Source organism: Lissotriton helveticus, chromosome 7 (genome assembly GCF_964261635.1).
Source record: "Lissotriton helveticus chromosome 7, aLisHel1.1, whole genome shotgun sequence".
NCBI lineage: Eukaryota > Metazoa > Chordata > Amphibia > Caudata > Salamandridae > Lissotriton > Lissotriton helveticus.
The window spans coordinates 1648759215-1648831303 of NC_136068.1; positions in this window are offsets into that span (position 1 = coordinate 1648759215).

Sequence of the window (72089 nt, forward strand, 5' to 3'; positions counted from 1 at the left end):
AGGAAAACAACAATGCGGTTTAGCAGGTAAGTAACTAACTTACAAGTTGAGTCTTCGGGCTGCAGGGTCAGCAGAGGGCAAGGTTCAGATAAGCACAAACAGTGCACCGCCAGCGATGCAGAGGAGACAGAGGCACAGGTCAAATTTGAAGATCAGGCCCAACGGAGACTGGAAGTGCTTGGAGACGCACTGCTTGAAGGTACGTAGATTGGTTGCGGGGCTCAAGCTTTGGAGTTTCATACAAGCACAGTGGGGGCACAAGGAAGCACCAGGGGTGGCCGGGTTCAGGTTGTAAACATGGTGTTGGGTGCCAAATGCAATTCAATGGAGAAACTCGGTTTGAAAAATAGGTTGTAGGTGACGAACTGGTGGCATTGAATGTCTTCTTTTTACAGCTTCTTCTTCATCATTCTTCTTCTTACATTGGCAAGCAGGGCCGGACTGGGAACCACAACTGGCCCTGGCAAAGTGCTCGGTCGGCCGATTTTGGCGCAGGACCGATTTTAAGGTATGCTGCAAAAATGGCCCTGTAACAAAAATGGCCCCCAGGGGTCCAAAACCAACCCCCACCCGTGCAGCACACAGGGGGATTGCCCGGTGCCCCCTATGACCAGTCTGACTCAGTTGGCAAGAACAAGTTTCAGGGTCTGAGGGAGCCACCTAAATACTAGATTTAGGGGCTTTAGAAGGGAGTGACAGGTAGGACAATGTTCATTTCATCTAACCTGGGGTGTCTGCACCATCAATTATGTCACCCCCTTGTGGTAGGGGGCATCGTCCTAATCCTGTTTGGAGGAGTCCCACCATCTTACAGATGGCAGGGACTGAAAGGTGTGCCTCTTCTCACCTTAGTGGTGGAGTTGGCAGAGGTGGGCACACCTACTATTCTTCCTAGTTTTTTCTCGTCATTTTCCGCACCCAAAGTGGGGCCTAAACCAGAGGCTGATATCTGTTGCTCGTGGCAGAGGCTAGGGGTCTCATTACAAAGGCAGCAAGCCTTTAAAGCTTTCTGCTTGAGTATTGTGCACAGTTGGGGGAGAATGTGTGACACCTCTGCCCAGGATATGCTTGTGGCCCCAGAGAGCAGAGATTCTCAACGCAGTGGTCCAGAAACATGACTGGTGGTGCTAGGCTGCCTAAAGCCAGTCAGTGACCACAAAGGTGTTGGTAGGTTTCCAGGGTGTACCTCTAATGTGCTCTCTGAGTACATGTTTCAATAAATCCCACACTGGCATCAGAGTAGGTTTATTGAGCGGAGTTGTTTGGTACTAAACACTCCTGTGTTCAAAGAAGCCATAATCGTGCTGTGGAACTCAAGTTGTTGAGTTTCCAGCCCATGTACTCTCAATGGCTTCCCTGGCACTTACAATATCTAGGAATAGACTTAAATATTGTCCCACACCTGTGGTAACTTTACCATGCCTTAGGGCTTACCTATAGTTTATGCAAAAAAGAACAATTCATGGACAGAATACAGAACAATGTCATACATTCACCCTAGTACAGAGATCTGGTCATAAAGCCATCATTTTGTTGCTCACCATGCCATTCCAGTTTGGACCCAGCCATATGCAAATCAGTCTTGACCCTAGGCCCAATGGGAACAGTCCAGCCCAAACTGCCAGGCCAGTCCTCCATGGACTGGAAACAAGCATCCTAGGACCGAAAAGACGACTTGCTCCTAAAGACGGTTGCACCCGATGCTAGAATTGTAGGACCTGACCTTAGTTTTTCATTGCACTTCCGACCACGGTGCCCGGCTTTAAGAGCGGGCCTGTGTAGCGGTCTAGTCCTTCACTATCGCACTCCCCTTCCGGCTATAAAGTACCGGATGTGGTGAGCGCGCACTGTTACGAGATCAGGGCTCAGCGCTGATTGCTAGCGTTGCTGCCAGTCGCGGTGTTTTAAAATTGAATTTGCTAATTCATTTTTAAGAATTTGTGATATATGCGCTAATTGTTTAAAGAATTTGTGACAAAAACACGACTTGCTCCTAAAACTGTTGCACCCGATGCTAGAATTGTAGGACCTGACCTTAGTTTTTCATTGCACTTCCGACCACGGTGGCCAGCAGTAAGAGCGGGCCTGTGTAGCGGTCTAGTCCTTCAATATCGCACTCCCCTTCCAGCTATAAAGCACCAGATGTTACGAACGCGCAGCGGGCGTGCCGGCGGCGCGCCAAAGTCAAGCCCGTCTGCGCCCATCGGCGCCCGGATCTCGGCCAGTGCTAAAACCCCTGCCCAAATTTCTACACTTTGTTACTCGCGTGAGGATCTTCTGAGCCTCAATAGTGGTAATTGCCCGGCGTTTCATATTAAAACAGGCTCCAATTGTTCTTTTCATGCATCTTGCACCCAGTGTAACACTAAGTCAAAACTCCCCGATACCATCTGGCCTATGGTAAATTCACAGTATGCTAACGTGAGGCTGGACATTGAGACGCAGCCCACGTCCTCCAAATCCCCTAATGCTCACTTCAAAACGATATCCGAGAATACTTCCAAACCTATTAGAAGTGTCCTTATCAACGCGAGGTCAATAATGCAACACAAATATGATTTAGAGTGTTTTCTCCAATTTGACAACTCTGATTTCATCTTCTTAACCGAAACATGGGCTAATGATGCTAGTAATCCTGACTGGAACTGCGTTGTCCCAGCTGATTATTCTGTTATCATTCTAGATAGGACAGGTAAAAAAGGGGGAGGGCTAGCACTAATTTATCAATCCTGTTACAAGGTGATAATGTCACCAGAGCTATTACTGGATGCAGAAGCCATACATTTACATATAAAGCTAAATAATGTTGAATGTTTTCTAGGAATCCTATTATATAGACCTCTTGGTCCTAGATTAGCTTTTATTACTGCCTTACAAACCCGTATGGAGTTGTTTTTCACACTGCTGGGAGACTTTAATTTTCATCTTGAGGCTTCTATTAACTCGAATACTTCTAACTTAATGGATACTCTGGCCAATTTTGGATTGCAGCAAAATATTTAAGACCCTACACACCAGGCAGGACATACCTTGGATGGCATCTTTACTAACAGTATCCTTCCTGAAGTTACCAGCGTGTTGCCCCTACTTTGGTCAGATCACCTTGCTGTTAATATTTATCATCAAAATTCCTAACAATAAAATGTGTTGCAGGACTAGACCCCCTTGTAGCAAGGTGCGTGCCTGGAAGAAAGTCCATCAACATGACCTAATTTCGGCCTTGAAACTGAAACTGAACCTGCCCTATAGTGCTGACCCTAACCAGGCTGCTACGGATTATAATAATTGGATCTGCCAGGCAACCCATCCACTGGCTCCTGAAATAACTAAGACGGCCACGAAAAGACTGGTATCTTCTCCCTGGTACTCAGCAGAGCTAAAAACTATTAAAATAAAATGCCGGCAGAAGGAACGCATTTGGTGATCCTCATATAGTTTGGTGCATAATACCGAGTATGGCCTTGCACTAAAAGAATATAAGGAAGTGATTTTCTCAGCTAAAACAGCTTATTTTACTTCTAAAATTTCAGAGGTCACCAACTCTCCCAAAGAGCTGTTTAAAATAGTCACAGCTCAGTCCCATCACCCAAGAGAAACTGTTTTACCCCTGATCAACCTTTTGTTGATACCCTTGCGGTTTTCTTCCAAACAAAGGTAACAACGGTATATGAAGAGCTTTTGAACTCTGCGGAGCCCAATACTATGGACCCATTCCAGAGATGGGAAACACAGCATGTTCATGGCAGCCTATCTCAATTCACTAGTCTATATGAGAACCTAGTGGTAGACACACTCTCCTTAACTAAATCAGGATCTCCTCTTGACCCCTGTCCTCCTCACATTTTACATCTAGCTATCAATGAGGTTGGGGTACTGCTGACCCCTCTTCTTAATCTAGTCCCTAGCACTGGAACTTTTCCTGAAGGATGGAAAATGGCCTGTATTATGCCCATTCTAAAAAAGCCATCACTTGAACCTTTAGAGGCTAAAAACGATTGTCCCATTTCCTGTTTACCTTTGCCCACTAAGATTCTTGAAAGAGCCATCAATTCGGAACTGACTGTCTATCTTGAAGAGAATGACATACTCGATTCCACCGAGCATGGTTTTAGAGCCCGTCACTCCACTGAGTCGGCCCTAGTCATGGCTACTGAAGAGATCAGAAGGGTATTGGAGGAGGGTGGTGGGAAGGCCCTAATACTGCTGGACCTCACGGCAGCGTTTGACACTATAAATCATACAGTGTTAATTAATAGGCTGCGGACCGTGGGAGTCAGCGGTAAGGCTCTGTCCCTTCTCTCCTCTTTCCTTGACACTGGAGAACAAATAATCTACTGGGACGACCTAAGATCAGAGCAGTTTACCCTTCCCGGTGAAGTCCCCCAGGGCTCGGCCTTATCTCCCACCCTATTCAACATTTACGTAACACCACTGGCAAGATTAATTAAAAGTCATGGTCTATGCCTTGTGACCTATGCTGGCGACACTCAGCTGATGGTGTTGGTTACTCAAAATGACCCTATGTCTGCTGATAGGTTCCGTGACGCTCTTTCCTCTGTGATGTCATGGATGAAGGCAAATTTCTTAAAACTAAATACTGAAGAAACCGAGATCTTGGAATTTGGCTAACTACCCTCATTCTGGAACCACTCCTGGTGGCCCCCTGCAGCCGGCACCTGTACATCGCCGGTGGGTAAAGCCAGAAACCTGGGCTTTCTCATTGATAAAGGTCGCACTTGTGTTTCCCAGACTAACCAAGCGGTCTCTACCTGTTTTTTTACGCTTAAAATATAAAAAAAAATCCTCCCTTTTATTCAATTTTCCCTTAGGAAAACGGTGGTTGGCGCTCTTGTTCTATCAAAGATAGATTATTGTAATGCACTCTATTTGGGTGTAGGAGTGAAACAGATGAATAAGCTCCAGTCACTTCAAAATGCAGCTGCTAGGGTCTTGTATGGTCTACCTAAACATCATTCCACCTCGGCCAGCATCAAACAACTGCATTGGCTGCCAGTTAGGTGCAGGGTGCATTTTAAAGCATTATGCCTGGTGCACAAAGCACTGTATGGAGGCGGGGCGGAAGACATACAGCGACTCTTCCCCTGGTATGTCTCTACACTTTGCCTAAGATCACTGGATTCTGGGTTGGTTCTTTCTCCACTGATAAAGCGAGCTACATGGGGTGGAAAATGTTTATCGTTCTTAGCTGCTAAGCTATGGAACGCTCTTCCCGTATCCCTTCGACTTCAGACATCTCTGACCATCTTTAGGAAAGCTATTAAGACCAGGATTTTCCTGCAAGGCTAGATTGTATTTGTATTTGTATAGGGTATTTATAAAGCGCTGACTGCCGCTCTGAAAGGAGCATCCTGGCGCTGCGGGGCATCTGAGGCAGCAACCGTGAGAGTTAAATAGGGTCCATTAGATATACGTCAGAAAGATTGAAAATCCAAGTTTTTAATTGTTTCCTAAACGAACTCTCTGAGAAGTCTAAGTTCTATGGGCATGGCATTCCAGGCTTTGGAGGCCACGACCGTGAGGGATTTCCCCCGCTTAGTTTTGTAGCGAAACCTGGGCATGTTAAGCAGGTTGCAGCCTGCTGATCTCAAGACTCTGGATGGCTTGTAACGAGTAAATCTTCTTGAGAGATACCTAGGGCCGATGTTGTTGAGAGCTCGAAATGTAGTTAGAAGGATTTTAAACAAAATCCTTTTGTGAAGGGGTAACCAGTGCAGGGTCTTTAGGGCCGTGGATGCGGAGGACATTCTGGGTAATTTAAGCACATGTCTTGCGGCTACATGTTGTACACTCTGTAGTTTTTTCAAAGTGCCCTTTTTGACACCTGCCATAAGACCGTTACAGTAGTCCAGACTGGAAAGTATGAGGGCCACTGCAACCGCCTTTCTAGAGTCGGTAGGAAGGAAGTCAAAACATTTCTTTAGAGATTTAATAATACTAAAGCAACTGCCAGCCACATTCCTAACATGAGGGTCTAAGGACAGAGAGGAGTCAAAGAAGACCCCTAGGTTTCTGGCTACCTCTACCGAACTAGGCGGCACAGTGGAGCCTTCTGGCCACTATTTATTTGGGTTAAAGTTGACATGTTTCCCCATGGGAAATATCTCCGTCTTGTTAGCATTACATTTCAGGTGGTTATCGTCCATCCCACAAGAAAACGTCCGTCAGACAATTTTGGAAATTCTGTTCAGCGCTGGTGGTGTTTTTGTCTAACGATTGAGCTGTGTGCCTTGATCTTGTACCCAACGCCAAGACGCATCGGCATAAGTGTGCTCCATAAGTACCTTCAGTCAGTCAGTCAGTCATCAGCCAGGATAGCTTGACTCCAGTGGAATGGAGAGCACGGGACCCATGTCTGGGCATACCCCTCCCACTCAGGGAGACCAATGTAAAAAGAACAATTGATGGATAGAATGCAGGACAATGTCATACATTCACCCCAGTACAGAGAAATGGGCCTATATCCATCGATTTTCTTCTCACCATGTCATTCCAGTTGGGACCCAGCCATATGCAAATCAGTCTTGACCCTGCACCCAGTGGGAACAGTCCAGCCCGAACTGCCAGGCCTGGTCCTCCCTGGCCTGGAACAAGCATCCTAGGAACGGTTTTGTTCTTTCAGTGCATAACACTTACCTGTAGCTTAGGCAGTGCTATTTGGCATGGCACACAGGCAGTGTGCCATATCGATTTTGTCATTTTGTCTGCACTAGGCTATGCATGCTGTAGTGGCTACCTGCATGGCGGGTCCCGAGGGGACCCTCTTCAGCCCCAAGTGCCATTTACTAGGGACTTATAGGAGGCCTGAAGGGCCAATTGTGGAGCAGATTTAGGGAAAAAGCACTGGCACTGGGGACATTATTGGCAAGGACCATGCTCACTACAATCGAAACCACATTAATTTCAAGGGAAAAAGTGGGGGAGGGGGACTAACCAAGTCAAAAGAAATACTTTCTCACAGATGCTCAGGCATTTCTCTGGTGGATTATAAGGCAGTCTTCCGAAATATCCTTCGAAGACAAACACACCCGCTGAGGCCCTTAGCCTGTAGGCATTTTCAAATGCTGGCTTCAAATGAAGACTCCCAGTGTCTCCATCATTAGGAATTTACCTGTCTTCATTTCATAGGAATGCTTTTCTCTGACTCCCTATCATTCATGTCAGTTATTTATGAAAAAGATGTTGCCTTACCTACTGTTGTTCATTTACCATTGGACATCAATCTAAACATGAAATATAATGTTCGTCATCATGTTGAGAATTTATCCCCCCGCCTGTAATTGTTGGATGCATTCCTTGGATCCGATCTGATGCGTATCTAGAATGACTTTATTGTGATGGTCTTGGCTTTATTTTTCAACGTTCCTTTCCTGATGAAGGCGTCATGTTTACCAAAACGTGGATAGATATAGTGAAGAACCATCATTGAATGATTTTATAAGCCACTGTTTTGTATTGTCTTATCCTGTAAATATTTCATTTTCCTTCTTTTATGTATTGTTTGCACACATTGTGATGTTTTATTGTTCTGTGTGAGCATTTAAACTTCTACTTGTTAAGTAATTTCAAGGTATATACAGTTGTCCCAGCTGTATGTGACTCTATAAATATGCATCCTAGTTCTGAAATTGATGTGTCTTGTTTTGTCATTTTGTGCTTCTGTATTTCATGTCTATTCGTACAGAACTTTAGAAATTATGTGCTTTGCAGCCATTTTAACAATAGCGTTGTATTAATAAAATTATGTTTTCATGGTAACCAGTAGTTTATTGAGCCTATTGCTTTTCACCCCAGGTTTATGGTCTGATATTTCCTTAAGACCTAGTGATTCTTTTCATGAACGATTATAAGGTAGGTGACTGCTTTTAGGGAAGGATTCATTGATATAGCACTAAGACTGTTAAACTAATATCTTTTTAAATCAGTACCTTCATTGATTGCAATTTATAATGATACATTGTAAACGGCAAAAATTAAAGTACTGTATTTCTGATGAAAAAACGGGGCATAATTATAAGAATGCTCCTTAGACTCCTGGTGATGCAGGGAAATGACAATTTTATTGCTATAAATTATAATCTATTTCAACAGAAAGAATGGTGGATTTGCTATTTTGATTCGCACATCAACCTTAGTTCTCAATAATAGTATATCAATATAATATCATACACACTAAATAATACGGAGTGCTGCTTGGCGTTGGATGCACATCCACCTCGGGCATCAAAACACGACCCCCTTCCCAAACGTCCGTTCGGAATTGAAGTCCCCACAATACGAACAGAAACACCAGTGCACTTCCAATACAGTCTCTTTGATCCCTTCGCTATTTTAGCGATCCATTAGCAATCCAAGTCTTTGGTCAAGCAGTCAATTTCACAGACAACAGATGTAGTAGAAATTTCAAGCCTTTATTTGTTTCACTCAATGGTCCACAGCCGACGCGCGTTTCGCCCCCTTCTGGCTTTCTCAAGGCTGTCAATCATACATGTAACAAAAAAAGAAAGAATACATGTACTAAATACTAAGTGTTATCTTTAACACATAAAAACTTGATGAATCACATATGTATTTTAAGCATGCAAAATCGATTTGTTCATATAACAAATCGATTTTGCATGCATAAAATGCATATGTGATTCATCAAGTTTTTATGTGTTAAAGATAACACTTAGTATTTAGTACATGTATTCTTTCTTTTTTTGTTACATGTATGATTGACAGCCTTGAGAAAGCCCGAATGCTTAAAATGCATATGTGATTCATCAAGTTTTTATGTGTTAAAGATAACACTTAGTATTTAGTTCTTTTTTTGTTACATGTATGATTGACAGCCTTGAGAAAGCCCGAAGGGGGCGAAACGCGCGTCCGCTGTGGACCATTGAGTGAAACAAATAAAGGCTTGAAATTTCTACTACATCTGATGTCTGTGAAACTGACTGCTTGACCAAAGACTTGGATTGCTAATGAATCGCTAAAATAGCGAAGGGATCAAAGAGACTGTATTGGAAGTGCACTGGTGTTTCTGTTCATAAATTATAATCTATCAGGGTGCACCTGAAAGGCATCACTTGCTGCTAATTTTGATACCGGCAAAGTAAACTCCAAGGCTGGTAAATTGAGTACATTCAAACTGGTAACAGTGACACTTGTTATTTACATTGGTTATAAACTGCTTGTTTAGTATGCCGCACTATATAAAATCCGTTATTGTTATTAGCATTATTATTAGCCAGCAGTAGACTAGCACAGTTATTAGTCTCTGGCTTTATTTTCTACTGATTGTCAATGCACTTTCTTTTTTTGGGACTGCGGACCATATTTATCAATATTTCATGTAATGCAACAAGCCTTCTTGCTGCGCTGCATGAAGGGGAGAAGGCAGTAATGTGCTGTGTTTAACATGGTGTCCTGCTCTCTGCCTGAGTTGGTGCACAAACTGCTGCCTAGCGTCAACTATTGTGGAAGTGCACCTTTTTTGTAGGCAGGAAGGGATATCTTCTTGCACAAAATCAATCGCTGAGGCATATTCATCTTTCTAAGTGTGCGGCACTATGCGTGCTCTAGATTTATCAAGTCATGAAGGGCCAGGCTAGGTAGCCTTGTGTGGCTTGGTACATCTCATTTAGGTTTTGCATCGCTCCTGGGTCCCCTGCGTGCTGCAAGGATGATACAAAACCTCGCTAAATATAGGCCTATGAGTCTTTCTATTGAAAATATGTATAATACTCATATTGAGTCATGCATAAGTCTGTCATATTTACTGTTGTCAATAGAGGTACACGTTGATATTGTGACCATGGTTACACGTTGTTGTCATAACCCCTTGAGTCTCTTTAGCAATCTTGATGAAATGCATATGTATTTTTGAGAATTTCTCTTGTTTTCTTCTCAGTTTTTTTTAAATTTAATACGCTTTATTGAATACATGTTGCTCATAAAAAATAGGTCAAAAAGAAACAAGTTACATAATAACCATCATATAAGATACAAATGAGACACAGCATGAAGCTGTTTACTTTTTAAGAGTTATATAGGAAGGAGGAGGGGGAGGGAAAGCAAAAATGGGGGGAAAAGATATACTCTGTGTAGGAACTGGGGTCACCAGTTCCCCGGGGGTAGCCTGGCACGAGCAGGTAGGCACCCGAAAGCTTAGGTGTTAAGTGACTACACAGCACACGCAACCACTGAGACAATAAAAGGCACACGCAATGACTGACACCACTCCAGTGTGTTTGATTAAAAATCAAATAACTTTTATATATAATTAAGGTTCAGGAGTGGAAAATCACAGTAGCAATTACTCATCAAAACATTTCATAGGAGGGGAGTAAAGGGAGCAGTTCAATACTCAGAATAACCTATCTCAATAACACATTTCATTAAAGAATTAGCATTTCATTAGTTAACAATGAACATTTCATGAAAGAATTAGCAGGGACAACCAGCTCATCAGGAAAGGATGAGCAAATCCTGTATCAAGTGTCCACAGATCTTCAGGTGAGTAACCTGTTCAGTAGGCAAATCAATTAGCGTCTCCCCAAGCAGGAATAAACAGTTCCTACAGCAGGAATAAGCAGTGCCTTAAATGAGGATAGAACATTTCATTAAATGTAAAACATTTCATGCAGAGTAAACATGTCATCAGGCCACCCTAATCATGGCATTAGGCAGGGATAAACAACCCTGTCAATATAAACCTGTGGGCAGTTAGTTAAAATTTCTTTAGTCGGGAATAACTATCTCCATGAATAGGGATAACCGTTTCAGCAGGTAAGACCTACCATCTCATACCGCAGCACTAAACATGCATTAGGCGCTCATGACCATTTCATTCTATGAGCAACTCAGCAGTTAACCTTAGACTTTCATTTAGCATCTCCTGTGGCAGGAATGAAACCCCTTATGCAGGAATACAAACCTTCCCTTAAGCAGGTGTAGAACCTCTCAGTAATCCCTTTGCGCAGAGGGAGGCACTTCCTTACGCCCGGGTACACATTTCTTTGACTGGAGAGAACATTTCACAAATCATTCCCCTGCAGGAGTAACAGGTTTAATTCCCTAATCAACGCAGTATACCTCCATAAACACCTCATGAAACCAGCATACCAGTAAACTAAAGTAGAGTTTTCCAGGAGGCTGGAATAAAACAATTAGTGCATTAGAAGTAAACCTTTCAGAAGGCAAAACTACACATCTCCTGATGCATGAATAAGCAGGGCATTACCCCTATTGATCAAGCACGAACATTTCATGAGAGGGGCCTAACATTAGTAGATGTAACCATTTCCTTAATCAGGAATGACATCTCATTATGTCAGGGAACAGCAGGCAAGAGTAAACATTTCATGAGTACATTAGGTACTCATGAACCATGGCATTAAATAAGCATTGAGCCCTTCACCCCACAATAAACGTTTCATTACTCAGCACCAAAGATTTCATAAGGCCCCCAGGGACAATTATCATGCAAAAACCCCTTTTTGTTGTGACCTTAGCAGTGTTCTAAACTGGGGCAACACAACAACATAGTTCCAGCATTACTTGGTCCCCTAGTCAGGGGTTAACCCTACTAAACTCAGGCCCATCTGTCACTGATGGGCTTGGTCCCTGTTCTGGCCTAACTTGGGGGCCTCCTGTAAATAATTGGGGCCAACGGGGCCCAGTTACCAGTTTTCCCCAGGGGGAGGGGCGAACTCTGAGGCCTTCTCCGGCCTTCCGCCCTCCTCCCCTGGGGGTTACCTTTTGTCTCCGGCCCTCCTGTAGGCCTCACTCGGCCCAGCGCTTCAATGAGGGCAGTTGCGGGGCACCAGCGCCAGTAACAGATCAGAGGGGGGGCTCTCACGCCTTCCGGCCCCCCTCCGCAACGTGTCTCAGGCCAAGCCGGGGAATGATGGGGGGCTCATGCTCTCCTGCGGAGCCTTCCGGCAATGTTCGTGGCGGATGGGGGCTCCGATGCACTTCCCGAGTCCCCGCTTGGATGTCTCCCCTGGTCCCGGGTCCTCCAGAGGCTTCCGAGGCCCGGGAACCAATCCGGAGGCTGGAGGGGAGGGGGCTCGGCCTCCTCGGCCAATCGCTGGGCAGGCCCAGTGGGCGCGGCAAATGCAGCCAATGGCTGCGTGGCAAAGGGGCGGGGGTGCGGCCGATGACGTGCGGGGCGCCCCGTCACGTGAGGCGAGGAGATCGCAGCCTCAGGCCTAGCGCTGCCAGACAGGAATTTGCGGCGGCCCTCTCCTGGCTCCGAGGGCCGCCGAGGGGGCACTAAGGACGGCGCTGGCCTGCTACTAACCGCGGCGGCCTCCCAAAGGCTCCGGGGGCCGCCGTGAGGATAGCACACAATCGGCCCGGGTGCGGCCCACCATGACACGGAGGCGGCCCTCTCCTGGCACCGGGGGCCGCCTGAGGGCAAAACACAACGCTTCACACGACACCACAGGTGAGCGCTTGAAAGGAGATCACAGCGCTTGCAGGAACAGCGCTACGTGGAGCTCAGCAGTCTCGGGCGCCACAGCGCTTCAGGCGTGGGGGGCAAAACAGTACAGGCCACAGTAGCTCGTGGCAGTCCATCACCTGGGGCGGATATATGACGGTACAACGCGTACCGTCACAACGCATACCTTTACAACGCGGCCGTGACAACGCAAGTCGTTACCATGACTTGCGTTGGGGGGGCGCGGATTTCGAATAGTTTAATTTACTATTCTAAAACCAGTCCCCGTGGACCCTAGGGAAGGTGTTAGGATAGTAAATTAAATATTTTTAGACCTTGAGCGCCCTCCAGCGCAAGTCGTGGTAACGACTTGCGTTGTCACAGCCGCGGTGTAAAGGTACCGCGTTGTGAAAACATCGTTGTAAACGATGTTTACCCCTGGGGCAGTTATAGCGCTTGTAAGGCAGATCCCCCCAGCGCTTTCAGAGGGAGCACAGTAGAAGAGCGCTGGGTAGGCAGGGCAGGACAGGCCACACGACAGTGGCGAATCAGCAAAGGGGGGTCCAGGACAGGATTAAGATTAAGGGGCGCAGAGCTAACACAGCCCAGTACCTGGTTGTTCCCCAGCAGTCCTGTGGTAATCAAGTTCTCTTCTTGGCGCTTGATGGTTTTGGCACCCTTGTAAATAGCAGTTTCTTGGTTTCTTGAAGGGGGGTGAGTTGAGGGCTGCTGACAGGATTCCTCAGCAGGTCACTGTAGATGGTCCCTGGGTTCCCCTCTCGCTGGGCCAGATCAGTGGGCTAGCTCAGGGTACCTCGCTCAACTTAAGAGGCAGCACCTAAGTCCTGTCACTCCCAGTGGCATAAGTCCCTGACTAGGCCCTACCGCCTAAATCTCCTGCGTGGGTCCCCCAGGTCAGTGATGCCCCAACTGACTGGAAAGTTTCCCTCCCTTTCCTTTTATAGGCCCAGGTCAGGTGACCACCCTCTAAGGTGGCAAAACTAAGCTCCGCCCCTATTCTAGAAGGTGCCAGGAGCTTCCCTACTCTAACTGTGGGCAGGCAAGGCAGGCTGGAAAGGCAACAATGTTTGAGGTCCCTGCCAGCTCCTGGCAACTAGAATGCGCCTTATAAGACCACGATGCAGTAACAGGGGTCAGTGGCAGCCATGTTGAGGGTAGAGGGTACCTGCACCTAGCATGGATTTTAACATTACCCAGGGCATTTTAACCTCACAGGGCCTATACAAGTACATTACAATGGGGGGGCATCCTGAATTTGGGGAAGCAAAAAGCAAAACATTTGTGTGAAAAGGGCCAAGTCCAACACTCTGCAATTAGGAATCAAATATCAATAGTACTCTAAAATACAAAAGGAGTATGATAGACATATCTTCATATAAATAATACACTGCTAAGGGTTTGTGGAGAGAAAAAAGGCAAAAAAATATAATCATGGAGGTTGGAAATTTTCAGAACCATAACAGGAAACTTGAGTAACTGCGATCTTATTCAAATTAATAGTTAGTGGTAAACAAAATAGATCTATGTTTACATGTGTGTTACAATAGGAGGCAAAAGAAATATCCAGTCTATGATAATGACATACAGTGTTCCACCAAGACTTAAATGAAAGTTTGTTTGAGCATTTCCAGTTTGTTGTAATTTGTTGAAAGGCTAAGGCTAACATGAGGTCTAACAACCCTTTGTCATGAGATAATAGGCCTAGAGACTCTGATAAACGTCCCGTAAAGAGAAGAACATTTGATATAGGAATATGTAAATTAAAAATAGTTGAAAGACGGGACCAAATTTGTAACCAAAAAGAAGCTACGGGGGCATGAAAATAGGAGATGGGGCAAGAAGGCCAGGGGAAAGTCACGTGACCAACAGGTCTTATTATCAGTATGTGTAAAGTTAGCTATAGAGAGGGGGGTAAAAAACAGTCTGTGATGTAGAAAAAAACATGATTGAGTAGTGGATGCAGATCTAGAGATTTCTAACGATCTAGCCCGGATCTTATTCAGTAGATGAATTTTCCATTCACAACCCAAATCCGTGTTCAAAGCAAGTTCCATCTTAGTCTTAGAGCGCTCCGGGTCAGCGGAGTAAAATAATTTATAAATCAAGGAGGCCTTTGTGAGTAGCAACAAAATTCTGAGGAGTGGGTCTTGTGTAGACAAGGAATCTTCAGGTGGAAGGGAATAATAAACATCCAGAATTACTTCCAAACCTGTCGAAATTGTTTGCAAAAACTAACGAGGACATATAAATTTGGCTTGGAATTAAGGAAAGGAACAAGGAGAAATGCCATCAAACATATCCGGAGCCCAAATAATGCCTTTAGTCCTACAGAATCTCCAAAACAAAGGTCTGCCATTAATGGTAATAATCATTAACAACAACAGAGGCTGTCCAAAACCCCTGAACCAGGGACGATTGATAATAACGCCTAACAAGAGGTTCAGGTACAACAATTAATTAACAATTACAAATCCATAAGGAAAGTGATTCATAAACAAAATAAAAGGGGGTTGGGAGTAGAAAAAGAAGCCTATATTTCAAAACTTGTTTCAAAGACATTTCTTTCTTTTAATTTATTAAACATACAAATTCAATTAAAACAAGCTCCACGTAAAACAAACGCTCACAGAAAGTGTTGACAAAACAAAAACAACCAATTCAGAATACCAAACAAGTGGCTAACTTACAGACATTACATGTACAGAAAGAACAACATAGACAAATATAATGTGTCCTTCACAAATTATGGCCACAGAGTGCATCGACGGGGTTTCGACCGCTGGTTAACTATGCGGTCATCATCAGGACAGACAGTGATTTGAGAGTTTTCAATGACAGCATAAAAGCCGATCATTCAAAATTTGGACGGCAGGTGCGATACAGTTAAAATTTATTAAATAAGTCAGATATCCTGATAGCAAAAAGTCGAGGACTAAATTAGTATTTGCATTCTGATATATCACAGCAAACAAGGTCCATACAGAGCATTTAATTATGGCTCAGCGTTGGCCTAATCAATCGGCATAAATCTGTGAATACGGCGGAACAAATCACAGCAATACTCCACTCAACACACCCAGGGTTGAGTGGAGTATTGCTGTGATTTGTTCCGCCGTATTCACGGATTTATGCCGATTGATTGGGCCAACGCTGAGCCATAATTAAATGCTCTGTATGGACCTTGTTTGCTGTGATATATCGGAATGCAAATACTAATTTATTCCTCGACTTCTTGCTATGAGGATATCTGACTTATTTAATAAATTTTAACTGTATCGCACCTGCCATCCAAATTTTGAATGATCGGCTTTTATGCTGTCATTGAAAACGCTCAAATCACTGTCTGTCCTGATGATGACCGCATAGTTAACCAGCGGTCGAAACGCCGTCGACGCACTCTGTGGCCATAATTTGTGAACTACACTTTATATTTGTCTATGTTATTCTTTCTGTACATGTAATGTCTGTATGTTAGCCACTTGTTTGGTATTCTGAATTGGTTGTTTTTGTTTTGCCAACACTTTCTGTGAGCGTTTGTTTGACTTGGAGCTTGTTTTAATTGAATTTGTATGTTTAATAAATTAAAAGAAAGAAATTTCTTTGAAACAAGTTTTGAAATATAGGCTTCTTTTTCTTCTGCCCCCCGGACCTCCCTTTTATTTTGTTTATGAATCACTTTCCTTATGGATTTGTAATTGTTAATTAATTGTTGTACCTGAACCTCTTGTTAGGTGTTATTATTAATGGTAATAAGACAGTCATACCAAAGAGGAGAACGAAGGAATGCGCTTTTAAATACTATTTGTGGTTGACAGCGAGGCCTTAACAGAGAGCAAGTGTGTTTAAACAGTGGAAGAGATGTAAGAATGGTTTTGGCAGTGAATGCAAGAATCTCTTTGATAGAAAAAGGGTCAAACAGACAACGCTCAACAGTAACCCATAAAGGGGCAAAGGGAAAACGTCCATATGAAGCCAGTAAAATGCTTGTTTAAGACAAAAAGCTTTATGATATAACCGAAAGTCTGGGAAATTTACATCCCTGGCAGATTTTGGTTTTCTAAGATGAGACAGAGAAATTCTAGAGTTTTTTTATTGTTCCACAAAAATTTGGAAAGGAGGGAGTCTATTTTTTTAAGTAAATGGAATGAATGTGAGTCTGGACCATTAAAAAACAATATATAGCAAAATTGGAGTGATCATCATCTTGATAGAATCCAGGTGTCCCCACCAAGAGAGAAATAGAAGATTCGAGGAGGAAAAAAGTTTGCGAATACTATCAAGAACCTCTCTCATATTTACTTTGATTGAATCCAAAATGGAGTTAGTAAACCATATACCGAGGTACTTCATTTTAGAACTATTCCAGCAAAAAACAGTTAAGTCAAGGTGTTGTTAATGGCAAAATTTGGTAATAGGAAGAATCTTCATCTTGTCAGAATTGATTTTCTAACCTGAGACCACTGAAAAAGCTGAGAAGTCGTGTAGTAATGCGGGATAGAGATTTCTGGGTTCGATATAAAGAGTAAGATATCATTTGCATAAGCAGAAAGCTTCAAGTGATGATCTCCATAAGGAATCCAGAGATAGAGGTCTAATGACGGATATGAGATAAAAAGGGTTCAAGGGATAAGATAAATAGAAGAGGTGATAGAGGGAAAACATGTTGGATACCGCTATGAAGTGGGAAACGTTGTGAAACAAAGCCATTCATTATGGTGGAAGCAGCAGGTGTTGTGTAAAGTATTGAGATAAGAGAAATTAATTTAGGGCCAAAACCAGGCCAACAAAATGCCTTAAAAAGAAAAGACCAATCTACCCTATCATAAGCCTTCTCTGGATCAATCAAGACCACAGCTAAAGGATACAATAGAGTAGATGCCCTATTTAAAACGGTAAAAAATAAATAAGAACCATCAGGAGTTAATCTGCCTTTGACAAAGCCACACTGCTCTGAACCAATTAAATGTGTTTATCACGGATATGGGGTGGTAGTTCTTGCAAAGTTTAGGATCTTTACCTTCTTTATGAATACGACATATAGAGGCCTCCAAAAAGGTACCACTCGCCGTACCATTAGTGCAAAATTAATGAAAAACTTTCTAGATTTTAGGGAGCAATACATTTGAAAAATGCAGGTACAATTCAACTGAAAGTCCATCAGGACCAGGGGATTTTTCCTTTTTTTTAGGGAATTCAGAGAAGTAGAAAGTTCCTGGAATGAAAGGTCCATGTCTAGATAGGTAAAATCAAGATCTATAGAAGAAGGGAGAGGAGTATTGCTAAGCTAGGTGTTAATAAGAGAGTCCGATGTGGGTGATTCTGTGGTATAAAGGTTTTTATAGAACTTGGTAAATTCATCTAAAATGTCCTAATCTTTGAAAAGATGTTTTCCATCAATTGATTGAATGGAGTCTATCAACACTCTCTCTTTTCTAGATTTAACATAATTAGCTAGAAGTGATCCAACCTTGTTTCGCCCACCATATTAGCGGGCACTGCTGCAAAGAAGAATAGAGGAGGCATTATCAGTAGAGATTTTATGAAATTCTAGCATTGCGCGGATGAGCCTCTGCACAGTCGAGTCTGAAGAGGAGGTATAAAATTGATGTTCTAAATGTTTGATATTGGTTAACAGGGCTTTATGTTGGGTAAGGGTTTGTTTCTTTTTTCTGGATACAAAGTTAATAATGAAGCCTTGAGCAGTGGCCTTAAAACTGTCCCACACCAAAAGCAGGAGAAACAGAAGGACTTTCATTAAGAGAGAAGAATTCTTCAGCAAATGAAGTGAAGGATGAGGAAAAAACTGGATCTTGTAGAAGGAAATTATGAAACTTCCACTGATAAGGTTTGAGTTGCATGCAGAGCAAATCAAAAACGGCAATCACCGAAGCATGATCAGACATCAAAATGGGCTTGATCGAAGAAGAGATGAGATTTTAAGCCAAGGATTTGGAGAGGAAGATGTGATCAAATCGGGTCAGGGAACAATGTGGGGGGGAGGAAAAAGAAAATTCTGTCTGATCTGGATTGCAAAGTCTCCAGGCATCAACGAGATGTGTCTGCATAATGTTATTATGAAACTGTTTGTGTGTTTTGTGAGAAATGAAACGTACCTGTGATTTGCGGTCAATAAGAGGGTCCAGAACCAGGTTACAATCGCCTCCAAGGATAAAGAAATCATCTTTGTGTTGAATAAACTTATTTGTAATAGTAGGCCAGAAAGTATAGTCTGGTTGGGTTGGACCACATACATTAAATATAGTTAAAGGAATGTTATTAATAAGTAGTTTGACCAACATCCATCTACCATCTTTTTTTAAACAATTTTTATTGTTCCACGGTATCAAAACAAACAATATGCCAATTAATTCATACATTCATATGATCACAGAATTCCCCCCAAATAAACATGCCAATCTTACGTTTCCTTTCACCTTTTGCCACATATAAACTAATTTCTAACTTAAATAAATTATACATTTTGGCACGCCACCATGCAAAAGGAGGGGGCTCTGGTTGAAGCAAATCAGCAGCGATTGCACAATCGAGCTACAACCATTGCAATAAAGATTAAATGACGATGCTTAAACATAAGGGTCACCTTACCCAAGTCCTGTCCAATACCCAATAACATAATATCCGAAGTAATCTTAATAGGAGTCCCAGTAATTTCTGAAAAAAATGTCTCTATATCCCTCACATTTCTAGACAATTTACAACAACTATAAAAAATATGAACACTATCTGCATTATCCCCCCACACCAATTTGCCGTCATATCAACCCCCCATTTTACCATACGTGCTGGAGTATAATACAGATTAAATACAGTTTTAAAGAATTGAGCTTTCAAATTAGCAGACAAGAGAGTTTCTTTAGACATTATGATAGCTTTCTCTATAACTATACCAAATTCACCCAGCATATTAACCCATTGGTCATTATGTTTCTCCAAATCATCTGGTCTAAGGGATATAAGGATATTATACAGCACCCCAATTTTCTCCTGACGTCTTATGCTCTCCATAAATTGATTTGGTGCAAGGACCAAATTTTTCCGCCTTAAAAAATCTCGGATTTGCAAAAAATGTTAAAACTGTGTCTTGGACAAATTAAAGTAGAAAAAAGCCCACCAGCCTCATAAAAATCTCCGAGTTGTAAAATACCATTATTTCTTCAACTTAATGCCACCATAGCCCAATAAATGGAAGGGAGAATCCTAAGAGAATTCATAGGAGCATAATATGTGAGCCCTAATAACAAAAGTAATTTCCACACAGTTCTCCAGACCTTAAAAGCATCTTCCATTACTTTAAACTGTGTCATTTTGAAATAGATGCCATCAATTTCCTTAAACAAGTAGTACTTTGCCAAGTATTAACTGAAAAAGGGAGGGCACATTCAGCAATAGCCCATCGCCCCATTTTATCTGCTAAACAGCGGACTGTATCCTGCACAGCCATTTTGGCTAATATTGCAACCCCCTGAGTCATTGAAGTTTGCTGTGAGGTGATTAAGAGTGAAAATCCTAGACCATTTAACATGCTACGTTTGCCCTATGGTATGTGCATCTCTTGAACGCATAGAAGATCTGGTTGTATTATGCAGAGCTCTGCCACAACCCTTTCCCTCTTATTGTAATTGTTGAGGTCAGAAACATTCAAAGAACAGATTTTAACCCCCATGAAAACCATAATAAAGCCTGAAAAAAAACTATACCAAACCCTGGTACTACTGCAATTGTAGACTCCAAACAACATTTTCGGTATTGTATCAATCTTTTATTTCCATTTTTGATACAGTGGACTTTTTCACTGTTACCCCACCTAAGTGCCCCCCACCACCATCCCCTGTCCTCACCGAACACCCTCAACACTGCCCTAGCCCCCGCCCCCCCTTTTAACGAGGCTTTATGACTCATGGTCTGCAGATGCTAAGCTTCCGTGCATCTCCTGCCGTTACTCACAAGCCCCCCAGTCATACAAGAGGACATTTCTCCTCCCTCCCCCTGACTGGACGGAAACACACATTACTAACTATCCAAGTAAGAGGATATAGAGAACCAACAAAAGATAGAGGAAACAAAAAAATTCTAACTAATACTATATCTATCCCTGTTTCCCCTCACTTGTACCTCTATCTCATAACCAAAATAATATCACTAAATGGAATTTACATACTCTTTAGCAGAAGTTTCATTAGTAGAAAAACGAGTACGCTCCTGAAAAATTACTTTAAGTTTAGAAGGATTCATCAGAAACGCTTGAGCGCCTTTACTTTGGAATAATGTAATGAGTTGTCGTAACTGCCAGCGATTCTCTACTGTATATTGGCAGCAAAACCGGCCTAACAAAAAACTCAAAATCTTGCCCAGATCTTTTCTTATCAGGGTGGGCCAAATGAAAAACCTCCTCTCTAGCCAAAAAACTGTTAAATGAAATTAAGAAAGCTCTAGGTTTTTTCATCAGTTTGACCTGGTCTCATATGTATAATAAATGGGAACCGATGTGCCCGCTCAATCTCCCTATCCCAGTCCCATCTAGTGAGTTCGGGAAAGGCTTTTGTAAACAAGTCCACAATAAATTTCTGAGGGTCCAATCCTTCCCTTCCCTCTGTGATCTGTAATACTCTGAGGTTTGTCCTTTGTGCACGGTTTTCCATTTCAGCCATTTTCCACTGTGTATCATCTTTAATGGAGCTAAGTGATTCTGTCAACGCCTTCTGAGCAGCCAGTTCATCTTCTAAATTAGATATACCCGCCTCTGCCTCATTGAATCTGGAAGTAAAATCAGCACAAGATTTAGCCAGACGTCTCACCGGATTTTGCAGCTTACGACAAAGATTTTGGACTCTCTGGCTCTCATCTCTTGTTTCCTCCAAGTGAGACATGAATGATCGATATATTAAAGACAAGGAATTATCTTCCGGAGGCTGACACAATTGCAATTGAGCATCACTCTGCTGGTGTTTTTCAGCTTCACCCCTACTCAAACTTTACTCCAACCTCTTATGAACAGTGTGTGGACTACCTTCAATCAACTCCCCAGAATCCTCTAAGCAAATACTACTATGGTCACTGCCACCAGTCATATTCATCTGTTTAGAATAATGTACCGCCAAGTCCTCACAAGATGAATTTGACTGTTCAGATAAGGAAAAAAAATCTCCAGACTCTGCAGACATCATAGGCATTTGCATATCTCCTTCAACATTAATACCTTGTATATTAGCTGATGTGCTGCCCTTGGCAACACCAGAGTCAATAACAGTAGAAATTTGTACTGCGACCTCACTAGCAAAAATAAGCTGCTCTTTGTCTTTTGCTGCTGATAAATCTTCACTCGCAGATGGGGGTAACGCCGTCTGCAAAGGTTCCACATACTTCCTTCGGCATCCACTTTAGCCCGCACAGTATTCACATTATTTTTCACATAATTTTTAGAATCTTTAGCAAAGTTACCGCGCGTCTTGTCACTCCTAGCGGGGTTATCTTCAACCTGTAAATCTTCTTGCGTCCGCGGTCTCCCACGCGTTCCTTTCGGCGGCTTAACCATTGGTCGAGTAAGCTTCCCGCTGGCACCGTTGAGTTGTTCCCAGGAGGAATCAATCACACTGAGGCGGAGCACGCGCACTGCAAGCACCCAGCGGCTTCGCCGAACTCTAAGTAGCCCCGCCGCGAGTGCTGCCAAGGCACTCAACATTCAGCCTCCCCGAAGAAATCAGCCGAAAGTTATCCCACAGCATTCACTAAAGCATGATCCGAGATCAAAATGGGCTCCATCGAAGAAGAGATGAGATTTTGAGCCAAGGATTGGAGCGGAAGATGTAATCCAATCGGGTCAGGCAACAATATGGAGGGGAGAAAAAAGAAAATTCTGTCTGATCTGGGTTGCAAAGTCTCCAGGCATCAATGAGATGCGTCTGCATAATCTTATTATGAAATTGTTTGTGAGTTTTGTGAGGAATGACACGTACCTGAGATTTGCAGTCAATAGAAGGGTCCAGAACCTGGTTACAATCACCTCCAAGGATAAAGAAATGATTTTTGTCTTGAATAGACTTATTTGTAATAGTAGGCCAGAAAATATAGTCTGGTTTGGTTGGACCACATACATTAAATATAGTTAAAGAAATGTTATTAATAAGTAGTATGACCAACATCCATCTACCATCAATGTCCATATCTTGCATAACAACAAAGCATTTCAGCTTTTTATGGCATAAAATAATGACACCATTCTTCTTTGTATTCATAGGGGAATCAAGAAGTGAACCAACCCAATTACATTTAAGTTTAAGAGCTTTAGTCTCTGTCAAGTGAGTTTTTTGTAATAAGACTAAATCAGGATTGTAGGAGGCTAAATGGGAAATAAATATTCGCCTCTTTAAGGGAATAATAAAACCCTTTACATTCCATGTAACAACTCTGAATGAATGAAAATAACATTATACATAAAACAATAAAGTTAACAATAGCAAAGGAGTATAAGAAAATTAGTAGGCGAAATAAGGATGAAGTAAAAAGAGATAAGTAATAAGAGACATAGTGAACAGATTAGAAGAGGAAAACAGGAAAGGGAAAGAGAAAGAGAGAAAAAAGATACAAGAAGAGAAGACAGTACAAGTCAAACAAAGTGACAACTGCAATACATACCTTTTGAAGATTACAAAAAAGGAGAGATGACTGGCGACAGACACTACAGATGGCATGACCAACGGAGGGAAAATGCATCACACTGGGAAGCCAAACAAACAGTAGACGGTAACATGAAGTAGAACAGATGAGCTGAAATAATAATAGAGGAAAAATATGTGACTCAATAGAGAAAGATTTACAGAAAAACAACCTGTAAAGGGAGTAAAATGCAATGATTAAAAGAAAGAGAGCATTAGCTACAGGGTAAAAAAGAAAAATTAAGTATGAGAAGAGGGACCAGCAGTCTCCATGGAAGTCGCAGAGTGAGAGTTGATGAATTTCCTAAGGTCCGCAGGTTCTTCAAATGTAGATGTATGGTTTTGAAAAGTCACCTTGAACAAACAGGGATAAAATAAGCCATAATGAGCACCTAAATGGCGTAGGGCTGATCGAAGTTTAAGGAATTCCTTCCCTCTCTTGGCAGTTACTGTAGAAACATCCTGGGATAAAAACAATCTAGCTCCTGACCAAGAAAGTTGTTTCTTAATCTTCACTGCATTTAGAACTTGTAGAAGGTCAGTAAATTGCAAGAATAGGAGTATCACCCCACGAGGTTTTGAGGGTGTGGATGAAGAAGACAGACAGGGATCCAGTCTGAACGCTCTTTGAATATTCAAAGTTGTTGATAAAGGTAAATCCAGAATTTTCGGGAGAAAGGAAGAGAAGGACACCGGGTCTCCTCCCTCAATGCCCGCTGGCAGACCATATAAACGGAGGTTATTGTGTCTGTTGCTTTTTTCAAGGTCTTCAGAGGACTTCCTTAAGAGCAGAATGTCTTTCTCCAAAGATGAAAATGTCGTAGAAGCAGCCTGAACATCACTAACTTGTTGTTCCACTAACATAATTCTGGAAACAAGTGATGACCATTTAATGTCCATGTCCTGCAAACAAGTATGGGTTTCTTCTACAAATGGTCTCAGAGCCCTAATCTCCTTCAAGATAGTATCCAATGGTACAGGAAGGATAGACTTCAGAAGAGAAGGAGGATCCTGCTTAAGTCGTTTTTTTGCAGAAGAGGGCGACTGGAGATTAGTTGGAGCAATAGTTGAAGAAACTGCCTTAGAAGAGTTTGAATACTCCATAGTAACTGAAGTATGTAGAAAATCTGCCAGGGGATTGTAGCAAGAAGACTTCAATAAATGCGATCCAGGAGAAAGTTTCTCACTTAAATACAAAGCTTTTATTTCTGGCCATGTACCAGAAGGGATACAGAAGATAAGCTGAGTGTTAAAAAGCAGAACAAAAGTATCCCCAATGATGATAATTCTCCTGAGTAAAAGACCAATGAGCGCTGGTGAAGTAGGTCTTTTAAATGCAGATGAGGGAGTCAGAAAGTTCTGGTCAGTGACAAAAAGTTTTAAAGAGTCAGAAAATAAGTACCTGACAATGTTTCCCAGTTTTGTATATAAAGAATTCCAGCCAAGAAACAATTCAAAATGGCGGGCGGAGAATGGCTGCAGGAGATTCCCGAAGTCAAATGAAACTAGATGACTCTAAGCTATTCCAGGAAATTTTTTTGGATCACCAGGTGTTACTCCAAAAAAGCATCCCTTTTTGATGAGGTAAAGCGGGAGAAAACCGCTTAAAATAAAAACGGCATCTCCAACGTGATACGGAGCTCCGGATAAAGCTGCCATCTTGGATCGCGCCACGCACCGAGTCCTCACTCTTGTAGTTTTTTAAGCATGCAACTTCATTTCCTGTAATAGAATTATTTTTACAGTTACATGCTGTCACATCCTGAGACTTCATCAAAAGATTTTATTTTAATACAACTTTATAGAATTTTCTGAAGAAAACTGAGCAAAAAGACAATGAAAAAGTCACAAAGAAAATGCAGCATCTTAGTACAGTTAGGAATACTAATCACATTGTTAAAATGTCTATGGGAGTGAAATATCTTGTTACATATAGATGAAACCATCATGTAATACAGTGGTAGTGAAACCTGGACTGGCGCTGACAATGAATACAGCCAGATGAAGGATGAATCAACAACCATTGGGAATTGGTGTCAAGACTTTCTTATGGCACAAACTAGTCGGGCTGCTGTTATATCAATTGCATAGCATTTCCATAATCAAGCTAGGAAACTATTATGGACAAGACTAAAATGAGAAAGCCTTCTAGAAGCAGAAAGTGTTTTTTTTTATTAGCATTCTGAGTGCACTTCTCAGTTTTTGGTTTGTGCTCATTTTGTTATGACATGGACAAAAAGGATCGAGTAACACACCCAGTGGTTTGACATTATTAGGTAGCGCAGAAGCTTAGTCTTCAATGTGCTGAATTTTGTGTTGCGAGCGAACAAACTACATTTATTCCAGAATGAATTTGAGAAGGTTCACAAGTATTTATTTTTTCAGATTTACAAGGCAATTTTTAAGGGCACGTGACCTGAAATAATTAAATTTAGGTAAAACTCCTTGTATCAGCTGCATATTCTTGACTATCATTCACATATTTCAAAAGATCAGTATGCACTACCTGCATGCAAAAGGTAGGTCACTGGGCATTTGCCATTTGAAGTAAAAAATAAAAAAGCTTAGTTCTTAAACAGCCATGTTTTAAGGTTTTTCCTAAACTCCAACAAGGACGAAATCTTTCTAAGAGTAAGCGGGAGAGAATTCCAGAGACCAATGGTACTATGACTGAAACTCCTGCCACCCCATTTGGTGGTCCTAATTTTATAGGAAGGCATTAAGAAGGCTGTCTGCCAAAGGAATCGAGGACCCATTTTATATAAAGCCTTATGTGCTAGACACAAGGCTTTAAATTTTACGCGATGATAATTAACTGGTAGCCAGTGCAGATTTTGTATTCCAGCCCTAATGGACATGTGATTAGGAACATTAAGTACCATTCTGGCAGCAGCATTCTGCACTGACTGCAGTTTTCTAAGCTGACTAGACTGTAAAATAATATATAAGGGATTACAATAATCAAGTTTAGTCAGCACAAGGGAAGTTAAAACCGTTTTTCTTGCACTCTCCGGGACAAATTAAAGAATTTTGCGCACTGTTTTGATGGTAAGAAATGCAGAGGACACCACCTTGGAGACTTGGGCTTTAAAATTCAACTTCTCATCAATAATAACCCCCAAGTTTTTAGCTTTCACTACAGGCGCAGGAGGGGGGCCTAGGATGCTTGGCCACCATACTGGGGACCAAAGTGGGGTAAGTTTACCGAAAAGCACAACCTCAGTTTTATTAGAATTGAGCTTCAAAGGTGTTTTCCCATCCAGGAACTCAGAGCTACCATAGATTCGTGCAAATTGTTAGCATGATTGACCTCATTATCAATGGTTGAAAAAACCAATTGAGTATCATCTGCGTACGAGGTTGGAATCATGTTAAAACTTCTAATCAGAGGTGCAAGTTCAGACACATAAATATTAAAAAGTGTGGGGCTCAGAGAGGAGCCCTGAGGCATCCCACACGGCAATGTAAAAGGTAAAGATTTAAAATCGCTTAATTGCACTATCTGAGACCTGTCTGATAAAAAAGATGTTAAGATCGACAAAGCCTTCCCTCCTAGGTCAGTAGCTTTCAGACGATCTATCAGTAGGCTATAGTCCACGGTATCAAAAGCCGCGGACAAATCAAGGAGGATCAGAACTGCTGATCCCCCGCCATCTAAAGCAGCACAAATCTCCTCAGTAGTCTTAATTAAGGCAGTTTCAGTGCTGTGGCAGGGACGGAAGCCAAATTGGCTATGATCTAGAACATCATTATTTAAAATATAAGAGGAGAGTTCCATATTAAGGATTTTCTCAATCATTTTAGCCGGCAACGGAAGTCTCACAATAGGTCTATAGTTGGCTGGATCCGTTTCATCAAGATTGTTTTTTTTTTATAATGGGAGTATGCAGACCTGTTTCCACAAAGTGGGAAAAGTGCCTTGTAATAACATTTGATTATAAATACCAGATAGCTGAGGGCTAATGATGTGGCTGATGGTATGCAGTAATCTAGGAGGACAGGAGTCATCTGGAGAACCCGATTAATGGGTCGATTAGGATGGTGGAACGATTGCCCCCGCCGGGCTGGCAGTAGCCACCGCCGGCCCGCCGGGGGCAATCCGTACGCCATCCTCACTCAAATGACCCCCGCCACATTAGGGTGGCTGGGGGGTCCGCCGCGGACTGGAAGACCGCCCACCGCTTTTCCGCGGCGGTCGCCTTGCGACCGTGGCGGAAAAAGTCTAATATGTTGGCGGTGTCTATCAGACACCGCCAGCCATATTAGGATGGACTTTGAGGAATGCCTTTCCGTGGCGGCAATGCCGCCACAGAAAGGCATACGGTCTTTCCTTTGGGGGCCCGTTGCAGGCCCCCAGGGTGAAGGGGGGTGCACATGCGTTTCAAAGTACAACATGGCAGGCACCACGCGGTGCCTGTCATGTTGTGCTTTGAGACGCACGACATGCATTTTTAGCATTGCGGCGCTCGGTGCTTTCAGCACCGCCCGCCGCATTGTTAAAAATGCGGGATGCACACACCACCGGGCAGGTGCATCCTAATTCAACGCACGGGACCTCTGCCATTATGGTGGATGGTCCCTTGCCACGACAGGATGGCGGACGGACAAAGTCCGTCCACCATCCTAATCGACCCCTACGTTTTAAGGAGGAGAGAAGTAATCTGCTCAGAAGAGATAGCAGAAAAATGTGTTAATAATGGTATAGCTATATCTCCCTGGTCTAGGTCAACATTATGAGAAATGTGTCCATCAAATTGATTAAAAATCTGATCTACCTTATTTTTAAAAGACTGAGCCAAAAGATTGCAAAAATCTTGAGTACCGATCTGATTACTATCTTTTTTTGAGGAAGTCAGATCGGATATGACTGAGAAAAGTTCCTTACTGGAAATCCCCACCCTTTCTATTTTCTGAGTATAAAAAACACTCTTTTCTGTAATAATTGTATTTTTGTATTCAGTTAACATAAGCTTGTATTGTTTTTTTTCAGTTATTAATGAGGTAGGTCAAATTGCGAACCACTGCGAACTGGAATTTTGTGAACCGACCTATTAGTACATACGTCAGTTTGCAAAATACCACACTTGTGAACAGAGTAATTAGATATCTAGTCCATAGAGCCGTTTTGTGCAGTAGGTCATTGCAGATAGGTGCATCTTATGTGACTAAGTAGTGACACATAAATGCCTCCTATGCACTTTATGCAATAATTTCAGTGGATAGTGAAAAGAGCATGTTACGCCCTCCCATGACAAAATACAATTCTATCATAAGATAGCATTGACTAAAAAGACATTTGTTATAGGGAAACCATGGTTTTCTATGTACATCACAAAATGACATGTTATATAACACATAGGCAAAAACTTAAACATATGCCTTACAATCCAAAACATTAAAAACACAGAAATGTACCAGTATGTACCAATACCAATTAGAACTAGTGACAAGGCATAGCTCTGCATACAATAAATATTGGCTCTAGTACAGAGTCATGCTCAATGTTGGGGTTGATTTAGAGGAAGGGCTAGGGTATCGAAAGCGCTCAAATTAGGGCTGGTATCTGAAGTGCTCAAATAAGGGCTAGAATTAGGATCATAAATTAGGGGCTCATTAAGATGGCGGGCCAACATCAGTTCGCACGCCATTATAACGGTGATGGGAACGCCCAACAGACGTGCGGCGGTCCCACCAATGCAATTAGGATGTGCCCGCCATACCTGAGGGCACATTCTGGCCTTTAACCATTGCGGACATTGCAGCTGGCTGCAGCACCGTCCGCAATGTTAAAAGAGCATTCACAGCATTTCACTGCACCAGGTGGCAAGCACCACACGGTGCCTGCCACTTGGTGCAGGGAACTGCAGGGGGGTAACATGTGTACTCCCCCAGTGTGCCCCCCACAGAGGGGGCCCACAACTGGCCCCGAAAGCCAATCTCCGTCAGCCTTTTCATGGCATCATCGCAGCCATGGAAAAGCCACCACAACACCCACATCCTAATTTGGCGGACGGTGCCTGCTAGGCACCACCACCATATTAGTGGCCCAGCTCCACCCAGCGGAAAAGCGGCAGGAAGACTTTGCGTCCGCCGCAATACCCACTGCCATCCTAATATGGAGGTGGGTATCGTTACGCCATCGTAATGAGCCCCTAAAAGAGGTATATATGCATGCATCTAAATAGTGTTTCAATAGTGTGAAAATTGCCAAAAGGCAATGGAGAGCTGTGCAAGGTCAATGACAAGCATGAAGTCAATCAGGTGAGCCTTCAACTCTTACCTAAATTGGAGCAGCATAGGGAAGTCCTGATGGGAATGTCGTTCCATATCCTGGATGCATGAATGGAAAAGGCTTTCTGGTTTTTTTTTTCCATCTTCTGTTTTTTTTTAATTCTTAGGGTTTAGGCTTATAGTGAACTCGCTACGAGTGTGCTGAGAACCACCAGAGATGATGAGCTTTTCAGAAAGCAGAGGAGCAGGACATGATAGCTTAAAAATTGATTTTGAAGATTATGTCGGCAGGCAAGGAGAGCCATAGGAGTTCCATCAGCATGGGAGTGATGTTTCTTTGGACCCTGCATGAGATGTACCATGCAGTATAGGATGTCCTGAAGGGGTGCCAGTGTGGAGTCTGGGTGGCCATGGAGTAAGACATTACAACCAATCAAATGCTAGAGTTCAACATATTGAACAATATTTTTGAAGTTGCTTTCAGAAACAAAATGGTTTGACTCACAGTAGAGAGATCTGGTACCAGGCCATCTTTGCTTTTTTGGCAGTGTATCCTTGAACATGAGGTTGGTGTCATAGGTGAATGCATGTGACTTGCCATGTAGTGAACGTTAGGGTTCATAGTTGTCAAGTATCATGTCACTGAGCCAGTTTTGTACAGTTTCTTGTTTGCTGTTCTTGGCCAGTAACAGGAATTTTGTCTTAATTTGGTTAAGCTTCCAGTAGGTGTTGGACATCCAGGTGTGAGTGATGTACAAGCATTGGAGGCATTGTGTGTCTGAAGCAGAGGAGTTTTTCAACTGGAAATGTATATCAGCGGCATATTGGTGAATCTTGATGCTGCTATTTGTGAAAAGCTCCAAGTGGCTCCTTGTGAAGGTTGAAAATGACAAGAGGCAGTATGGAGCTCTCAGGGACCCACGAGTGATAGGGATCTCTATCCCCTGGTGGTGCTCTTGCGAACACATTGGTGTTGGTTGAAATGGTAGGTGGAGAATCAGTTAAGAACATTGCTGGTGAGTCCCACTCAAAATATCAAGATGACTGACACTTTAAGTTTTGTTTCACATGAAAGAAATGCAGCAGGTTTCAAACTTCATTCTCTGAATATAGCTATTTTTTCTGATAGAGGTGGTTATTTTTCACCTTTAGGGGCTACCATTATTCCCAAGAAGATTATTTGTGCTTTTATTTCACTCACATGGCTGCTCCAATTGTGTTCTAGAGAGGGTGATTGGCGAGCGAATCAGTCCTCAGAAGCTAGTTTACAATTGTAACGTTTCCTAGAAATGCAGTCCCATCTTACACTTTAAGCTGTCTACATCCACTCATATTGATTGTTTATTAAACAATCTGATGGCCATGAGAGTGCATGCACCTGCAACCTGTGTTTGCAGCTCAGCAAAAGTGCAAAGACATTCAGAGCGCCCTCTCTTCACCTCATTCATTCAACCCCTTAACCACCTGCTGTTATAGGTCACGACCTTTACCTCTAGACGGTAGCCTCTGGCAGCCTGGCGTCTAAAAAGCCCACTCCCAGTCCCCGCCTTAGAAATACCTCACAGAAAACGGCAGGTGTTGTTTTACACACGAGGAGTGGTTTGCGTAAGTGAAGCAGGGCCCCTGAGCTACAGTCTTCGTGTTACACTCATGTACGCAAGGTAATTTAGAGTGAAATAGCATAACGTCGCATACGGAAACACAATATAAACTATAACAATGTAGTGTTAAACACATAACATAAAAAGACCGTAACATAACTGAGCAAGGTAACGCATTGTAAACATAACTTAACAGCTGTCTTTTAGTGGTACATATCGAGTGCTGGTGTTCGAAAGTCAAAATTATATATTGGCTTCTGTTTACATCATAATGCCCCCCCCCCCCCCCCCCCATTGTCAGCTGGAGGGAGCGCTCTATGAGGAAACGCTCTGGTCCATTCTGCGTGGCTGGATCATCCCTTGGTTACTGGATGTGGGAATGCCTGGACCAAATTTTGGAGGATGTGAAATCCTCAGAGGCTTTTTCAAAACCACACACCCAGGAGAATTCTGAAACGCTTGTCATTCGTCGATTGCATCACATATGTTAGGCTATAGTGCCCTGCAAACATGAAGCAATGTCTAACAACATATTGATCAAGCAAATTATTCAAAGATCGATATCCGCTGTTGTAGCAAAAATAGTTCCCCCTGCGCTGTTTCATAATATATAAAGTACAAACAAATGATTTCAAATGATTTCAGAAGTTGTATGCCTAAACACAAGTTTGTAGCAGAAAATGAATGGCAGTGACATTGCTGTACAGAAAATATCCTCATGAAAAGGAAACATTTATTTATACCCCAGATGACACTATGTGCTGTATGGACGAATGTTTTTTTACTACATGGGTAGCCTCTGGATTAGCCCTCGTCTGGGTGTCCATGGTCTGGCCTGGGTTCAAAGGGCTCTCTACAGTGTATCATGAGCAGGAAGGCTGATAGATGGAAGGCCATAGATCTGGATCAGTAAGCCTGTTTTGTTCTGAACACGCTCCGAAGGCTCCCCTTTCTAAGGCCTTAGAGGGCGCAGCCACTGTCTATGACGAGGGCCATCATAAATTTAATGACCAACCATATGACTGAGAACAGTGAGTCAGAACTTTTAAAGATACAACTCCTGTGTGAGTTTGAGAGAAAGTGGGAGGATGACCAAGTTTGTTCACTGAATATCAATAATTCAATGAACAGTCCTATATCATCAAAAATATATCTGGTAAACGTAAAGGGAATATTGAAACCATTCTCTAATTACTCCAATTTGCAAGTGAACCAAATGTGTGTCAGAGAAAAATGAACCAAAATGAAATGGTTTTCTATATGGTTGACCCTTTATGATTGTTGCTAGGATACAGGCAGTAAAATATAGATCCTCCAGACTCTCCACATCCTCCAAAAGGGTAGCACTAGGGACTGCTTCTTCTATGGCGATGATGAGACTGATGAAGATGATCTGTTCACAATCACGGGAGGACTTTTATTGGTAGTCTTCTACGAGTAATCTGACAATAGACAGCATACACATTGCATGTTGCTAAATGCATCAGTTGAACAGTCAACATCTTGGATTAACTGTGAGCTTTCCTGGAATATTGTTTTGTTCAACCCTCTTGTTATAATCAAGAAGAAGGTTGGAGTTTTGAATTCCTCCCAACTGGCCTCACCCCCTGATAGAAGTGTCTTAATGTGAACTTCAGTAAGAGCATGGGCATTCAGTCTGTGACAATTTCATTTCTGTGCATCTTCTCAGGTCCAGATTTTTCAGAACTTGCCCTTCGGCATTAATTATACCACGTATTTTTCAAAACTTCATCAAGTCATCAATTCCATTAAATCATAGACCGGCCTCCAGTGACTTCAGCCCCCTGGAGAGATGCCAAGCAGGATACATGAAAATAGATGACTATGTTACCATAGAAATATTACCTGAAACATGAATTCTGTGATGCTTTTTGGTGGACACAGATGGTGATGTAACACACCTGTATCCGTTTCCCCTGCATTTAGGAACTCATTGCAAAGCTGTGTTTCATAGTTTGTAGAGGAAGGCATAGAGGTCCCAAGGATGCACTAATGAGTTGAAGTTTGTCCTATGAGGATCTCTAAATCATACTCTTATTCTCTTGTGTTTACAATTTCTCAAATATTTCTATTATTTCAATTCTTCACACCATCAAGGTAGTCCCTTGCTCTTCTCTCTTTCATATGCATCCCTTTGATTCACTTTTTTTTATTCTCAATCCACTCAAAATGCAACAATTAAACTAACAAGCTCGGTGTCCTATAATCTCCATGCTTATGCTAGTACTTTCGTTGTCTGTCTCCCTTGCACTCTAACATACAAATTCCAATTCACAGTGGTAGCTTCCCTTTCGGTTTGCGATATTAAAACCTATGCTTCCCAACTCTTAAATGCATAATCCAGTTAAATATGTTTTTTCATCCTACTCAACTTTCTAAAGCTTGCTCTTAAACATTGGGGTTGATTCACCTAAGCATTTCTGAGAACGGGAATTAGTACTGTATGAGTTATCTTATCTACTCTTACGCGCCCTTTATGAATCAGCCTGAAACAATCAACTCTTTATTGGTAAACATTAAAGGAGGGCAAAGGCATTTCTATTTACCCTTATCGTATCTGAATATTCTCTGAATATGCAAATTTGATTCCATTTTAGAATTTTTGGGTCAAGTGACAAAGGCATGTAAGGGTACATAAAAGAGTACTATCGGAGTACTACTATATGTGCTAACAATGCCATTGTGACTAGGCCCCTAAATGTCTTCTCCAGATGCACATGGTTCATCGATGGGTGATCAACTGGAATGGGTGCAAATTCAGGACAGTGAGTGTAAAAATTCAGCACAAAGGGTCAAAATTCAGGACAAAAGGTAAGTTTTACAGACACATCAGAGGAGGTTGCGCAATAGTGTATTAGTAAGTAAATAGACAACCACTTAAGTAAAAGTGAAAATAAGTTTATATTAGGTTGCGCGCAGCTTTAAGCAAATGAGCAGGACTTTTGTTGTAACAAAACTGCCCCACCCCACCTTTCCAGCTCCCAGGGAAATGCCCGATGCCCGGTCCGGCCAGTCTGGCCTTGCTACCACCCTCCAATGGTGCCCCTCATCTTCACATAGACCCTCTCTCCTGTGTATTTAATTTCTTTTATAGTGCTACTCATCCCAAGTATGTAGGGCAGAGTGTCTGAGTGCAATACAACACACACATATTATATAGAGACAATCACTCATATAAATGTAAAAGTCATTGTATAGGAAATATTGCTTAAGAGATAATGGGGGTTACAAGGTGTAACCATACTTTCATTCATTATTCAGTCTTTCGGCATTCATTCTGTCCTTCCATCTGTGTGCCCATCCATGTCCATATTCAACTATTTATAAACCTATCCATCATGTATCCTTCTATCCATCATTTCACTCATACATCCCTCCATCCACCATTTCACTCATCCATCCATTATCCATCCACCCTTTCACCTTATCCATCTGTACACTCATCCATCCACTCTTTCACCCTTCCATCCATTCACTCATACATCCATCCATTTACCTATCCAGCCATCCTTTCACTTACTCATTCATCCAACCAGTCAGTAATCCTTCCACCCATTCAGTCATCAGTCCACCCATCCTCCCTTTCTCTCTCCATCCCCCTTTCACTTAGCCATCCATCCTTCCATCCACCCACCCATCCATCTACTCATCCATTCACTCATCCATCCATTGAACATATCACTCATCCATCCATTCACTCATCCATCCATCCTTTCTCACTTCCATCCACCCTTTCACTCCTTTACTCATCTATCAATCCTTTTGTACACCTATCCACCCTTTCACTCACTCATCCAGCCTTACATCCACCCTTTCACTCATCCGTCCATCCATTCCCCATTTCACTTATCAATTCATCAATCCATCCATAATTTCACTCATCCATCCACCCATTCACTCGCCCATCATCCACCCTTTTACTCATCCATCCAACATTTCACTCATCCATCCAACCATCCCTTCTTTTACTCATCACCTTTTCACATTAATTATGAGCTGAGCCTTTGTCTGCAGAGTTGTAGACAGAAGAGACCCATCAAGAACTCCACTCTCTCTGTAGTTCCTAGAGCAAGGGGTGGGGGATGGTTCACTATGCCCCTGCACATAGGCAATTTGAAAAAGTGAAATACATGAGTCATGATGCATAGTGCCTGGACAAGAGGTGAATGTGACAAGGTGTTGTTTCCGAGGCTTTAAGTAGGATGAAAAAACTAGGGGTGTCTCTCCAAAGGGGGTGTGCATTGTAATTAAGGGCGTGGCTTAAAAAACCTAAGCTAAAAATATGTGCTTTAGTACAATGTGCCTCACAACTGGTATTTTTGTTGCTTCTGTCATTGCATCCAGATATATTATACAACAAGTAACGTTACACCTAGCACAAGTAAAGTTAGACCTACAACAAGCCAGAACTATTGGCTTTGTCAATGGTTGTTAGTTGCATAAAATAAAAAAGCAGCAACCATGGCTTCCTTGAATATAATATTGAAAATGTGTCAGTTCTAAAATTATGAGACTCTGAAAGAGCTATAATCCTTTCCTTTGAACTTATTTCACTGCCTTCCTTTGATTAACTGGATTTTCAAGTAGCAGCAGCACGGGAGTTTTTGCACTTACATGTGACAGAATGCCCTGCCCTAACCGAGGTTGGAGGAGACCACCACATATATTGCCATCCCAGACTGACCCATTGTCATTCTGTATGTGGCAATCAACGTGGATACAGAATGACAATGGACGGGGTGGGGGTTGCTATTGTGCTCAGAGGAGTGCGTGGCGACCCCATCAGGGAGCTGAGCAGGGAAACAGCTCTGCTCCCTGAAAGGCCTAAAATTGTGGACAAAAGGCGTCAGTAAAAGGGATCCTCACCGACAACAGACGTGAGGTCCAAATTACGGCCGGTCCGTGAAATTTGCGGACGGTCCCACGCTATTCATTGATTGGAAATGGCTTGCTCTAAGGTGTTTAAAAACATTTAGAAAAGAGGCGTGCCCTGGATACTGAGCCTGGATATTCAGTAGCGTAGGATGCAGTCCCTGCCTCTGATGTGGGACCTCCTGACCAAATGATCCTCCCTTATCAGCCAACCATATTATAGTGAAACTCCTCCCCTTAAAAGCTCTTTAGTTTACATCTATCAAACCCCAATTATTAATCAAGCACAAGCAAGGTTACAAGTTATGCCTTTCCCACTTGAGATATTTATGCCTCGAGTTAGAGCTTCTTTGTATTGGAAAAAGTACCAATTTGTTGATAGGTTTTCAGTACACAGGACCTTTTAATCATGGCAGAATTTCCTCTGCTATAAGTGAAGTTAATTTGGCTGGTTCATTGTTGTGGATTTATAACCCCAATGAATCCGAGGGTTAGGGTGAATAACTATGAATTATGTTCTTTCACATTCATTCCATGCATACGTTTGGTTTACTACCATTCACAGGTTAAAGTTGTGGAATAAATAGTTCAGCTTGGTCTGCTGATTTAATATATTGGTTTATTGTTTCAGTTTCGAATTGTATTACTTCGGCAAGTGGGAGGGAAGGCTACATGATTTTACGGTAAGGGTGTATGCACTTAGCTTAACGGGACCTAGGGGGGTCATAACTAAACCTGAAACAAGATAATTGTTTCACAGCAATGTACATGGAAATATACTCCTGGTACAACTTTCAATTTATTTTCCTAGGAATGTACACTCGCTCATAGGTGTAAATCTGCAGATTTACAATGTTCTTTGGGAATTGGACCCTTTATCTTTCCGCGAGAAGTTTGTCACTATTCCATCACTTCTACAGATATTGGTCACTCCATAAATGTCTTAACTCCTTGCTTTACTGAACCTAGGTTACCTTGCACTTATCTTCTCTCTTTTCTCTTATATTCATCACATTTCGAGCCTATAGCGCTGTTAGAAAGTCACCGGATGAGAGCGGTTAGCAACTAATTAGGGAAAATATTGCACAGGAAGACATTGAGATTTCAAAAGTAGGCTTAACGGCTGCAACTGGAGCTATTATATGGCATCCCTGATCAATTCTTCTTTTCTTATTCCTGTACTGACCATTCCCAGATTGTTCTCTCATTTGTTTGCTATTGCTGAAACCTTAAGTTCTCCTTCTTTACAGTCAGGTCTTCTTATTTTTTTAGACTTTGATTTGACATCCATCTCTCTTCTACCTTTCCCTTCGCCTGCTCCCCATGTATTTATGCTTCATATTCCAATTGTAATATTAATTTATACGTCTGGGGCAAGATGTATTATGAAAAATTCACACCATTAGTGTTGTGTACATTTTTAAATGTAGCCGAAAATTCCCTGGATAAAGTTAGATCCCAATAACTATATTATGGTGGAGGTCATTCTGTCAGAAGAATGAACCCCGCCTCAGCCCGCAACATGGCCGTGGCCGTCTCAGCAGGATACACAATTGTACGCCGGGACCATCTCCACAAACCTGGAGGAGATGTCACCATCATCTACAAAGACACCCTCAAATGTACTACCCCACTTACCCAGACACCCTTTTTTCGGAACACATGCACTTCAACATGAAAGCAAACAACAACAACACTGTGAAGGCCTCTTGTGGGAAGCTGGCTCTGTATGTGGTATACCACTAGGTAGTTATATCATGCACAAAGTCCAGTGATTCCCCCACAAGTGTACATGGCTCAATACAAACCCAAAGTGATCTATCTGTGGAAGTATGGGTGAGCAGCCTTAGGCCTAACACAGAGGAGTGTAAGACATTTGTTGTGTACTCAATGACCAATAAATGACACATGACTCAGAAAGGGTTTTCACACCAATATTTTAAAAATAAGCTTTTCCTAAGATTTATTTTAAGACCAAAATTTTCACAAAATGTAACTACTTTTTAAAATAGAAATACTTTTCAGTTTCGAAAGTGGACACATTGCAATTTTCAGTCTTTGCTATGTTAACCGATGGAGGAAAACAATAATGTGGTTATACAGGTAAACATGCAACTTACAATTCCAGTCTTTGGGTTCCAGGGTCAGCAGAGGGCAAGGTTCAGTTAAGCACAAACACTGCACCACCGGCGGCATAGGGGTGGCCTGGTGCACAGCCACGGCCGGTAGTAGGTGTAACTGCAGGGCGGTGACGTGGGGAGGGGGAGGGGCAGGTTGGGGGTTAGTAATGTATGGATTACGGACTTTAATAGGTAAGTAAACATATAAATAAATAAAACGAATTTCGTTGCGCGCACTGCATCACATTTGGCTGCTGGTGCAGAGGTCAAATCTGGATGTCACGCCCAATGTTACCCAAAGGAGACTGGGGGTGCTTGAAAACACGCTTTTTGCAGGTACGTAAAGCATCTGCTGAGTTCAAGCTTCAGAGGTTTAGGCAAGCCCAGAGGGGCCACAAGGAATCACCAAACATATACCACCAGCGGCAACAGGGCAGCTGGGTGCAGGGTGCAAACACTATGTTGGCCACCCAATGCAAATAAATGGAGGAACTCCGTTTTGGAAACAGGCTGCAGGCGTCGAACCAGAGGCTGCACGAGGAACACCAGCAACAACAGAGGAATGTTGGGTTACTGTAGGTCACAGGGACACCTTCTGTAGAACTCTCCAAGGCCCAGGGGCTTCAAGTGCAGGGGTGTCCTATGATGTTGGGTTTTTCTTACAAGAGCCGGTCACAGTTGGGGGGAACTTCAAATTCACACTCAAGGCTCATCATGGAGCCCAGGAGGGGTCAGCCAAAGCTGGACTTGGGCTCAGGATCACTGGTAAACCATTTCTGGACCGGTGAGCCACCTGGACCCAGGCAGGAAGCATCAGGTGCAGAGTGGTCAGGATTAGCGGTTCTGGAGGGCACCAGAGACCTTTGTCTTGGTTTCATGGGGACAGATCCACTAACCTCATGACTTCTGGTCTTTTGTCAAAGGCAGGCAGTCCTCCCAAGGATGGTTTTGGAGGTCACTTGCTGCAGGGCAGGCGTTGTTTGTTTTGCAGGATCTTCGATTTATTTATTTGTTTTAAAGTTTTATAGAGAGCGAACCAGACCCATGAGAGTATCAGAGCACTTTACAGGATTGAGGGTGGTATACAAAGCGTTAGGAAGGGAGGGAGAATTAGGTAAGATGGGGGATACATTATACAAGAAAAAGCACGTAGTCTAAGGTCCCGACTACAAGAAGGATAAAAAGTTAACAATAGGTAGAAACTTATAAAAGAAGGCCTGCAGTCTCAACTCTTGGGAGGGATGCCCAGAAGTGCAGTATTAGGTATCCTTCGTAGAGCAGTGGATGATGTCAAGGTGGAGGGTGGAAACAAGTCGCCACGGTGATTGCGATGTAGTCATAAGACAAGGTATTTGCCCATTAAGAAGGTTTTGGTTTCCCTTTTAAAGTGTGCCAAGGACGGAAGTCTTCTAATGGCGGTTGGGAGGGAGTTCCAGATTCTTGGAGCGGCCCCAGAGAAGGCCCGATTGTAGGTTGGTTTCTTGAAGAAGTGGGCTGGTTGCAGCAATAGGTCTTTGGCAAAGCGGGAGTTTCTGACTCTTCCTGATATCACAACTTTATGGGTGAAAAAAGCTAGGGAATTGGAATAGAGAGCTTTGTGAGTAATGCAGGACAGTTTAAATTGGATTCTGGCCTCAAGGGGAAGCCAGTTCAGAGTTTTGAGGTGGGGAGAAATGTGGTCAAATATCTTTGAAAATACAGAAAAAATCTCCACCCGTATTGAATCAAAAAGGCGCTTAGTAGTCGCCACTAATTAACTCTCCCTCCCAGGGAGCACTGGCCTGAGAACAAAGATGAAACGTGTTCATAAATTCAACATTAATCAAAATGTATTTAGAAATCAGTTCATTGGTATTAATTGATACAATATAACAGAAAAAGACAAACATCCCCTCAAATCAATCATTCAACCATTCAAAACAAACACACTCATCACACAATCATTCTCATTCGCCCTGATCCTAGAGGATCCTATCATTCCAGCAGCAATTAAAACTGTTTTGAAAGGTGAGACCTGTAATAGATCATACACCGAAACGCGGGTTGGCACCGCTGCAAAGAAAACTCTTGGAGTGACCACACACATAGATATTATATAGTGCCTATATTTAAAAAGGGGCAACGTGAGGACCCAGCATGCTACAGACCCATTTCCCTTCTTGACTCGGCCATTAAGATCTTAGGCAGAGTCCTGTTGTACAAGCTAAGGAAAAACTTAGAGGTCTGCGGGGGTCTCTCGAATATACAATATGGGTTCAGAGAGAAATGGGGCACTCTGGACCAATGTTCCAACTTGCACCTTTTAATTTCCAAATACACGGTAGCCGGGGAGGGGTCACTTTTTCTGGCTTTTATGGACCTCTCCTCGGCTTTCGACTTGGTGAATAGGTCCAAGTTGTGGTCCACCTTACTGGAGATGGGGATCGATGTTTCTCTAGTTAATTTTATGGCTTATTTGCATCAGGAGTTATTTGCCACAGTACGGGTTACCAAGGAAGGCAGGTGCACACCTAGATTTAGATCAGAAGAAGGGGTGCGCCAGGGATGCATCCTGGCCCCCCTTCTCTTTACCATTTATATCAATGGGTTGGGAAAACACTTAGAGGCAGGGAGGGCAGACGTTCTGCGTATAGGAGGAGCCAATGTACCGGCCCTCCTATACGCGGACGATGCAGTCTTAATAGCGCGCACTGGTAATGGCCTGCAGACTCTGCTGGACCTCTTTGGGTCCTTCATGGAGAACCTTGACTTAAAAGTCAACGCAAAAAAATCCCACTCTATGATAGTAGGCCAACAGAGAAGTAAGCCCAAATCCAACATTTTTATCTGTAAGGGGGAGGTGGTTTCAAGGGTTACAGTTTTTCCTTACCTGGGGGTCCTGTTCGACGAGACTAAGGCTAAGAGCTTATCCCTGGCCCATTCTACGTCCGCCCTGATGGGCTTTTCAAAAAGTCTCAGGGCTAGGCCGATGGAGGCCCTTTTGAAAGTTTACAACAGCAAATGTATCCCTATCGCGACCTATGGGTCTGCTTTATGGGGTTATGTTGCTCAAGATAAAATTAAAAGGGTAGAAAATCGGCTCATAAGACATTTTCTTTCTATCCCTAAATCCACCCCTACTTTTTCTATCCATGCGGAGGTGAGTTTGTCTTACATCTCGGACAGACTGAAATTGGCCCCCCTAGTATTCTGGGCAAAAACATGGCTCAATTCAGAACTAACCTTGAACCATGCAATCTTGTCGGATGTTGTGTCCATGGACCACGCCATGAAAATACCTTGGTTGAACTACCTAAAAAACACCTTTGCATATCTGGGTAGACCTGAACTTTTCCTGTCACCGTCCAGCATTAGGCGAGAGGACGTTAAATGGATTAAGTGTCATTTCTTGGAGAGGGTATGTTTAGACAGAAAGGAGAAGGAATTAGTGAAACCATCAGTAAGATCACACCTAGTGTTAACCACCACCCCGTCTCTGGAACCATACCTTAAATTTGTCACTAAACCCTTACATAGATTTTTTTACTGATAAAATTTAGGTTTAACCTGATTCATTATTCATTAGGTTGTTATCAATCATGGGCACAACCAGAAGAGGCCCCTCCCTGTGATTGTGATAAACTTTCTAACCAAGATACCATGCATTCTATGATGTTCTGTGGGTTTTATGCCACTGCAAGGAAAAAATATTTAATACCTGTTTTGAGGGAGGCTGGCTTTATTCAAGTCAGGCCCGCACTTATCTACCTCCAGATGTTGGGCAACACCCGCATTATTTTTAGTGTGGCAAGTTTCTTAGCGGCAGCATTTAGAATCAAGTATAAACATGTCCCACTGAATGCTTTATATTAATAATGATATAGTTTTTATTGATTCTAAGTTGTGCAAATATGTGGTATAATGGTATACTTGGGCTCATCACTGACTTTGTACATTTATGAATTGCCGATTTTTTAATCTCGTATGTAATTTTATTGCCTTTTATGATTTTTATAAATCGAATAAAGTGTATTTTGACTGACTGACTGACTGACTGACTAGATATTATATCAGTATAAACTTTTGCTTTTTTCTTTATATTTTTTCTTTATATTGTTTATATCCATGTCAGCTTGTTGGACTCTATAATCTGTACTGAATGAACCCTAGAGACATCCTGAAAGATCGATTTTTAAGACACCTCGATAAATTGATATCCATTCAGGACATTTATTGTTACTCATGATTGTTATTTACTATTGTGGTTCCATCCTTTTTTCAAAACAGTTTTAGGATCTAGGATCAGGACGAATGAGAATGATTGTGTGATTAGTGTGTTTGTGTTAAATTGTTGAATGATTGATTTGTGGGGATGTTTATCTTTTTCTGTTATATTGTATCAATTAATACCAATGAACTGATTTCTAAATAAATTTTGATTAATATTGAATTTATGAACATGTTTCATCTTTGTTCTTAGGCCAGTGCTCGCTGGGAGGGAGCGTTAATTATTGACGACTCCTTAGCTCCTTTTTGATTCAATACGGGTGGGGATTTTTTCTGTATTTTTGATTGCCCTATTCCCTGCGTCTCCGCCCCATCAAACATCAGGGGCCCCCTTGTTAATATGGTCAAATTTCTTTGAGCCAGTTAGGAGTCTGGCGGCGGTGTTGAGGCAGGCTTTCAGTGCGGCCAAGGAGTTCTTGGTAGCCCTTCGAGAGTAGAGCATCCAGATTCTAGTCTGGAAATGACTAGAGCCTAGATTGCTGTTTTGAGGTCGGAAACCTCAAGGAAGGGTTTTAGGTTTCTTAGGTAGCTCAGGTGGAACCTGGCCGTCTTTGCCATCGAGTTTATATAGGCACGCATGTTCAGGCTGCTGTCAAGGGTTATTCCAAGGGATTTCGCAGAGTCAACAATGGTGGGAGGGCACTTTAGTGCTGTGATGCTCTTGATCCATTCCTGGATGTCAGGGTTGGTTTTGAGTGGGGAGATTAGGAGAAATTCAGTTTATTTGCGTTGAGTTTAAGAAGTTTGGTGGTGAGCCAATGGACTGTCAGCTTTAGTGCCTCATTCAAGGAGTGAATGTCCTCAGTGGAGGAGATTTTGATATAGATCTGTGTATCGTCTGCGTACATAAGGTAGGAGATATTGGCGGAACGCAATACCTCAGTGAGTGGTTCGAGGTAAAGATTGAAGAGGGTAGGGCAGAGGGTTCATCCTTGGGGGACTCCAACCATGACCGGAGAGGGGGCGGAAATATTACCGTTGATGAGGACACTCTGAGAGCGGTTTTGGAGGAAGGATCTAAACCATTCAAGAATGGTGCCATCTAACCCCATCCTGAGTTTGAGTTGTTCAAGGAGGATTTCATGGTTAACCGTATCAAAGGCAGAAGATAGGTCTAGGAAATTAGGAGACAGGTTTTGCTCTGATCGAGGGCTTGGAGGGCGTCACACACGATGTGGAGGAGGGTGGTTTCCGTGCTGTGTCCAGGTCTGAAACCGGATTGGAAGTCATCTAGCAGGTGGAAGTTATTAAGGTGTTGGCTCAGCTGCTGTTGTACACATTTTTCTAGAACTTTGGCAAGGAGTGGGATGTTGGATATGGGTCTGTAATTCTCAGCGGAAGCAGGGTCCAAGGTAGGTTTTTTTAGGATAGGGATAACTTGGGCAGCCTTGAGTGAGTCAGGAATTGAGCCCTGTTGGAGGGAGACGTTGATTATTGAGATCCAGGAGGGAATGATAGCCTGAGAGGCGGCTGCTAGGGAGTTAGAGGGAAAGGATCATTGAAGTGGTTGTTCGAGTTTCAGGAGGCAAGAATTTTGCAGATAGAGTATTCATCATAGAATTTAAAGATGGACCAGTGCACTAGATTTTTGGGTGAGGTTTGGGAAGATAGCGCGTGGAGAGGAGGTGGATTTGGTAGATTTTGATTTTGGTGGTGAGTTGCGGATTTAAGTTAATTTCCTAGGGCAGAGATTTTGTCGCAGAAGAAGGAAGAAAATTCCTTGCTTGATATAGGGATTTGGGTGTTTCCTTTGAGGTTTTCACTAGTTTGTTGTATTGGTGTTTGACCAAGTCGAACAGCTTGCGAGGTCGGTTTTTGGCACTCTCTAGTTCGATTTTGAAGAATTATTTTTTAGAGTTGAGTATTTTCTTATTATAAACATTTCTGGCCTGGCAGAGAAGTTTTAGATGGGCTGCTGATGGGTGCTATTTCCAATTTTGTTCAGTCTGTCGAAGGGATCTCCTCTCCTTGTTGAGGGATCCACTGAACCAGGGATTCCTGTCCTTGAACTGGGTTCTTTTTCATTTCAGTGGTGCCAGGTCTTCGAGAATGTCGGATATGGTTGAGGAATAGTGATCCACTAGGTTGTCGACCGAGGTGCACTGAGGGGGGGGAGAGGTCAGTCTCACAACGTGCTGCTAGTTTCTCGTGATCGAGTTTCTTGGTGTCTCTAACCCATCATTTGGGAATCACAGGTTGAGGTGTCCATGCCTTGTAAGAGCTGGGCAGGAGGAAGGTGATGGTGTGGTGGTCTGACCAGTCACATGGGTCAATAGAGATAATTTTGACCTCTGATTCCTTAGCAATGATCCAGTCTAGGGTGGCACCTTTGGGGTGAGTAGGGAGAGAACAGGCTTGGGTATGGGCTAGGTTGGCCAATAAGTCACTGATGGCATTGACCTGAGGGTCCTTGGGATCGTTTCAGTGTAAGTTGAAGTCACCAAGGAAAATGTCATTAGAGTTTGCAGAGAACCTGGCTGTGATGATTTCCGTGAGGAGGTCCACAAAGGTGTCATTCTTGCCTGGGGGTGGTAACATATGTGAAGTTTGCACAGTTGAGAGGTGTTGTTGGAGATGGAGAGTGCAAGGTATTCGCAGGAGTCTGTAGGGACTACCGGCAGTTCCATAACCAGGAGGTTAGAGCGGTAGATGCAAGCAATGCCACCCCCTTTTTTCTTTGAGTGCCTGTCCATCCTTATGATGTTGTAATTGGGTGGGACTAAGAGGTCTACGTAGGGCGAAGAGGATTCCTTTAGCCAAAATTCCGTCAGGATCGCTAAGTCCGATTTATGTCTCAGGATGAGGTCGGCAACATCAGATGCATGCTCTACTGCTGATCGGCAGTTTATTAGGAGGGCGGTTAAGGAAGGGTAGAAGTGAGTATCTGGGGTAGATGCAGAGATAAGAATTCTAGCTAGGTTGCTATTGACCACCCCTCTGGCCCGGAGGGTGGCAGATCTGTTGTGGTTGGGTGTCATCGAGCGGATAGGGTGTTCTTCCCTCAGGAATGAGGGGCATGGGGTTGTCAAGGCGGACTCATAGCTAATGAGGAGGTCAGCTACTTCTTTTTCCATGAGATCTGGCGGGATAAGCGTGCCAGGGGTGGGTTTGTAGGTCTGGAGGAGCACAATGATTTCTTCCTCCGAGAGGTGGCAGGGTTACTTGCGGAGGGCGCGAGTGTCTTAGCGCTAGTGGAACTGGGTGAAGGAGTGGCTTGGCAGGGGATGAGGGTCATGTTCTGCGAGAGCTGGAGATTTGAGAAGGAGAGTTTGGTGATGTGAAGGAGGTGCTTTAGGTCCAGGATGGGCTTATGGATTCTTAGGGTTAATTCAGTTGCTCGGTGGTGGAGATTATCAATATCTCTAAGAGAGGTTGGTTCAGGCAGGCAGAAGGCCAGTTGCAAGGGAGCGATTCTGATAGGGTGTACTGGTGACTTGGGTGTGAGACGTGGTGGGCCAAGGGCCGGTTTCAGGTGAGCGGTTCGGTCGGAGTGTTGGGAGCAAGGTCGATCGTCCCTAGGAGAGGGAAGACCTTGCGGGCAGGGGACACAAAGGGTGGGAGCAATTCTGTCGGACTGGGTTAGATGCTTAGTGGTGAGGTTAACTAGACCATATTCAGGGACCTATTGGACGTGTCCAAGGTAGTACTGTGGGCCCTAGTAGGTGTTTCAACAGCCCGGAATACGGGAGGATTACGCGGTCAGGAGGATAGGGGTTTAGGGGCGCTTCTGATAGCTAGTGCAGGATGAGTGATAGCGGGTCTAGATTGGGACTGCAGACAGGCCGACAGGAATGGGGCCAAGTCAGTGGTTGTCTTCAGTCTTCTCTGCTTGGTATCTTCTTCATCCTTTCTTTTTATATCGACGGGAACAAGTTTCAGGGTCTGGGGGAGCCACAGAAATATTAGATTTAGGAAAGTTACAGGGGAGTAGTAAGTAGGGACCAATGGGTTCCTTATCTGGGGTGGCTACACCCACTATAATGCCACCCTCCTGTGGGAGGGGGCATAGCCACAGCCCTGATTGGATAGTCTCACCATCTTCCAGGTGGTGGGCACTGAAAAGTTTGCTTCACTTTGCCTCCTTTATCTTAGGTATGGAGTTGGTGAAGGCTGCAGATCTCCTATTCGTTACTTAGATTTCCTGATGGTTCACCCCCCAAAAGTGGGGGCTTGAACCAGGGGCTGCCTTCTGCTGCTAGTACCAGAGGCTGGGGGTCATGTCACAAAGGCAGCAGGCCTTAGAAGCTTCCCTCTTGACCACTGTGCCCATCTTGGGGGAGAAGGTGTGACACCTCTGCCCAGGAATTGTTTTGTTTCTGGCCTCAGAGTGCGGAGGCTCTCGACCCAGGGGTCAAGAAACATGTCTGGTGGTGGTAGGCTACCTAAAGCCAGTCTGAGACCACACCAGGGTTGGTAGGTTTTTAGGTGGCACCTCTGAGGTGCCATCGGAGTACATGTTTCAATAAATCCCACACTGTGCATCAGTGTGGGTTATTGAGAGGAGTACCAAACACTCCTGTATTCAGTGAAGCCATTATGGTGCTTTGGAACTTGAGTTGCAGAGTTTCCAGACAACGTATTCTCTATGGTTCCCTGGCACTTACAATATTAAGGAATAGACTGAAATATTGTAGGGGTATATCTGCTCATACAGATATGCACACACCTGAGACATGGTGCACCCTGCTATAGGGCTTGTAAAGCCTGCTGAACCTTAGGCAGTGCTGCTTGACATGGCACACAGGCAGTGTGCCATGTCAACTTTGCTGTTTTTACTACACCTAGGCATGCAAGCTGCAGGGCAGTGGCATGGCCTTGGTGAGGGGTCCCTGGGGACCAACTTGAGTTCCCAGGCCCTGGGTACCAAGGATACCATTTAATAGGGACTTAAAGGGGGCTGAAGTTGACAATTGTGGAACACTTTTGGGGAAGAAGTACTGGCACACCTGGTTGGCATGGACCCTGTGCACTGCAATCAAAACCACATTTTTTCAAGGCAAAAAGTGGGGGTCTAACCATATCAAAATTGGCACTTTCTCACAGCACCCTAACCACCAGGTGACTTCAGCAACCTTATATCAGTCTTCATTGTCCCCCTCCCCTCCCTACACTCTACTCCAAGAACTTCCTTCTTCTCTGCAACTTCAGCTTCCACCTGGAAGACCCCTCCGACCATTGCTCCACGAGTCCCTGAGAGTCTCCACAAGATAGGACTTTACCCAACATGTCAAGGACCCTACTCACAACAAAGGACAAAACTTAGGCTCAATCATCCCTTCTGGCAACTGCACCAGCTACCGCTCCACCGCTCCACTCACATGGACCAACCACTATATTATCCATTTCAATACCTTTACAACACAGGTCAAAGCTCCCATCAACACCAACCAACCCAGCCAGAACTGGAGAAGAATAACGGAACAGACTGACATGGCACTCTTGAAGCAAACAAACCCAACACCACAAACTACCTAGCCACAGATATCAAGCAACTTCAGTCAAAGTATCAAAAACTGCACCAACATCCTCGCACCCATCAAAACCGACAAACATCAGAGAACCAACTCCTGGGCCTTTTGGTCCATGGAAGAACTCTGAAACTCCAAAATATTCTACAAACTGCTGGAGAGGAAGTGTAAAACCAACACGGCACCAAGGCCTGATTAGTCTATCAGGCCACCCTCAAGTTCCTAAGAAAAGAGCCTTTACCAATAGGATCAAAGACCATTCCAACAGCAGCAGAGATTTTTGGCATCATCAAGGAATTCACCACCCCAGACACCTTAACCAAATCCATCACCCCCTCCTGGGAACTCTGGTATGACCTTTTGAATTACTTCAACAACAAAATCAAGCAGATCTACAACAAATTTAAAAAGCATCTAAATCCAGAGGACATCATCATCAAGGTGCCACTCAGACAGACATATCACCAACTGAAAAAACCTCACTGAGAACTATACTCTAAAGTGACCTTGAGCCAGCCCTCAAATGTAGCTGTCATCTTAAACACATTTAAACTTAACTAAAGTATCCCATCTAAAGGTGCGGACCCAATCACTAAGCAGGGCCGTGAACTGTGTGGTATCTACTCCTGCAGATGCATTTGACACCATGTCAGACTCTTTCCTCATCAAACATTTACACAACACAGGCATCCAATGCCCTGCCCTCGAATGGCTTTGCTTCTTCCTCATAAGGAGAAAACAGCAAGTCAGACTTCCCCCTACACATCACAGCCATTCTTTGGAGTCCCTCAAGGATCATATTTTAGCTCCACCCTGTTCAAACATTTACATAACACCATTCATGGATGTAAACAGATCCCATGGCATCACCATCATCTCCTACCCCAATGAGACCCAGTTCATCCTCTCCATGTCAGACAAATCCTCCATGACTAGATCCAACTTCACCGAATGCATGATACACCTATCAGAAGAGTTAGGAACCCACTTCCTGAAACTCATTATGGATAAGACTAAAGTACTGATCTTCAGGAACAAAAAGTCCCTGTGGGACTCTACCTAGTGGCCATCAAAGCTCCCATCACCCACCAACCACGCATGCAACCCGAGCATTCTATTAGAGGACAAACTCAACATGGCCACTCAGGTGACCACAGTCAGCTCCTCCTGCTTTCACATTATAAGCATCCTTAAAAAACATCATCAGATGTATTCCAGAGAGCACCAGACATGCCGTCACTAAAGCCATAATCACCCACAGACTTGATAACGGCAATGCATTCTTTGCCGGAGTCCCCAACCACCTTCTCCATTATCTCTAAACCATCCAGATCACCTCCACCAGTCTCCTTCTGATCCTCCCCATCATACCCACAACATCCCTCATGCCAGAGATACACATTGTCTGCTGATACACAAACACTGCCAATTCATACTACTCACACCATCATACAAGATACAGCACAGTATTAGACTACATATCTTGACTCCCTGCTACACCTATGGGACTCATCCTTGCTAATGGAATTCCGCGGTAGGGGAAAACCAGGTTCTTCAGTAAGACCGTGCATATGACCATCACACCTGCTCCTGCGCCTGAATACTCCTCTGGTTATTAGTCGTGTTTTACAAATCCCTATAACATAACATAACATTGCATAACATAACAGGCTTCATCTCCAAATTAGCTGTCCACTCCACAAATAAGGTGATTTTCAAGTGCCTGCATCTCCAAATAAGGTGGTTCCTGTGCTTCTCTCTGAACAGATTAACAGATTTGTAGAAATATTGCTGGAAAAACTGCTTAGATCACTTTAGACAACATAGCACAAGTACTAAAGACATCTTCAAATACACATATCATGCTACACAAAGGTTTTTCTCTGACTTGCTCTTGGATCACTCCTGACGTACTCCTAAATTCTAGGACTAAGCCAGGAGTAAATCAGGAATTAGTGACAGATACAACAAAAGCCTTGTTAATCTGCACTGTAGTTATGAACTTAATTGCAGTTTGGTGACTTGTATTATCAGAGTAATTTTAAGAAAAATACTCTAAAGTGACTTTGAGCCAGCCCTCAAATGTAGCTGTCATCTTAAACACATTTAAACTTAACTAAAGTATCCCATCTAAAGGTGCGGACCCAATCACTAAGCAGGGCCGTGAACTGTGTGGTATCTACTCCTGCAGATGTACTCTTATGTTTGGGGTAGTTTTCTGGCTTTTCAGTTAAATATATGCCTATCGTTGGTTAGCAAGAGTACAGCTGCATGGTATGGTAAATCCCCACAAGGCAGAAATCTGCATTGAAGATCTATAAAATAATGCGTGCAGATTGTACTATTATCCCAATACAAAGACTCCAAATTTCACAATACCTTTGTATTATTCCCCCCACACGCCAATAAATCTGTAACAAAAGTGTGATTCAAGTCAGTAAGGTCTCTGGCTGCTTCACGCTGTGATGCAAATAACAGAGGAACATAGAATGACGTGTCTTTGACCTGCAGGCTCTGTTTGCCTCATTATTGTTACACTTCTGCCGCTGTCTGCCTGTTCGCGCTGTGCTGTGTGCTGTGCCCGACAGGTCACTGCCTGCATCTTGCTCCCTGTGTGCCTGTATTCGGCCTTGGTTGTGTTGTGATTCCCTTTCTCTTAATTCTTTTGCCTTGGTTTTGCCATTATTCTCCTAATTCTATTGCCATGCTTTTGCTATTATTGTAACGTTGTGTCCGGTCTGTTTTTTGCATCCTCTTTCCCAACGCTGCTGCCCCTGTGGCCCCTCTCCCATATCGGTCCCCACTCCCACCTCCATGATACTCATCCTTTCCCCTTCCCTACTTAATGGCGGGCGCTGTGGGGGAGCGCGAGCAAGATCTCTGACTCCTGGTCTCAGGTCTGCTCTCTCCCCAGCAGCTCCACTTTGCTTTGCACCACCGCTGAGCCCTCCAGCCTCCAGCTGGAATGTGGTCCAGGTCTCACAGCAGACGCGCACAGTAGGCGTGCCACTGGCAAGCTCATCTGCGCCCATATGTGCCCCTACGGCGACCAGTGCCAGGAACCCTGGACCACGGACCACCCACATATACGACTCTGCAGCCTTCCTAGCTCTCAACTAACGAAGGAACAACAACTGCCAGCAGTCCCCACCGAACATGACCCACGGCCAGTTCCCCTGCCACCACTGCCACCAGACCTTCACCACTGCCCTGGCTGCCACCACCGCGATGCCATAATATACATCCTCAACATGCACTCCATTCACAGGCACGCTGTGGAAATCTGGAACCTCCTCGACACCCTCTGACCCGGCGTTGCCTTTTTTACAGAAACCTAGACCAATGCCTCCTCCGCCCCTGACATCACCATCGCCATCCCGGATGGATACAAGATCCAGAAGAAGGACCGCCCCAACCAACCGGGAGGAGGCCTTGCTATCGCACACAAAATCTCCCTCTGCCTCTCCACCTCCAGTGATACCTTCCCCACTGCCAAACACCTGCAATTCCAGATACAGACCAGCCCCAATTCCATACTCCGTGGCACCCTCACCATCCGAGCCCCCAGCCTCTGGGCCCTCTTCACCGACACCCTCACTGACCTCGTCACACTCCACGCCATCGCCACCACATACTCATTGGAGACGTGAACTTCCACCTCGACAACCCCAGCGACCCCAACTCCCCCAACCTCTGCGACAATCTCGGCAACATCAGACTGAAGCAACTCGTCACCACACCGACCCACGCGGCTGGACACACCCTCAACTCCATCTTCGCAGGAGATAACAGCGTACACATCAGCCACACCATGAAACCCCCATGGACAGACCACCCCTGCGTAGTTTTCCTCGTTGACAAACCCAAGCCAGCCAGACCTGCTCCACACCACACCTCGAAGGAACTGGAAATGAGTCACCGAAGAGCTACTCAACTCCACCCTCAACCGCAACTCCCCGTCCGCCGCAACAAAAGCCAACCTTGCAGACAGGGAACTCCACAAATGGATCTCCAACTGTGCAGACAAGTTTGCCCCCTACGCAATGCTGACAGACAACGCCCCAAAAAAGCTGAATAGTTGACCACCGACCTCCAAGAAGTTAGGCACACCTGCAAACACCTGGAAAAGAACTAGAGAAGCAGCAAGTCACCTGAAAACCACACCCCCGACAAGGACTACATGACGAAATGCCACTAACACATCAGAACCACCAAAAGGACCCTCATCCACATCAAAATCCCCACCAACTCCAGTAACTGGAAGGAACTCTTCAGCATTATCCAATAATTCACCAATCCCTGCAGCCAAGCCTCAGGCATCACCCCCTACCAGCTCAGATTAAAAACCTCAGCGACAACTTCAATGACCACACGCCTGACTCCGCAGCCAACCTGCCCTCCGGCATCACCAGCCAGACCACCATTTCCTCCTAGACACCGATTACAACAGAAGAGACAGCCTAAACCAGGAAAGGCATGAAAGGCAACCACTCAGAGGCCCCCACAGACCCCGGCCAACCCCACATCTACCACAGAGCCACCATCACCATCGCACCAGAACTATGACACACCATCAACACCGTCTTCAAGACCGGCATTTTCCCAGATGACTGGACATGCGCAGAAGTCAGGACCCTGCTCAAGAAGTCCTCAGCCGACCTGCCGGACCTAAAAAACAACTGGCCCATCTAGCTCCTCCCCTTCACAGCAAAAGTCACTGAGAAGACCGTCAACGCAGAGCTGACCAAGTTTTTCAAAGACTACTCAATCCTTCACCCCTCTCAATCCGGATTCTGCAGCAACCACAGGACCGAGACCGCCTTACTCGCCACTACAGATGACATACACAACCTCCTCGACCAAGACCACATTGCAGCCCTGATTCTACTCGACCTCTCAGCAGCATTCAACACCGTCTCCCACCACACACTCACCACCAGACTACACAACACCAGCATACAAGGAACCACCCTGGACTGGATCTAATCCTTCCTCACCGGCAGAAGCCAAATGATCAGACTGCCACCCTTCCTTTCCGAACCACCAGAAGTCAAATGCGGAGTCCCCCAAGGATCGTCACTCAGCCCTACCCTCTTCAACATCATCATGGCCCCCCTCGCCACCATCGTCCAACAGCACGGCCTCAACATAGTATCCTACGCCGACTACACCCAACTCATCCACTCCCTCACCAAGGACCCCACCATAACCAACCTGGAATACAGGACAGCCCGGATGAGCAACATCTGCCTAAAACTCAACTCGGAGAAGACAGAAGTCCTCGTCCATGGAACCACCCCTTCAACATGGAACAACACCTGATGGCCCACCACCCTCAGCAGCCCCACCACCCACATTGATCACTCCAATGACCTCGGCATCATACTCGATTCCTCCTTCTACATGAACCGACAGGTCAATGCCGCCACCTCCAGCTGCATCAACAATCTCTCCATCCTCCATAAGACTTTCATATGGATCCACCCAAGTCAAGGAAGACAGTCACCCATGCACTCATCACCAGCAAGCTGAACTATGGAAATGCCCTCTATGCCGGCATCAACAAGTCCCTACTCCGCAGGCTCCATACAATACAAAACACCGCTGCCAGACTCGTCCTCGGTATCCCTCGACACTAGCACACCAGCCAACACCTACGAAAGCTTTACTGGCTCCCCGTCGAGAAGAGAGTAACTTTCAAGGTACTAATATACACCTATAAATGCCTACACAATACTGGGCCCCAATACCTCAACAACAGAATCACCCTCCACGTACCCAAAAAATACCTCTGATCCGCCAACCTCTTCCTCGCCATGATCCTACACATCCACAGAGCCAAAGCAGGTTGAAGAGCCTTCTCCTACCTCACGGTCAATACCTGAAACGAGATCCCGATCGACCTCAGACGCGCACTCTCCCTGGATACCTTCAGGAAGGCCCTCAAGACCTTTGGATGAGGGGAACTGCTGTCTAGCCCCCCCTCGCCCCCAGCACCTTGAGGCCCTCTTGGGTGAGTAGCTTGCTTACAGTTCCCTGACTGATTGACTTCTGTGGCATTTGAACAGGTTTTACTTGTGCATCTTTGCTTCTGTGCACCTTATATACGTTCTCATTTTTAAGTTGTGTATAAACTGTTCTTGAAAACAAAAGTTTGCTGTTTTACTTTTTATTCAGTACCTTTGAGCGAATACAGACCTGGCAGGGTGGGTGGTGAGGAAAATGATATTTTGCCTGACCACAAATGTCCACTACATATACCCTATGTTACATATATGTGCATGTCACCCATGCATATTTCCCGTAGTGGCCTGAATCACTAGGCCTCTGCAAACATGTCCTGCAAGTCAAGTCATCAAGTCTCCCAAACGTTAAGCTAACATGAAGGCCCATGTTTTTGCATTATGCATTGTGCACATTTAAATAAATATCGTACTGAACCCTTTTTTGTGGTTGAGCCTGAAACCACTTTCTGAAATATTGTTTTCATGACTCCTGACACTGAAAACTGCAGTCACGTCAGCAAGAAGCCTGCCAAGACAGTATTATGAATAACAATTATCTGTTTGCTGTACAGAGTGGCATCCCTGCCCGGTGAGGAAAAGTAAACAGAACCCGTCCGAGGGAGATAGGGCCTAGCCATTCTGTCTCCATTTAAGTGAATTACAGTGCTTGCACCCATAGAAAGCTCATGCAATGAACGAATGAATATGCCCTCTCTGTCTTTTAGTGACGAACAACCTTTGCTACAGATAATACATCCCCTATCATATCAGTTGTACTGGATGTGCTAGTCACCCTGACACAAGAGATCTCTCTTCTAGACTGAAAGTCAGCCTCTTCCCAGTTACACGTCAATTGCACGTCATGCTCAAAGTTGCACAATTAGGGCATAGTTCCAGCTAGCTATCCAAACTCCTCCTCTAAGTACCCACCCACCTATGACACCTACCTATCACCTACCTATGACTCATCAAAGTACACACCCTCATGTACACCCACATGTTCTTATCTCATTTTCTTTCTTGCTCTGCTTAGCCTATGTACAAGAAATGTATATATACTATGTTCAATAAATAATTGTTAGAAGACTCTTCTTGAACCTCAGAGGTGATGGAACATATTCTCCCTTTGACTCGAGTTATTGGAATAAAGCCCATTTAACTTGGACACCACGGATCCTGTCTCTCATTTGATGCATGATACTTTGTTAATGCCTAGAAATTCTGCCAGGGTAATCTTTTATTTACCACATAATTTGGCGCCCTTACAGGGACATATCCCTTTCCCCACTCGCCGGAGTTGTGGGTCTAGTCTTTGCCCCCTTCTGCAGCCGTGATGGACTTCAAGTGCGCACGCCATCGGGATTTCCCGCTACTCCCTCAGGCCCAGGAGGAGGACGGACTGCAACCAGGCATCCATGTGAGGCGGTGAAGAACGCGGATCGTCTCAACCAGAGCCCAGCCCGTGAGAGAGCAAGGTCCGAGGTCTCCAGAGGTCCACCTGTTCCAAGGCGCAAGCGTAGTCAAGTCAAGTTTCCGAGGCCTTCAAGTTTCAAGATTCTGCTTTCCCGGTGAGTACCACTATGGGGAATGTATCAAGTTTCAAGACGGGCTCATTTTAAATGAGAACGGTCAAGACGGGTCCACTGTAAAAAGTGGAAACGGTCAAGACGGGTCCACGGTTAAACGTGGGCCCGGTCAAGACGTGTCTCAATTTTTGGGACCGGTATGGTTGTACTGTATTTCCAGTGCACAAAATTGTTTTTCAAGTACATGTTTAACTCTCTGTAATGGTATCTGTTTTAGTGTTTCAATGTTATGTTGTTTAGTGTGAATGGTTGTTGATTGTTTCAGTCTATTTTTGTGTATTGTGTTTTCATTGTATTGATTTCAAACATGCCACTGGTTTCAATGTTACGTCAGATAGGGACCAGAAAGGGTATACTAGAAGAGTCAGTTAATATCCCGCCTAGAGACACACCTGGTCATGATATGTGTTAAAAGTCAAGACCCTCTCAGAAAGACGCCATTGAGTTATGGCGCAAAGAGTCACATAGGTGATCAGAGAAAGAATTCAACAAAGTAGAGAGAAATAAACTAGCAGAGGAAAAAGCCAAAGAAAAAGAATCACGTCCTCTCAGAAGAACTAGTTAGAGTTAGAGTTGGAGCTATAAGTTTACTGTGGAGTTCCTTGTAAATAGCGCCTTGTGAATAGCGTGTCATTTTTGTGACATGTTGAGTTTCTTGTAAATATGCCTTGTGAATAGGGCCATGTGGTTATGTTTTGTGCAGAGCTTGTTATCATTACGTTAGGCAGCAGAGAGCTGGATCTCTTTCAAGTACTTGGAGAAAACGTTTTGAGGATGTGCGTACGTGTTATGTGATAACGTGGAGAAATGAGTTCATGACTTTCCCATGTACTGCAGTCATTGGGGAATGATTGTGCTTCAGCTGCCAAAGAGTTAATATCTTGTACTGAGTAGGCAGTATTTGTTTTAACATGCTGTTTAACAAAGTGTTGAGGGATTTTGGCGTTTTTTGGTGTTTGTGGGGGGCGTGTTTTTGAGCGGAAATTCGTACCCTTTCCAGTGGAGGGATTTGGTTGCTTTTTGGTGAGGATTTAGGGAATAGCTTGGACTACTGTGATGCCAAATTTGAAAAGGATCCGAGCTGTGGTAGTGGTGGAAAAAGCATGTTTTGTGCGGAGGTGCGATTTGCCATGTTATCCAATGGGCGTAGTCAGTTTGCAGATTGAATGGTAAAATGTTGCATGGAGAGTAAAGAAGTGTATTTGTAAAGGGTTTGCCTTGGAACACTTGATTTAATGTGTTTGACTCAGAGGTCGGTAGTTGTAAATAAACCAGTCTTATTGAGATAAGGGTTTTTGCACGGAGAGTGCTTTAATGTTTTCACGGATGAGAAGAAATTATAGAATAGACCCATTAGAGAATGTGCTTTTAATTAGTGTACTGCAACCGTGTGTTTTTTTTTAAATAGGAATGTTTCTACAGAATATTTTTCCCAATGCAAGCTGCCCTTTAGAATAGCGTTGTGACAGTTAATAGACTCACTTAGAAAACATGTTTTTTTTTATTTAGAATAGAATAGAAGAGCTTGCACACTTACTTAGGAAAAATGGCTATTTGTAAATTAATGAACGTGGCCCTTTTTGATAGCTATAATACACCACCATCTTAATGCATTGCTATGTGTCCCCTACATTAGTTTAATTTGCATTCATTTAGTTTCAAGGCTCACCTATGTACTTTGACAGGCTGCTGATAGAAAGGTAATATCTTGCACGGTAAAAGCAGTGTTCATTTAACATGCTGCCTGTTATATGTCCACCAGCCTTTGTAAATAGGGTTTATTATGTCTGATTCAGAGGTCAGTTAGGCTGCAATGCTTACACAGATGGTTACAGATAAACATTTAGTGGAGACACTTCAATTGATGTATGCAGAGAACAGTCCCAACCCAACAGTCCATGATAATTCGTTTTTTTCTCTCAACTACAAAATGCATAGCCTTGTGTGCAGAAGCACATTGTTCCATATTTGTGTGTTAATTTGCATGCTAAACAAATGCCCATGTTTCAAATGTCTTGCCTTCTAGCTGAATTAGTTAGACAAAAGTGTTTATTAGAAAGTGGAGCTTTTAAGTAGCAGTACAGGATTATTTTAACATGCTAGCATGTCACTTAGTTACAAAAAAATATATATCTTTAATAATTTACTTTTTACAACGTTTTAAATTTGTTTCAGTTAAGTTGGAGAACGTGGGTTAAGCTCTCTGTTCTGGGAACAGTTATGTTTTGAATTACTTAGAATGTGTTTTTCGACCTTGAAGTGGCTGAACAACTTCTCCTGGCTGACTCCCAGGGAGAGATGTTCATGTAAAGGGAGGGTTACTCCCTCTTGCCGTGCCTGTCTTGTTATTATTGGCCATAACCCAATTCTTTCCGCGATCCCTTTGTTTATGTAAAGGGAGGGCTACTGCTCCGACTTACACTAGCTTCTTTCGCATGTAGAGGGTGGAGGCTTGCAGCTCACTCTTTCAGAAACTTGGCAGACGCTTGACTCTTTCAATGAGCTCAGCGTTGGCAGCGACCCAATTTAAGGGAAGAAGAGACGAGTGAGAGGCTTGTCTCCTATTTGTTATGTTTGACACTGAGCCAGCTCCTGGCTCTGAGGGGAGGGGTAGGTGAGCAAGGAGTGAGTCCGTAGCGAAGTTTCCTCCCCAGCCCCTCTGACTTGTGTACAACCGTGAGCCACCTAGCCACCAAGGCATGGAACAATTTGCCCAAACACCTTAGGCAAATAACACAAGAAAAACCTTTTAGAAAGGCTCTGAAGACCTGGATCTTCAGCCTTCCCGACGACCTCACTAAAGCAGCCATCTAATCCCGCTCTGTCACCTACCGGCCATCAAGAACACTTAGCGCCAAGATGCTCCCTCCGGAGCGAATGCCGCGCTTTACAAATAACCCCACAAATACAAATACAAATACAAATAGTTGCTCTTCCTTACAGGTAAGTCACGCTTGCAAATGTATAGTTTAAAATAGTGTGAACAGGATAATTGGCAGGAGTCTTGCTCTTGCGATGGGTTCAGCATCTGGCAGTCATTCAATTTTAGATCACAGTGTAGCCCGGCTTGGAGTTGATTCAAAACTCCGAGCGCGAACATAATTCTAGAGGGAGGGGCTGTTTCTCACAGAGGTGAGGAGTGGCGAGGCTCTAGGCCTTCTGTCTATGACAAGAATACTTTGGTTTTATTCAAATACATTTAGAGAGCATATTGTAGGTGGTATGGTCATACTATTCCCAAGATTTAGAGTAGGATTTTAGTGTAAACTGCAGAGCTTTTGGAACGAGGCTCCACTTAACTTAGAGGTTAACAGAGGTTCATGGGCGTTTGTTTGAGGTTCCCCCAAAATAAAAATTGTGGTTTTGGATTGAAAATTCATTTTTATTTATTTATTTATTTTTCTGTAATTCATTTTTGCTGCATTGATGACATAGGGTCCTAGCATTTGCAGTCAAGGGTTAAAGCGACAGCTAGTCAGTGTTTACATGCCTACCAACACAGCACTGATACAGTACATAAATGACATTCTGATTACAGCAAGATCAGTACCAGACTGTGACATTGCATCTCTGACAGTCTTACACTTTCTGTGAAAAGCAAGTGGTGTACGACACTTGCTTTCCAAGGAGGGTACACCAGGTATACAGCTAACATAACCATTTATTGGCCTTACTTCTCACTGTAGGCAATGGATTCCCCAGTATGCATATCTAGCCAAACCACTCATACAGTTAACTACACAGAAGGCAGCCATTTTGACTGTACTCCCTAGGACACAAGAACACACCTTGGCATTTGAGGAATTAAAAAGAGCATTATGTCACGCGCCAGTTTTAGCGACTCCATGTCACAGTAAACATTTTATGCTTTTTTATTTTTATTTATTTTTACATTTGACTGTAGCGAGACTGACAGGTTATGAACTGACATTATTTCACCCACACATAGAGATCAGACGTTGTAACATTCTGAATCCTGCAACACTTTTGCCCTCAAGTACAGTAAATGCACCGCCACATGACTGTGTGGAAGTTGTGAATATAGTGACAAAACCAAGACAAGACCAGATAAGTCATAGAGACACAGAAAATAGACACCCTGTCAGCTCAAGCAGCAGAGCTCATTGCTCTGACACAAGCCTGCATAAGAGCAAAGCACTTGAAAGTAAACATTTATACAGACTCACAATATGCCTATGGCATAGTTCATGATTTTGGGGTCCTGTGGCAAGAGAGAGGTTTCTGGTGCCAAGATACAGCATGGCCAGCTTATTCAGGCCCTGTTAGAAGCCATACATTTACCTACAGCCATTTCTATCCTGAAATATAAAGCTCACACCAAAGTTACAGACACCATTTCCCAGGGTAATGACCTGGCAGACCGAACAGCTAAACTGACAGCCCAGACACCAACAGACACGACAAGGACAGAGGTACCATTACTGACAACATGTATGACAGTCAGGGATCCCACTCAAGATGTACTTGACATACAGACACATGCCACAACAGATGAGATAAAGAATTGGACTGAACAAGGAGGGGTCCAGACTGACCAAGGTTGGATGACTAAGGGAAAAAGCACATGGTTTCTTTCAGATTCTATGGTACAAATAATAATAAACACAACACATAGTCCCGCACACTTAGGAGAGAAGGCAATGATAGACAGCTTACAGAACATTTGGTTTAACAAGCACCTACGTGCAGCAGCGAAATAGAAAGTGCGAACATGTATGATCTGTGAACATGTATGATCTATTGCCAGTTCAATCCAGGAAAAGGCATTCCGGTGGAACAAGGCGGATTTCATCCTCCTGACCGCCCTTTTGAGGTTCTCCAGATGGATTATATCCAAATGGACAGATGTAGAGGTTACAAGTACGTCTTGGTAGTTGTATGTGCAATGTCTAGATGGACAGAAGCTTATCCAGTTCCAGATTATACTGCTGTTACAACAGCCAGACAATTAGTGCGCAGAACTTCCCCAGATATGAATAACCTCATGTGATCTATTCAGATAACGATCAGCCATTCTCCTCTGAACTAATGAAACAAGTGTCCCTTCTGTTAGGTTATACATGGAAGTTCCATTGTGTACGACACCCAGAAGCAGCAGGCCTTGTAGAAAGACATAATCAGACAATTAAGACAAAAGTTGCTAAGATCTGTACAGAAAAAGGCGTGGATTGGATGGTGGCCTTGCCGGTTGCCCTCTTTCACATGCGAATGGTAGCTCATTCCATATGTGGGGTACACCTATGCTTAAGTAAATAACTGATGTTGACAGTAACATGCTGACAGATTACCTGGCTTCCTTGATTTCTGCACTACTCTCTTGTTGTTCACAGGTTGCAGCTGCCTTCCCTGACAACACCCAGGTCAAGGAACACGCCATTGTCCCCGAAAATTTTGTATGCATCCGGAATTTTGATCGTTCAAGTCCCCTTGAGCCACGTTGGAAGACGCCGAAGTCGGTGGAAGGACGTAAAGGCCGAACTCACCTTCATCACTACAAAAGATACTTTGGACTATTTGGAACTTTGGAACTTTTATAAAGAACACTGACCTTTGCTAGAAAAGACCCCTCAGCAGGAGTATAGGTTTAAGTTGCGATCTAGTAAGTCAGACGTAGTTTAATTGTTTAAGCCCACCCGGTGGTGAATCGGTTAGACTAAGGTTTCTGACATGTATAAGATCACATATGAGAATAGCAAGAAGAGAGATAAGAAGGAAAAGTACTGCAAGATATTACGCAGTAGATGTATAGTTACCTTGATCATTCTTTTTATTCTGTGCATCGTTATAATTGGTATCAGTTTATTGCTACATGTTTTCTTTCCCGCTTCCTCACATATACATTCTTCCAGTAACAGCACCGCTGAGCACACATTCAGTGAACTGCCACCTCATGAATTGTCATATCGACTTGCACTACGTAACAATACATTTATTCGAATGTTACACCATTCTCACCAGACCAGCAATGTAACTGATTGCTGGGTATGTGGCCAACTGCCTCCATATCAAGAAACGAAGGGAGTTCTGCCCTTCTACCCTTTACCGTTCTCACACAATGGTTCATGTGGAGCATGGTTTGCTTTAATGACCTCAATAGATAGAAAGTACACAGCTTATCCAGGTGGCTGGATATATGGAAACCTGAATAAAGTAATGAATGAAGCATGCTTTCCAGACAAAGACGGATTCCCCCAAAGAAAGGGAAACGATGTAGAGAATGAAGAGTACGAGCAGGGAAATGCATCTGTTAATTTTATAATGTTAAATGTTCAGCCCAAGCAAAATACAGGTCCACCGTTTATATCAGTCCTGCCAGCAAAAGGTGATTTATGTGTTAGTAAGAAAGGCTCAGTACATATGGGACACAGCGAGTGTAACACTGTAGTAGGGTTTAATGATAAAGGACTTTCTTCTTTCAAAACATCACGCCATACCTATTTCATTTGTGGTCAGACAGCCTATGTACATGTGCCCTTAGACTGGGGTGGGACTTGTTATATAGCATTCTTATTGCCACCCGTTTTTCTAGCCCCATCAAATTATCATAGAGATTCACGACTAGAACATGTTAGACAAAAGAGAGAGGCAGATTCCGCAGGGATCGATCAGACTGAAACAGCTTGGGAGCAATATACAGATTTCAACAAAGGATTCTTTTTCTTCATAGGTCCCGTCCAAAACAGTAAACTGATACGCAGGTTAACAAGGACTCTTGAAACAGTTGTAAATATAACTGCATCTGCCCTGGCGAACTTGACCCAGGAACAGTCTGCTATTAGACTTGTCGTTCTTCAAAACCGCCTCGTTCTAGACGTCATCTTGGCGGATAGGGGCGGAGCTTGTAGAGTCATCCGATCTAGTTGTTGCATTTTCATCCCAGATAATGCACCATCTGTGTACGAAGCAATAACAAGGCTCCACAAGATTGCTCATGCCATACATCAAGACCCAGGCACATGGACCTGATCCAGTTGGCTCTGGGGTATAATATCGGCATGGGGATGGAAAGTTATGTCCTTCCTAGGAATGGCCCTACTTATGGTATTTGGTTGCTGTCTCTGTCTGCAGTGTGGCCCGGCTATTTGCGGCCTGTGTGCTACTGCCTGTATTCCACATCCACGTAAACAAAGGATAAAAGATGAACAAATGATTCTGTATGATGAACTATACGGTCTCATGAATATAGATGTATCCTAAAGGGTTATGTAGGGGACAAGGAGGGAATGAGGAAAATGATATTTTGCCTGACCACAAATGTCCACTACATATACCCTATGTTACATATATGTGCATGTCACCCATGCATATTTCCCGTAGTGGCCTGAATCACTAGGCCTCTGCAAACATGTCCTGCAAGTCAAGTCATCAAGTCTCCCAAACGTTAAGCTAACATGAAGGCCCATGTTTTTGCATTATGCATTGTGCACATTTAAATAAATATCGTACTGAACCCTTTTTTGTGGTTGAGCCTGAAACCACTTTCTGAAATATTGTTTTCATGACTCCTGACACTGAAAACTGCAGTCACGTCAGCAAGAAGCCTGTCAAGACAGTATTATGAATAACAGTTATCTGTTTGCTGTACAGAGTGGCATCCCTGCCCGGTGAGGAAAAGTAAACAGAACCCGTCCGAGGGAGATAGGGCCTAGCCATTCTGTCTCCATTTAAGTGAATTACAGTGCTTGCACCCATAGAAAGCTCATGCAATGAACGAATGAATATGCCCTCTCTGTCTTTTAGTGACGAACAACCTTTGCTACAGATAATACATCCCCTATCATATCAGTTGTACTGGATGTGCTAGTCACCCTGACACAAGAGATCTCTCTTCTAGACTGAAAGTCAGCCTCTTCCCAGTAACACGTCAATTGCACGTCATGCTCAAAGTTGCACAATTAGGGCATAGTTCCAGCTAGCTATCCAAACTCCTCCTCTAAGTACCTACCCACCTATGACACCTACCTATCACCTACCTATGACTCATCAAAGTACACACCCTCATGTACACCCACATGTTCTTATCTCATTTTCTTTCTTGCTCTGCTTAGCCTATGTACAAGAAATGTATATATACTATGTTCAATAAATAATTGTTAGAAGACTCTTCCTGAACCTCAGAGGTGATGGAACATATTCTCCCTTTGACTCGAGTTATTGGAATAAAGCCCATTTAACTTGGACACCACGGATCCTGTCTCTCATTTGATGCATGATACTTTGTTAATGCCTAGAAATTCTGCCAGGGTAATCTTTTATTTACCACAGTGGAGGGAAGGGGAACGGCAGAGAGCTAATGAGGGAAGGGGTACAGGGTGCTGGAAACTACACACATATAAGAGCAAGTCTCAAGATAGAGGTGGAAGGGCAGGGGGCAGCATGGGTCCAGCTGAGGTCAGGGCTGAGGAGATGCTGTGGGGGACTACACACAGACTTCAGACATTTACCTCACATATACGTCACATGTCAGGAGGAAGGCCTTAGAGATGCTGTACATGACAAAAAGAGAGACAGCGATGCAAATTAGATCAGTAGGGAGTAATTATACTCAATAAACTCAGTAAGCAGTGCAAGGAATATATCTGATAAATAAAGGTCCCTATTTTCAAGTAGGAAGGTTAGGGCTGTTGAAATAGGAATACGCAGAAACTTCATGAGGCTTTGGACAAAGACACTTGGCCCAACACTACTGTATAGAAATATAAGAGGATACCATGGGGGGGCTGTGGCCATGCTGATATGTGAGGATGAGTGTGAATGTTGTCTGTAAACATTGTGAACTGTTGGTCATTGCTTAAAAAGTGATTCAAATGAGATGATCTTCCAGGCAAAGCACATGACATGTCTACACCTTATACCTCAATGGGCCAATAGGTTTGACCCACAGATACGAGACTGCAGCAAGACAGCACAAAAGCAATACCAGTCACAAAACCCACCAAGCACCATTCAGGGATCTATCCAAGACTACGGTGTTGCAACTGTGGTACAGTTAAACAGGAGACTAGTTAAAGATCAACCATGTCAAAGTAATGCAGGGGCCTGTTGCTGGAGGGAGACAATGGCACAAAGTGAATTCCCTTGGGCCATCAAATTTCAGGGGCATTTGTCTTAACCGCTTCGACGCTCATGACGAGCTCAGCTCGTCATGAGTTGTGCCGCTCGCATGCTGATGACGAGCTGAGCTCGTAATGTAACGCGGCTTTTTAAAAAAAGCCGCGCAGCGCGATAAAAGCCGCCGCAAGCATGTTAAACTACCTATCCATAATTATGGATTGAAGTTGGCAAGGCTCCTGTGTGCCGCCCCGCACATCTGGACCCATGGGCTCTCTGTTTGAGTCTGTAGAACTAAGATACAAGGTTCAGTCCTACACAGAAGTTTTGATAAATTGATACTTCAGGAAGAATAATGACTAAATACACTATTCAAAAAGGTCTGGGATCAAGTCATGTAGTCTCAGCCAAAGAAACACCATTTCTCTAATCCATTCTTGGGCTGAAATTGGAAAGATACAAGATGTCCTCGGATCAAAGATGGTATTGGGACAGAAATGATGCAAGATGACTGTACTTGCAGCTCTGCAATGCTTCTGTTCAGATCCTCGAGGGCGGTGTTGCTCCATATATACTTATTTAAAATCTCAAGAAATGCTCCAGTCAAGGAAGAAGTGGCCATGCAGTGTAGATCAGCTTCTGAGTGCACATCATAGGCTGTACTACAGAAAGTACCCTGGGGGCACTACAAGCCTGTGCACTAACTTTGTGCGCTCATGGGGTACTTTGGTTTTACAGAAGCGGCCCCTTTCTGTAATACAGATAGCGCTGCCCACATGTAGTGCCAGCGTTATCTCAAGAGGGAGTTTACTTATTTGCATTGGGGTGCGGCCCCATGCAAATGAGGGAATCTACTTACCTCTGCACTTGCACCATGGACATTGGTGCAAAGGCAAAGAAGTTGTCAGGAGGCGCATTGAGCGTGCGACACAAAAAGGTGGTGCACTGTCAGCGTGCCCCCTGATGGCAGCCCTCTAGATGGGCGAAAGGGGGGTCATACGGAACCGCCTACAAGAGGATCTCTCTCCCCTCTTCCAAGTGCAGGCAGCATGCCACCTGCACTGTGAAACACAGAGCATCTGTAAAGCACCCACTCTTTATTTCACTTAAATGCCCAAGGGAAGCATACGTTTGTGGCAGTCATGGGGGCAGCACATTCACTGTAACAGGGCGCACTTTTCATTTTTTTGCACGGCGCAGCTATTTAAAGGTGAGCAGTGGCTGTTAGAAAGGGGACTTTGGTTTGGCTATAGCAAGTGCCTAAGACAGGAAGAAACCACCACTCTAGGCAGAGCAAGGCTGTTAAACGCTGAAGATAACCCCTGCTCACTCTCTTGGTGGCTTGGCAAAGCAGTCAGGCTTATCCCAGGGGCAATGTGTAAAGCGTTTGCGCAGCACACTCACACAGCAGCAACAAACTAGGCACACCACAAAAGACACTCCACACAAGATTATCTAAAAATCGTTTTTGTATTACTCATAAAACACATTAGAACACAATCACATATATACACTGTGTCACCTTGCACTAGGTATTACCTTACAGGGATTATATACACAACAGGGCCAACCGGGCAACTGTCATAACATCCTGATTAGGACAATAGGAAATACTGAGAACTTGCCCTTATCAGAAAACATCAGGGCATTGTATTGCAGTAGACATCCTGTGTAATTACACCCCCAGAAAACATTGTAATCACCATCTCTAAACACTGGGTACCCCCCGTTCCGGACACCGGCCAGATAGGTACAACAACCTCACAGCATAATCAGGGCATAAATACGAGGCAAGTAGGTGAAAGGAACATACACTGTTTGCTTTGGCAGGGCGAACTTCCCTGGCCTGCCCACTGCCAACAGAAATGCCGGCATGCCGGCACCAAAAAAAAAAGACAACAGGGCTCCTCACCAGGGTCTCTTCAGTCTCTTGCCAGTGAGCAGGCCCTCCTATGGACTGCTCCAGGGGCTCACAAGGCTCCAACTTGTTCTTGCCGCCGGCAGGGACGCCTAGCACGATGGGGCAAATCACCCCACCAACCTCCGGCTGCGCTGGCTCCTTCGCCACGGCATAGCGGGACATGGAGCATAGACTCCCTCTGCTTTGTCCCTTCTGCCCAGCCATTACAGCGGAAGGCTCTGTCTCCTTCTGGGAATGCAGCCACGCCTCCAACCAGGCTAGGCAACCACGCAGGGCTCTCCTCTTCTCACAGGAGCCCTGCCCACAACCAGGCATCTTCCGCCTGACTTCCGCTTCGCAGTGCAGCAGCAGCTAGTGTCACTGTATTTTCACAGGAGCCCACATCTTAGCCCGGGAGACCAACTACAAAGCACCCACCACACGCAGCATTGAGCAGAGGTGTACCGACAAGCACACAGGCTGCTTCCCCTTCTCTAAGGACCTCAATGCTTCTCTTGCACCCGACTGGTCTCCCTCGCACAGCGGGTTAGATCTCCCCATTTCCACATACGAACCCCCTCAAGGGGCTCCAACACATCAGGTCAGAAATTCCCAGCCCGGATCCAGGGCAAATAGCCAAATCTGAAGCGCCCCACTTGTCTCCCACTTGAAGACCAAACAGGGAGCAGGCAGAGCTTCTAGTTTTCCCTGGCGGAAAAGCACTTCTCCTGCGCTGAGCCTCCTCAAGGCCAGGGGCATCAGCAAGGCGCCAGCTGGTAGGCCAGCAGGCAGGGCAGAGCCGGGCCCATGCAGGCCACCTCACAGGGCCCTCTAGCAGAGGGGAAATCCTACATGGCGGTTCCTTCTGGCGCCCTGCAGTCCCAAGTAAGCACCAGTTCAACAAACACATGGGGTCACAGCCCCAATATTGATATGTCAAAATGTCTTTGTTCTACCCCCTGGCACGGGGCTCTGTGCCCGGTCCAAACCAGTTCTGGGGGCACTTACACATTTCTTTAGTGTAGGCTCTGGCCGCAGACACACCATAGGGGGGTGGAACCAGCATTGTGTAAGGCAGGCACAGTCCTATTTAAGCCAAGGTTCTACTCTTCCCACTACTCCAAATGAAGTTTGGCCTGTTCAGCCTAGCACTGACTCACTCAGCCTCTCTGGAGCCACTGCACCTCCCCGGCCCCTGTCCCTCCAGAGCCAGACATGCAATATACAACAAACAGGCACAAAGACACATATCATACAGAAATGGCCACTTCTAAAAATTGCATTTCTAAAATAGTGATTATAAATCTGCAACCACCATTACGCAGCATTTATTACCACTGTTCCAAGCATACCAAACTTGACCACGGTACTCTGCTCATGTCAGGAATTACCACTGAAACTCATCAGGGAATCCCCAATGCATTCCTATGAGAGGGCAGCCTCACAGTAGTGAGAAACCAAAATGGGTGTTTGTCACTACCAGGACATGCCACACGGTTAAAGCACATGTCCTACCTTTTACCTACAGTGCACACTGCCCATAAGGCTAGCTTGGGCCTACCTTAGGGGTGACTGATATGTAGTAAAAGGGGAGTCACAGACGTGGCACCCACTTTATGTGCCACGTCACAGCGGCAGTAAACTGTGCGCGTAGACCCTGCAATGGCAGAGGCCTGAGACAGGTTTGAAAGGCTACTTTGGTGGGTGGCGCAAGCAGCGCTGTAAGCCCACCAGTATCATTTAATTTACGGGCCCAGGTATATGAGATACCACTTTATAGGGGACTGATAGGTAAATTAAATACGCCAAACAGGTGTAGACCAATCTTAACACGTTTACCATAGAGAGCATGTGCACTTTACACTGGACAGCTGTGATAAAATGCCCAGAGTCCTAAAACCACCAACACTAGGTCAGAAAAAATACTAGAAGGAAGGCAAAAAGTTCAGGGCTGACCCTGTAAAAAGGGCATAATCCAACAGTGGCGCAAACAGGAAAAGTGTGCTTTATGTGTAATAGGGCCTCTGATGCTCTCAGATGGTGTCAGTGTATGACTGGGACAGAAAATAGGCCCCGGGCACCAAAATAAAATTGGCAAATTAAACAGCTCATAAAGACACCCTGTGTAGGTGTTTTGCAAGGTGTGGGAGACAGCATGCATTTGTGCTTGCTGCAGAAACCTGCTCTCGCTCCCAAAATCCAAACCAGTGTGGTTCTATCTGAAACATTTACAGTAAAAAAAAAAAAAACGGCTCACCAGGTCAGAGAACACGCCCAAGAACAGCCAATAAAACGCACCACACGCTGACCTGTCAGAACAGCCCTTCTGTCACTGCCAGATTGCCCCATAGGCCAGTCCGACCATGGATGCTGTCAGCTGAAAGGTGAGGCTGATGGTCTTAAACGATTATGGTAAAATGGATGTTTAGGAATAATTAGGTGTTGCGAAGGGCAGGGGCAAATGGGAGATTTGATTTTTCCTTCTGCACCAGACATGAAGGGAGGACTGTGTAGATAGAAAAATACATCTGCGTGTTATCATCTCTAAATGAGAAGGATGCCAAGGAGTACCTCCATTTTAAGTAGGCACCACATGACACCATGACTCCCAAACAAAGTTTCCCAATCTCACAATACCATTGTAATATTCTACACACGCGCCACTCTGCAAAGAGCATTATATGAGGTAGCAGAAGTGAATAGTGTGCAATTTGCAAACCACAGGTCCTCTTCTATACAGAGGAAGTTTTATAAAGAGCCTTGTCCCTAACCCTTGATACCCAAGTAGCCTGGTGTGGAAGGCTGTGCTTAGTTTGTAAAACATTTGGTGACAGGGCCCTTCTCAGGAGGTGACTGCATTGTGTACCACCCATTGCCCCTGCCAGTGCTGCCAATGACACTACCAACACAACGAGTAACATTCATGCTACTACAAGTGTGGCCATTCATACTATTCCAGGCCACTCAATGCAATAAGAATAATCTAGCCCACATGTTTAAAATATATTGAATTATTAAACACTGTATTTTGTACTCATCTCAAAGTTAGGCAAACAGGGCCACAATGTGGTGGTCTGCCATAAGGGCCAGTGCGGTGAATTAAGTGCCAGTGCTGAGCACCGTAAAGCACTGGCACAAATTAAGCATTGGTAGGCCGACAAATATTTTAGCTCCTCGTGTAAATTCCAATGGGGTTAAACACAAATCAATCCCAGAGCAGTTTGGCTGGTACAGATTCAACAGAACTGCATGAATTTTTGTCCATCCCTTTATTGGAGTAAAAGAAAATAGAGGTCGATGATGGAGTGCTGGAGCAGCATGGAATTTGGAAGAGGAGCAAATGAGGAATAAAAAGCCAACCATTAGAAGAAGAATGAATAGATAGTTGTTTAACTTGGAGGGCTGAGCATAAGGCTATTGTATTGTAATTGTAATTGCATTTATATAGCGTTTACTACCTCTGACACGGTGTCAAATAGCTTTTTTGGCTAGTAGCATGCATCTTCAGACCCCAAAAGGAATAGTGGTGAGTTAGTATAGTGAAATATGAAATTAATTTGAGCTGTGGATATTTTATCCTTTTATTTGGATTGAGAAGGATAATGGAGGGATAGAAGAGGGAAAGGTTTGCATTTATATAATGCTTGCTACCCCCGATAAGGTTCTGAAGCACTTTTTGGCGGGTAACACACTACTCCGGAACCAAAACGGGATTAGTGAGGATTTAATATAGGGAAATATGAAATTAATTTGAGGGGTTTGATACTGCACTGTCATTTTGTAGAAGAATGAAGGGCACTGACTGAAATTCAGCAGCATCCATTTAAGCATGTTGCTCACACAGTTGTAGTTACTTGTATAAGACATACAATGGCACCCAACTAGCTTACTTACCATATGCCTCATGCTGCCCTGACTTCCATATGCTGCACCGTAACTTCCAGTTAATGGCTGGTTATTCAGACTTCCATAACTGGTCTGGCTCCTCATTCCAGGCTATGACAAGTGTAGAAGAGAAGATGCCATGTATGGCCTTCACGGGAGCCATTTAAGTTGTGATCGCCTTACACTGAGATGTAAAGCATGAAACAATAACATTGGATTCCAAAGAGTGTTTAGGACAATGGTCATGAGATGAAAACTCAAAGGGCTTGAGTGTCATCTGCGGTCTCTTATCTGACTGTCCTTCCACCCAACCTTTCAATATTGGCATGTTATCCACAAAGCAGGCAATAGGTTCTGTAACGTCTTAGCAAACGTATGTTAGTGAAATATGTTATTGTCAACTCTGGCTACACTGTTACATATGAATCCCTAACCATCTATTTTATCTTTCGCCTTGGAATACACACTGATTAAAACATTGGCAACCAATAAAAGTGAAAGAAAGGCTTTTCTTACAGAAGTCACTAAATGTCTCCCAAACAGTTCCGGTCCAAGCGTTATGTCTTGAGTTATCTTTGGTGAGCATATACGCTAGAGCTATCTCTAACATTGTTTTTTTAAAATTGTTTTTATTGTTGCATTATTATTTCAGTTACAGACATATAACATTACCTCCTTATTGTACAATTTGTCAGGCCTTTGTTTTGAACAGAAAAAGCAGAACAATGCAATTTTCATTTTTATCTCCTTTTCTACTTGTTACTAAAACTTATAATAACTCCCTTCCCCCCTCCCCCCTCAGCACTCATTGAGCACACAGTTCTTATTCTTTCAGGCAATGTCTCACGTCTTCATATCAGTATAATTGTTATAACTGTCAACTTTCCTCCCTTACATTGCGTATGTTGTGTATCATACTAACAGGTTCCGCATCCCGTCCTGCAAGCGAACCGGGGATGTATTCTTCGTTACCAATACAATAGTGCCATAGGGTATTGAGCTCGAGTGCATAGTCCCAGATACCTTTTTCTACCGTGGATACTCACTCAAAGTGTGTTGAGGCGTATGTTTCAAACTCCATCAGTATCGAATTCCAGTCTAGTGAAATGTGCGTTTTTCTAAGGCCTCTATGTTCCTCCCTTTGTAGTTCCAAACCTTCTGCCTTCCCCCACCTCAGTACCTCTCCGTGCCAGGTCGCAATGTCTGGCGGTCTAGCTGATTTCCATTTCATCGCTATGGCACGTTTCACCAACAGCAGAGCTAGATCCACAAATCTAGTGGCAACACTCCTTTTCTTTTCTGTGTGGCCTAGACCCAAAACTCCATACAACAAGGACGTGTAAGGCCTGCCCGGGCCACTGCTGTCAGAGTCTCATGGATCGTTACCCAGTAATATCCAAGCTTGGGGAAGTCCCAGAACATATGCAATAGGCCTGCGTCATCCAAGCTACATCTAGGGCAGTTATTAGCTGACTCTGGGAAGATTGCATGTAATCTGTGCGGGGTTAGGTATGCTCTATGGACTGTCATTAATTGGATAAACTTAAACTTTGGATTGCGCACCACTTTTTTGGGATATTTTAGCACCTTTTCCCACTCTTTGTCCCTGAGAGCTCTGCCTGCGTCCACTTCCCAGCGGGTCCGGAGGGGCTGCAATGACACCGTTCTGTCTATTCGTATTCCGTTGGTCAGCCATTTCGTCAGATGACTACCCGTCCCCATCAGGTATTGCATTGTGAGCAACGTGTTTGTAACTGGTTCCATTCCGTCTCTTGCCCAGTGTGTGGTGATGTAATGTGTTAACTGCCCATGTGTGAGGAATAGCGCCCTCGGGGTTTGGTGCAACCTGGTGAAGTCTGCGTATGTCAGAAGGCTTCCCTCCGAGAAAAAATCCCCGACTTGTATCACTCCTGCATCATG